The following is a 69885-nucleotide window of genomic DNA, read 5'->3' on the forward strand; positions in this document are numbered from 1 at the left end:
TATTATTACCCTACTAACCAACAACTATATGCAAAGAATGGGTCTAACTTAGCATCGCAGTCATGATGACTCATTGACTTTGATAATCGAATTATGATGTGTCGATATATCATATATGGTCATGCAAATCATCATATAGCATGTTTGAAATGGGTGTAAAATATGTTTTGGAAGATAGAAAATAATAATGTGTTTAGAGACACTAAGATTTGGTCTACAGCCACATCTCGTTATGCAAACCATTTTGGTCTACCATCACCATTGGGGAAAACTTGCTATTTTAGAATATCCCTTAAAATAAGACTAATTCTATCACTATAATGAGGTGGGTCTCATTCTCTATTAATAAGATTTTGATCACTTTTTTTTTTTACTTTTCTCTTACTTTACTAATTATATATTAAAACTTATATTGATTTTCACTTTTCAATGTTATCTAATTTTTTTAATGTTATCTAATTTTTTTTTAGAGACGGAGCTAGTATTAATAAAGTATATTAAATGAAATTCCAGTCAATCAAATCAATTGGGTGATGAAAAAATACTAGTGAGTGAGCTCTCACTACCCATAAGGTCAAAACTCCGGTAACAAATTAACCTGCAAAAATGATGCTAGTGGCCGACAATTTGTTCCTTCCCTCATATGCAAACAAATTCTACATTTTTCCCACACACGTCTCTTTCTCTCTCCAAATTTTTTTGCAATTAGATTTAATTTGATAAATTAGATAAGATTATTATAATAGATAAGTTAATGATATAAGAAAATTCATAACAATGTCATATATAAGTAGACTTGACTGATGATTTATGAATCTTGGTTGACAAAATTATCGCGAGCCAATTCAATCTCGAGAAATCTCAAGAATAACTTAATCATGCATGAACGACTGAACAATCTTGAGATATAGTTGTGCATACTTAAATTAAGGCATTAAGTTATAGTCTTGGATAAAAATACCAAAATTACAACCGTCGAATGAAGGTTGGCATTTGGATTGAATGCAAAGATAGTAGCGAGATTCCGTACAAAATATTATTCAACATATATCTAAAACTCAACTATATAATACTCCTATAGTCTAGAAAAGACAGATAAATAAATTAAAAAGGAACCGAAGTGGGAAAATTGCATTATTTAATTACTAGGACTTGAATTTCTTAGCGACATGCTCCGGCGAAGAGACGGCGGAGGAATCGTCGGAGCTGAAGTCGACGTCCACCACCCCTTTGGGGCTGCCGGGGAGCTTCCTCTTGTTGCACACGGTGGCCACCTCTTGTATCAGGCTGCAGCAATTCTCCACCTTATCCTGTTCCAATTTCCATCATCACAACTCTACTTAAATCACGTGACAAAATCAATCAAATTGCTTGATTAATACTCTCTCCGTCCCACATAATTTTACCCAGTTTTCCATTTTGGTCCGTCCCACATAATTTTACCGATTTCACTTTTACCATTTTTGGTAGTGTACCTCATATTCCACTAACTCATTCCTGCTCACATTTTATTATAAAACCAATACTTTAAAAGTGGGACCCACGTCCTACCAACTTTTTCAACCCACTTTCTATTACATTTCTTAAAACCCGTACCAAGTCAAATTGTGTAAAATTATATGGGACGGAGGGAGTATGTTTCGGAATTCGATTTCTACCTTGTTGATTCCGAGAATTCCGATGAGATGATCGTGATGTTCGACGCCGATTGTTGGCTCGACGCTGCTGATCACACACAGCATTGTGGCGGTGGCCAATGCAGACGGCGGATACCTCATGAATCTACAGTCTGCAGATCGATTCACACTCAAAAATTGAAGAGAGAGGAAGAAGAAGAAGAAACGATGATTAATTACCAGAAAGCAGAGAGAGAAGAAGGCAGTGACATCTCCGAAGAAACTCTGTAGAGGTGTCGCTGAACAGGCCTAACTTTCTGGCGATGCAATCGAGAAACGAAAGCGGAGTAACCGGATTCATCTTCCAATCGAGAGTGGAAAGGAGTAAAATCTCCATCCTCTGAATCGTTTTGGACTCGAAAACGTAATCGGTCTCCTCCGCAACCTGCAAATCCGATCTCAACAATCAGAGATGGAAAAAACAGAGGAAGAGAGATCCGAAGATACAACACATACCTGGAGATCTAAAAGCAAGGGCACATGAGTCTCCTCCACTTTGGCAGCCAACGAAACGCAGGCAACAGCAGCTAATTGCGCCATCCATGGCTTCTCGCCGCCAGATTGGAAGCTACGTTGTTGGAATCTATCGAAATAGTTAACCGCGAGCACGGCGGTGAGGGCAGAGAAGGAGTAGTGGTGAGCGACTTTAAGCATCCAGTGAACCGCGTCGGCTCTCACCGGCGCAGCGCCCGCGTGCGGTTGGTGGTCCTGCTCTTTGTGCAGTAGAGAGATGAGCTCGTCGTCTTCATCCTGAGGGGCGTTATGGTAATTGAGTATGTGTGTGAAGGAGGAGTTAATGTCAGCGTCCCAATGGCGTTCGTCCTCCTCGTGGCAGTAGAGGGCGGAATCGAGGAGGATTTGAGAGGTCAGTTGAGGATGAGAAGACATCTTCTTCCGAGAAGAAGAGTTTCGAGGCGTGCGCTCATTCTCTATTCAAACCGAGATGGATGCTTAGAGATGAGGTTGGAGCCATTTTAATGAGTAGTAGTAAGAGACGGATTTATGAGGCGTCTTTAATTACTCTCTCCGTCCCAGGTAATTCGAGACACTTTGATATGGTAATTCGAGACACTTTGATCTGGTACGCGTTTTAAGAAATGTAATAGAAAGTGAGTTGAAAAAATTGGTTGGATATGGGTCCTACTTTTAAAGTAGTATTAGTTTTATAATAAAATGTGAGTAGGAATGAGTTAGTAGAATATGGAGTCCACTATCAAAAATGGTAAAAGTGAAGTGAGACAAATTATGTAAGACGGTCTGAAATGGAATATTGGGTCGAATTATCTGAGACGAAGGAAACTTTTCTCATTGCTCTTGTAGTTGTATGTAAGAGATACATGGAGCGTGTGTTTTGGGCTTAATAAGGCCGTGATGATAATGGGCCCTGCAAAAAAAAAAAAAAAACATTATCCGGCACGTGAGTATTTGTACGTTTGAATTAGTGAAGAGATTAATCGATAATCAATTTTTTTTTAATGAAATGTTTCAAATTTGAGTCATAAACTATATGAGTATAATATCTGTATAAATTATTCCCTCTATCTTTCATCCTCTTTTGCTATTTATCTTACTTTCTTCTCCTACGGATATAATTTCGAAAAAGAACTCTTGGGGACAGAACTCAAGACCGGCTAAGAAAAGTCGTTGACAATCTGTTGGGGTTTTCTGCCACTTTTTGGATGGCGGAAATGTTATTTTTCTCCGTAGCTATCACAATCATGAAATTTGCATATTCTAATCGCACACTTTGACAAAACCATGTAAAATTGCACATCACGAAGAGAAATAGCTGGGGGTAGAGGCTGAACTGTCGTAGGATCGGAGGCCGATTTATGGAGATTCTTGATAATCGAGTCAGTCTCCCAATCAATTCTACCTAGAACTGTATGCATTTCTTACCAAACACCATTTTTTCTCTTTGGATCGACTATCTCAATATATCATTGACGACCATCCATCTCTCTCTCTTTGCCTTCCAATTGAATTCAAAAGAATCCAGAGCCTTTTCAATTCTATGTTCCGTATTTAACACAATTATATTTATATATAGTAAATTAGGATACAAAACAACATTTGGAAGAGAGGATATCATCACTTACTAAAATTGACGCTCCACTGCTCTATACGGCGTCTGAAATAATATCAGTATAAATAATTGGCTCGTTACCATTATCATTATATATATCATTTATGTTCACAATTATTAATTCATCGATGATGGTTATATCGAACCAAAATGATTGTATAATTTATGCTAATTTCGATATGACGAGAAACATCTAATTATGGGAGTTAATAGATGTTAGTTGATATCATGGTTAGAGACGAAATAATTTGAAGCGTGAGTGGCTGTAATTTCATAAATAAAGATAAAAATAATTGCATGGAATAAAATAAATGTATTAGTATAGCTGAAGGAGTTAAATATGTAGATGCAATTGGATCTACGTGTACCTATATGTGTATCTATGTTATTATGAGTCACGACCAAACAAAAGAATAAAAGCTTATAACTCGTGACTATCATTATAATGCTTGCTAGTAGGCCAATTATTTGAAGCTAGGCCGCATGCCCATTCTTTAAAATGTTGTCTAATTTATTTGTAAGATAACTATATTTAAGGGAATAGATTAATATACTTTATTTGTTATCTCTAATTATTAAAACAAAATTATTATTCACTTTATGAAATGAGAACAACATCACGTCATCAATAAAGAGGAATATATAATATCGAAGTGACATAAATAATTCTAGTGCTAAAGGAAAAAGAAAAGATTAAATAGCTAGCGATAATAAAAGAAAAAGATAAATAAAGAAGACCGGCGTTATAAAGATTAAAGACACCAATAAATGAAATCTGGAGTATTGTCTCTTTTATATTTAATCAGTCTTTTTGTGCCAATTTCTAAAAATGTTACACCCACTTTATGCACATTTAATACTAATTAATATTAATCCCAACCAATATATATCTTCGGTTATCTCTACATACATACATTTGCATGTGATCAGTAGTCTCATTTGAGAGGGTCCCACTTGTTAAAATTTGTGAGATATATCTAAATATGAGTATGATTAAACATCACTATTATCACAATGCAAGCTCTTTATTTAAAAACATGGTATTTGTCTTATAATTCAACGTTTGAATTGATGTTTGCAGTATTTAAATTGCGTCTTAATTTGTAGGAGCATAAAGCCTTAAAGAAAATTCATCTTAGCTTGAATCATATAAATAGTGGTTTTTAACCATATTAAGTAACATTTCATACCTCTAAAAAAGTATTCTTAGCATAATAAAAGAACTATTCAAACTAGGAAAATTTAAGCTATGATGCTTTATAAAAGGTTTCCACAATTGGTTTCTTTGTTTCTTAGTAAATATCTTCTTGATCTTACGTGTTCATCATACAAACAATTGTTTTCTTACTCCAGTGAATCAATATATAATCAAATGTGGGCTAGTCTTTTATTTAGCATTGAATCGGCATGTTATGCAACTTTAAACTTAGTAAAGATCGATAATTTTAACTTAGTAATAACTAATGAACCAACCCACCCTCTTTTCTTCATTCCTAGTGCTAGTTACTTGGATTAAATTAAACATTTAATTTATTTACCGATTACTATTATTTCATAGTAAGTTTCATTAAACATACTCCTTCCGTCACGGTTAAGATGACACATTGCTTAGCCGGCACGGGGTTTTAGGAGTTATTGGTTAAAGTGTTTAATTGGAGAGAGAAGGTGAGTGTAAGTATTAAAGTAGAGAGATAAAGAAAGATAGATATTTTAATAGGAGTGAGAAAAAGTGGTTGAGTGTATTAATTGGAGAGAGAAAGTTACCAAAAAAGGAAATATGTCATCTTAGTTGAGACAAACTAAAAAGGAAAACGTGACATCTTAAGCGGGACGGAGGGAGTAATAAGAAATTTGCAAACATCAAAAACTAGCCAAACAATGAAAAAAGTTTAGAACGTTAAAAAATAATCTATTTATAGCAGTACTAGGCATTAAAAGGCCCATACCACTTTTTTAATGTCTCAAATTCGTATACAAAAACTTGTGTATTTCATAAATACATCATGTCATACAGATACAACAAGAAAGAACTAAGACTAAAATAAAAACTAAAAACCATAAAAAAAAAAAAAAGGGTGAGAAACAATATATTTGCTGGACTCAAAACACACTGGGCCTATACATGGGAGATAAATGGACTTTATAGTATTAAGTATGGCATAGACATGATTTTATGTATTCCATTTATATCACAAACTATGCCCCTTTTAACATAGTATTATAATATTTTGGTATTTCCGTCTATTTAATGATTGGATTGTCTGAATTTAATATGCCAATCAAGTGCTCGTGCAAAGATATCTCCAAGTTCAAACGCTTTAAATATTGCATGCAATTTGTGAATATGTCTGAATTTAATATGCCAATTCAAATATATACTCCGTACTAAGAATCAACATTTGGAATCAAAGTTGTTAATAACAACACATAAAGTAATAATCGTAAACCCACGAACCCCAACCAATCTTTACGCCGCTCCGACTCCAAAGAGAACACAAATAAAACAAGGTTTGTGTATGTATTTTAGTTTTTAAAGTTCTCCCCACTTTTGTTTTCTTTTTTTTCTTTTTCAATCGTAGCCAACATAATTTATGTCATAGTTACGTTTATGCTTGCCGCATGTTGATACTAAGATAGTTTGTTTATATTTTAAATAATTTATGTTATTATTTACGTTAATGTTGGCTTTTCCTTTCGCTCTTCGGTAGAAAGTGGAATTATTGTCAAGGTCAACCACCTCAACATATTCAACCAATGCAACAGTTTATGTCACAGCCTACCCTACCCGGCAAGGTAGTTCCATTTTTGTCATTATTATTGTAAACATCTACTCCCTCCGTCCGCTATTAGGAGTCTCATTTATAGGCGACACGAGTTTTAAGAAATGTAGTGTGTGATAAAAAGTTGTTGGAAGAGGTCCCACTTGTGTATATTAGTTTTAAAAGAAATATGAGTGAAATGAGTTAGTGGACGGTAGAACCCTTTTACCATTTATCGTAAGAGTGAATCGGAACTCTTATTCGCGGACAGACTAAAATGAAAAAACGGGACTCTTATTCGCGGACGGAGGGAATATTCAATTAGCAAACATGTTAACAATTAGCTATTGATAATTTTTTTTGTGTATTTTTCAGGAGGAGAAGAAAGAAACAGTTGTTGCATCAGTTAAAGAGAACGCTATGGATGAGGAACCTTTCATATATGCTACTAAGCAGGTACTGATTAATTCAGAAATTATTACTTCATGTATTTTTACGGTAATTCCTTGCATGTTCAGGAGGCAAAAAAGGCATTTAAAACACTATTAGAGTATGCAAATGTGGGGGCGGATTGGAGCTGGGAAAAGGTAACTTGAATCCTCTTCTATGTTCATCAATAATTGTTTTCAACTTAATTGTTAATACATATCAGGCTATGGAGGTAATAGTTAATGACATAAGATATGATGCTCTGAAAACACTTGGTAAAAGAAAGCAAGCATTCAATGAGGTAATATAATTACGTTTATAATTTATAGTAGCTATACCAACTTATCTTGCATATCTTTGATATTTGTTTGTTTAGTACATAATGCAAAGGAAAAAGATGGAGGATGAGAAGAGACGTCTCGTGCAAAGAAAATCTATGGAGGCGTTTATGAAAATGTTGGAAGTAAGATTTTCTTCTCCATTTGATCGATATACTTACATATGTATGCTTGAAACGATTTATGGACATTTGAGTGTAATGTCATTCTTTATTTGCCTAGGAATCTCAAGAACTCACAGCATCTACATGTTGGAGGTTGCAATTCTTTTCTTGCTCAAATTTTATCCCTGTATATTTTTAGTCTAACTTATAATGCAACAACCAGCAAAGCATTGACAATGTTCGGAGATGATAAACGGCTCAAGACACTTGACCTAGACGCGGTCCGTCAGGATCTCTTTAGAAACTATTTGATGGACATTCAGAATAGGGTATGAAATTTTCCTTTGAGTTTTGAGACATCCTATTATATCAAGATAGTTGGTTAATAGACAATAGATGTTGGATGTTATTATTAGTTTGTATATAAAGTATGAATTGGAATATAACAGATGAGGTCTTCAAGCAGTGACGAAGAGTATGCAAGAATTCTTGATGATGCTGTTTATCACTTGGATCTTCAGAGGTTGGTCTATTTAGCAAATTACTCCATTCGTCCCACAAGAATATGCACTCTTTCCTTTTTAGTCCGTCCCATAAGAATATGCATTTTCTAATTTTGGAAAGTCTATTCTCTCTAATTAGGTGGGACCCATTCTCCACTAACAATACTTTACTTACTTTTTCTCTCTACATCTCTCTTATTTTACCAATTTTACATTAAAACCCGTGTCGTCCTCAAAGTGCATATTCTTTGGGGACAAAGGGATTATTTATTTGTGAACACTAATTAATAGTAGTACCATTATTTATTTGTGAACATTAATTAATAGTAGTACCATTTATGTTGCCTTTTTTATAGTGTTAAACTAAAGATGGAGAAGATGGAGTTATACATAGACTCAGCGAATGAGGAAATTTGCACACATCCTGGTTCTTTATATGAAATTTGCATTAAATGTGGGCTACACATACAAGATGATTCCTCCATTCCACTCAAATACATTCATAAGGTTTCTCTCCAATATCCTTACTCATATAGTGTTTCGTACCAATCGGTCTTACTATTCTCCATGCAGAATCTGAGGATTGCTAAATATGAAATGGCTCGATTACGCGACAAAGGTTTCGAGGAGTTGGTTTGTCACAGGAAAAAACTTTATCTGGTCCTTGGTTTAGATGGCATACTAATGAATGCAATTAAACTCACCAATATTAAAGAGGAAGAAACATACTTAATCAACCAAAAAGAATCCCTGCCAGGTATGTTAAACTAATTGTTGGCTGCACCTTCGTTTGATATCGTCCGCTTTACTTATAGTATTATTAAAATTAGATACCTTGAAGAACAACTTGTTCAAAATGGAGAAGAGTAAAATGGTGACTAAGTTGAGGCCATTTGTGCACACTTTCCTAGAAGAAGCTAGTAAACTATTTGAGATGTACCTATATTCCATGGGTGAAAGAGGCTATGCCTTGGAAATGGCAGAACTACTTGATCCTCAAAATAAATACTTTCATTCAAGAATAATTTCACGTGATGATTGCACTCATGAGCATCAAAAGGGTCTAGACATTATATCGGGGCGAGAAAGCACTATCCTCATCGTTGATGATACATCATGGGTGAGAAGTTTAATTTTAATCTTAGGTAGTTATGTTAATGTTGTTTAATAGATTTACTAAAACTGTTTTAGGTATGGAGAGAAAAAATAGAGAATATGATATGGATAGACCGATATCAATTTTTTACCTCGAATATTGGTGTTAGCCTCTGTCAACAAAAAACCGATGAAAGTGAGAGTGAGGGGCCTCTAGCCACTGTTTTGAAGCTGCTCCAACAAGTACACACTTTGTTCTTTGACAAGGTATTATCTTTCTTATATGATTGACAATTTTTTATACAACACCGAAAATACTACCCAAGCACACACAAATTTAATCCAATGAGTTTGAGTCAATCTTTATTGAGTTTGTGCCTTTATCGTATCAACTCATTAGGTACTCGATAATTTTGGGTTAGGTTTGAGTTGAGTTCGAGTAACCTATTGAAAACTAACAATATTATTTTTTCTATAATACTTTAATTTTATTCTCGAACGTTTACATCCAAATTAAATCGTGTTAATCAGGTTTAATAGTATACTATCATGTTTTAATCGGGTAAATTGGGTTTGTGTCATTATCGTGTTGTTGTTGTGTCGTATTAACTCGTAGTATACCAATGTCGTTAGCTGGTATATTTCATACAAGTTTAAAAATAGCTGGTCGAGTTATTGTTGAGGTTAAAAGTGTAATTAACAGGTTAGGATATGATTAGGCCTTATTGGGTTATATCATTATCAAGTTGATTGATAGTGGCCTAACCCACATGATTTTACAGCCCTCTCTCGTATCTAATTTTTAATCGAAGTTGTCATTCTATTACCATCATTTATTAATTTTCATTTTCTCTCTAGGAACGCAAGGATAATATAGAGGAGCGAGATGTGAGACAAGTAAGTTTTGGCTCTACATTTTAGTATTTTGCACTACAATACATGCAAACACAAGAACCAAAAAGAAGAATGAGATGCTTTTAGATCATGCATGAGTTAAAGTATGTTTATTAATGCATTCAAATAGTTTTAGCTGCTTTACTTCACCTATTACGGTTGATTTAGAGATGATACATCATCTTGGCAGGTTGTAAAAACAATTGGGACGGAGTTTCTCGATCATTGCAAAGTATTTAAGAAGTGGATAGTTCCAATGCCGTGGTGTTTTGCAGTAAGGAGCCTCAAAATAGGTATCTTGTTGAGAAGAGCTAAGCAGCAGTCTAATAGCATAAGAACTAGGAACAACTAAAATTTTCTTATATGGATAACTATTCAATTTCATATAATTTTATACGTGAATCTAGAATATATTGATTAATCATATTATTATTATTACTTATTTCTATAGATTTTGGTTTGGATTTGATTATTGTAGTCTTATCTATATTTTTATTGTGTAATAATAGTTATTTGAAATATAAAATTTGGTCAAATTTTGGTTAATCTCATGACTTTTGGAAATGGAATATTAAATTATAAAGTTTCTGTTTTTCCCAATTGTCTTGTTTGTATAAAAATAGATTAGGTGATGTTAAAAACAACATTATTTCAATAAAATAAAAAAAAATAAAAGAAACAAAATAGTACTACTTAATTCTGAAGCACCATCTAACCAAATTTCTAAAAAGAACCATCTACACAACAGAAGCATTATCAAATAAAATTTTCCATATTCAGTGGAGTTAAGAATTCTCATCAAAATCAATTTCATGCAAAGCAATTGACACTTTATTAAATCGACACCAAAATCAGTTACCTCATTCTAGTGGTTCATTAAGAAACAATTCACACAATCATTAGAACCCTATGTGACTATGTGTGTGAAATGTGTTAATGTCTAATTTTGTTAAATAGCTTATGATCAAACGACAATCCACAAATAAAGGAGTCAGACGAATGTATTGTGTATGAGACGAACCGGGGGGGTAATAGCCAATAGGGGAATAAGAATTGTGAAAACAACTTTAAGATTGTATGTACATATAATGTTTCGTTTATGAGATTGAATCTCACGACTTAATCCTAGATGAATAATTATATAATAATAAGTTATAATTATCTCTTCCAATAAAAATACTCGCAAACTCAATCTTAAGTGGATAATTATATGGTAATGAGTTATAGTAAGTGAACTACAGCTATGTATATACCAAAAATTATAAGTTACTCCATAACAAATTGATTAAGATTGGATTATAAATTATATTTAATACTCCATCTGTCTGTGAATAGGAGTCTCATTTTCTTCCGGCTCAGGTTTTAAGAAATGTTAAGAGAAAGTGAGTGGAAGAAAGCAAGTGGAATATGATCCCACTTGTATATATTGATTTTAATATGTGAGTGGAATGAGTTAGTAGAATGTATGATCTCTTTCCCATTTATAGTGACTATGAACCGAGACTCCTATTCGCGGATGACCTAAAATGGAAAAAACAGAATTCCTATTCGTGCACGGAAGGAATAATTTGGTATTTTCATTTATTTAATGATGAGATCGTCTAATTTAATTTGTCAATCAAATGCTCGTGCAAAGATATCTCAAAATACAAATGCATTAAATACTACATGCAATTTGAAAATTTGATTGAATTCAAATATATATATAAAGAAACTAATTATCAACATTTGGAATCGAAGTTGTTGATAACAACATACTGTATAAAAAATAATTGGATCTACAAAACCCAAGTAGTCTTTCACCTCGCCGTCAACTTTAAAGAGAGAAATAAAATAAGCTATGTGTTTTAGGTAATGGACTATTTTCTTTTATATTCTATATTGTACTTACTAAGTATTTGATAGCAAAATTAGCAGTAGTATTAAAGTTTTTAAAGTGCTACCCCACTTTTTTGTTTATTGTAAGGTAACCTAATTTATGTCATAGACTCATATTACGTTTATGCTTGCCGCCTTTTTTTCAATGGTTTTTCTTATACGTAGCATATTAAACCTTAGAGAATATTCTAAATAGTTCAAGCTTTTAAAAATACCTCATTTTAAAATTGTTTAATTTCAGTCGAGGTCTAAGAACTAATACAATCTAGAAAGACATATGTGTAATGAAATATATCAATATAAAAATAAACTAACTATTATCTAAAATTTACCTCTATATTTGGTTATTTCAGTTATGCGGGATTTAATTATTTTTTATCACTACCCTATTTATTATACAGTGTATGTATATGTATACTCTATAGATACGTGTTAATTAAGTAAACTGTTAGTTTTATGTATATAGATACAAATTTTTCTATGAATACAAATTTTTCTTGGATATTTGTTAGAGTTAATAGTTATTTGGATTATAAAGTATTGCTAAATTATGGCCAGTCTTATAAAGTTTGAAATTGGAATATTAAATTATGAAATTTTATTTTTTTATTAGTTGTCTCATCTTTATTCAAAATGTCTTGATGATGTTCAAAATAACGTATTTTATTAAAATAAGTACTTTCATATTTTAATAAAACAAAGTTGTTTCAAATATCATCAAAATATGAAATTTCGTACTCCATCCGTGCTGTAAAAATATGTGCATTTTCTATTTTCATTCGTGCCTCAAAAATATGGGCACTTCCATTTATGGAAAGTTATCCCAATTTATAAATCAAGCTATTTATCCCTCCATTCCAAGATAAGCAAAACACTTCAGATGGACACATGATTTAACGAATTAATATTTAAAGAGTTAAAGTAGATTGCGAAAGTATGAGAGAGCGAATAGTAGAGAAGTAAAGAGATAATAAAGTATGTGAATAAAGCAAGAGGGATAAATTTTTGATAAAAAGGGAAACTACTCACTTATAGTGGGACATACCAAAAAGGAATATAACTCGCTTATCTTGGGACGGAGGGAGTACAACTTATACCATCATTAAGACACTAATAATAATGTGAGTCCTACCATCAGTTAACACTACTTTAACTATCATTCTCCTCTTCTTTCTTACTTTATCAATTTTGTCTTAATTCTCGTGTTATATCATATGTCCATATTTTTGTGGGACAGAGGGAGTATATTAAAGGAGAAATTGAGAAAAACTTAAATTTTGTGATTTAATATTCCGATTTCAAACTTCGTGAGATTGACAAGAATTTGACCAAAATTCATGATATAAATGACTGTTAACTCTATTTATTAAAGGTGATAGAGCGGTTGGTCCGAGTCAATTGGATATGCCTCAAGGTCAAGGTCAAGGTCAACCACCTCAACATTCTCAACCAATGCAACGGTTCATGACGCAACCTACCCTACCTGGCAAGGTAGTTCCATTTATGTCGTTATATAATGGCGCGAGATTTTAGAAGATGTTGTTTTGTGTGTTTAGTGAAAGAGAAAATAGGTAGATATGACATCTTTTATTCCTTTTATTGGACAAACTAAAAAGACATATGCAATTGCACCCAAAATGGAATACGATACAACTAAACTATAATGAGATAGATGGAGTACATATAATATGTGACATAAGGGACACAATTTCCAGGTAGACTTCACAAAAATAGTGGTCGATAAATGATAATAGCTTTTTCTCTATTGTTCAGAAGGGGGACAAAGAAATTGTTGTTGCACCAGATGAAGAGAAAACTGTGGATGATAAACATTTCATATATGCTACAAAGCTGGTATTGACTTAATTCATTAATTATTACAAACATGGATTTATATGGTAATTGCTTGCCCGTTCAGGAGGCGAAAAATGCATTTAAATCACTACTAGAGTCTGCAAATGTGGGGACGGACTGGAGCTGGGACAAGGTAAATTGAATCTTGTTCTCGTAAATTGAATCTTGTTCTCTTTTCATCTATGCTTACTTAATTGTTGATATATATCAGGCTATGAGGGTGATAATTAATGACAAAAGATATGGTGCTCTGAAAACACTTGGTAAAAGAAAGCAAGTATTCAATGAGGTAATATAATTATGTTTATAATTTATTGTAGCTACAACAATTTATTTTGCATATCTTTGATATTTGTTCTTTTAGTACTTAATGCAAAGAAAAAAGATAGAGGCGGAGAAGATACGTCTCATGCAGAGAAAAACAATGGAGGTGTTTATGAAGATGTTGGAAGTAAGATTTCGTTCTCCATTTGATTGATATTCTCACACATGTCTGCTTGAAACAATTTACAGACATTTTAGTATAATGCAATTCTTGGTTTGCCTTAGGAATCTCAAGAACTCACAGCATCTACATATTGGAGGTTGTATTTCTTTTCTTGCTCAAATTTTATTCTTGAATTTTTTAGTCTAACTTGTAATGCAACAATCAGCAAAGCATTGACAATGTTTGGAGATGATAAACGGTTCAAGGCTCTTGACCTAGATGCGGACGGTCAGGATCAATTAAGAAACTATTTGGTGTATCTTCAGAAGAAGGTATACAATTGTCCTTTTGAGTTATGAGACATCCAATTATATCAAGATAGTTGGTTGATAGAGGATTTATATATGTTTGGTTTTATAATTAGTTTATGTATAAAGTAATAAATTGGAATATGACAGATGAGGTCTTCAAGCAGTGATGAAGAGACTGCAAGAATTCTTGATGATGCTGTTTATCACTTGGATCTTCAGAGGTTGGTCTACTTTGGAAATTTAATTGTCAACATTAATTAATAGTACCATTTTTGTTGCCCTTTTGTAGCGTTAAACTTAAGATGGAGAAGATGAAGTTAGACTTAGACTTAGACTTAGAGAATGAGAAAATATGCACACATCCTGGTTCTATACATGAATTTTGCATCAAATGTGGGCTACATGTACAAGATGATTCTGCCATTCCGCTTAAATACATTCATAAGGTTGGTTCTCTCTAACCTTCTTATTTATATAGTATTTCATATCAATAATCTTATTATTTTCTTTACAGAATTTGAGGATCGCTAAAGACGAAATGACTAGATTACGTGACAAAGGTTTCGAGGATTTGGTTTGTTGCAGGAAAAAGCTTTATCTGGTCCTTGGTTTAGATGGCACACTACTACATACAATTTGGCAATCCGATATTAAAGATAATGAAACATTCTTAATCAACCAAAAAGATTCCCTGTACCTTAAACCTACTTGTGGAGTGCACCTTAGTTTTTGATATATTCTACTTTGACTTAAAGTTTTATGAAAATTGGATACCCTGATGAACAACTTGTTCAAATTGGACAAGAGTAAAATTATAACTAAGTTGAGGCCATTCGTGCACACTTTCCTTGAAGAAGCTAGTAAACTATTTGAGATGTACATATATACTAAGGGTGCAAGAGGCTATGCTTTGGAAATGGCAGAACTACTTGATCCTCAAAATAAATACTTCCATTCAAGAATAATTTCACGAGAGGACTCCACTCATGAGCATCAAAAGGGTCTAGACATTATTTTCGGGCGAGAAAGCACTATCCTGGTTGTTGATGACTCAGTATGGGTGAGAAGTTTAATTTTAATCTTAGCGAGTTCAATTCATGTTGATTAATAGATTTCCTTGAATTATTTTTAGATATGGAGAGAGAAAGTGGAGAATGTGATACGAATAGATCAATATTACTTTTTTGCCTCAAGATGTCCTGATAGCCACACTCAAAGAAAAACCGATGAAAGTGAGAGTAAGGGGCCTCTGGCCAATGTTTTAAAGGTGCTCCAACAAGTACACACCTTGTTCTTTGACAAGGTATTGTCTCTACTCTTTTATAGGTTGACAATTTTGGTTATGACTTGGATCAGACTTTATTGAGTTTGTGTCTTAATTGTGTCAACCCATTTGATACTAATAATATTAGTATTTAAATTATACATTAGTTTTATTTTCTGGGTTCATTTGAATAAGAATTAAATCGTGTAAATGAGGTTTAATCGTGTAAATTGTGTTCTTGTCATTATCGTTTTGTTATTGTGCCACATCAACCTATATTATATTGTGTCATTAATGGGCACATATCGTGTGTGGGTTTTTAAATAGCAGGCTTGAGTTTGTGTTCAGGTTCAAACTAGGTCTTATTGGATTAGGTCATTATCATGTTAAACCGATAACGACTCAATCCACACGATTTCCCAATCCTAATCTCATTCCTAATTATTAAGTGAACTTAAGTTCATTAACTTCATTTATTAATTTTCTTTTTCTCTTTTAGAAACGCAAGGATAATATAGAGGATCGAGATGTGAGACAGGCAAGTCTTTGCTCTACGTTTTAGTATCTTGCACCATAATACATGCAAACACAAGAACCAAAAAGGAAAATGAGGTCCTTTTAGGTCATGCATGAGTTGAAGCATGCTTATTCTTGCATTCACGAATTTTCGCTACTTTTGCTTCACTTATTGAAATTTCTTAGGGATGATACATCATCTTGGCAGGTGGTAAAATCAATTGGGCCAAAACTTTTCTATCATTGCCAATTATTTGAGAAGTGCAGAGTTGGGACGCTGTGGCGTTTCGCAGTAAGAAGTCTCAAAATAGGTATCTTGTTGAAAAGAGCTAAAAAGTAGTGCAATAGCATAGCAACCATGAGCAACTGAAATGTTCTTATATGGATATCTATTCAACTTCATTTATTTTGTACGTGAATCTAGAATTTATTGGTTAGTCATATCATTATTATTTATTTCTATAGACTTAATTTGTTAAGTCTTATCTTTATTATTAAGCAATAATAGTCATTTAAAACATGTAGTTTATTTAGTTCTGGTCAAGCCCATAACGTTTAGAGTTTGGAATTAGAATATTAAATTATGAAGTTTCAACTTGTTCCAATGTTATATGGCGTAGTTTTTCTACGGTAGTAAAGAAAACAAGAGTGAGTGAGAGACAACCAACATTAACCCCAACACTAAAGCTAGAAATTTAATTTCAACAATCAGCATGTGCAACTTAATTAAACATTATAGTGAGAAGTTCAACATGTATTAACCTCAAGCTAAAAATAAATCTATGTTCAATGACTTTTCCTTCCTATTGTGATTTACAAACACACCATATCTCAAGATGACTAATTATATACTACTGATATTCAACCAATGCATCAACAACCCTTAGCTTGTTGGAATCGGGCATGGTTAAAGGATTTTGACTTGAAATGGCAAGACTAAATACAAGAGCGGCCCACATTTGATTGTATTGGAGTAAGAAAGCAATTGTTTCATTATACTCATGAAATCAAATGCTTTTCTTTTTTACATGGCCTTGTGTTGTACTATGATCAACACGTATGATATGATCAAATATCAATTTAGAATTGCAGTGATGAATAAAACGCATCCCAATACACAGACTACGATTTTATTGCTTAATATTGCCGATGTAATTAATGCCTAGTTTTATTAAAAAAAGATTTTTTTTATATTTTAAATCTTTACATTGTTTGGCTTATGGAGTATATTTTAAAAAAAGACTAGTTCTATAAATGTTTTTGACTATGACATATTTGTAACATGTCGATTATATAGGAGATATAAGCGAAATAATAAAATAAACAGGTTCCATATATATAATCAAAAGTACTAATACCAAGTAGGTAAACGATCACTATAAAGCTTCCTATATATAAACACGACTTACTTTTAATTTATATTTTGTATGAAAAATAATGCTAGTAAGAAATCTTAGCACTCGAATCAGAGAAAGAAAATTGATTTCTATAAAAACAGTAAAAAAATTCCTTAACATTTTGCACACATGTGCAATGCTAAATAAAAGAGCAGCCCACATTTGATTATATGTGGATTCAGTGGAGTAAGAAAACAATTGTTTCATATATTCATGAAATCAAAAGCTCTCCTTTCCTTTTTACATGGCCTTGTATAATATGATCAACACGTAAGATCAATTAATGAACCAATAAATGTATTAAGCATAACTGTTAATTAATACCGCGGAGAGAGCGAGGAATGAAATCTTTTTTAGGTTTAATTTATTTATAATTTAAAATTAAAAAAAAAATTGTAATGTTTTAAATCTTTTCCTACATTGTTTGGGTTATGTTTTTAAAAAGGACTAGTTGTATTCATATTTTGAATATGAATAGGACATATTTGAAACCTGTGGATTATAGTGAAATGATGGGTATAGTTTGACTTTGTAGGCTATCAAAATCAAATAAGAAATTTTAGCATCAATAATAATAATAAAAAATAAAAACCTTTACATTTTGCAGACATGTGCAATACATAAATTTGTGACCAATAAATACTTTAAGTCCATTTCTCTCCCATGTATAGGCCCAGTGTGTTTTGAGTTCAACAAATATATTGTTTCTCACTTATTTTTTTTATATTTATATTTATGGTTTTTAGTTTTAATTTTAGTCGTAGTTCTTTCTTGTTGTATGACATTATTTATTTATGAAATACACAAGTCTTTGTATATGAATTTGAGACATTAAAAAAGTGGTATGGGCCTTTTAATGCCTAGTATTACTATAAATAATGTTTTAAACTTTTGTCATTGTTTGCCTAGTTTTTTATGTTTGCATGCAAATTTCTTAGTATTATGTTTAGTGAAACTTACTTGTATGAAATAATAGTAATTGGTAAATAAATTAAATGTTTAATTTAATCCAAGTAACTAGCACTAGGAATGATAGGAATGAAGAAAAGCGGAACGGATCACCTAATCTGGATCCTAATACATTTCCTACTTCACCCCTCACAAACATAAAATATAATGGTAGGGTCCACTATCATGTTTGTAAAGGGTGGAGTAGGAAATGTATTAGGATCTGGATTAGATGATCCTTTTCGGAAGAAAAGTGGAACGGATCACCTGATCCGAATCATAAGTTGGTTCATTAGTCATTACTAAGTTAAGATTGTCGATCTTTACTAAGTGTAAAGTTGCATGACATGCCAATTCAATGGTAAATAAAAGACCAGCCCACATTTGATTATATGTTGATTCACTGGAGTAAGAAAACAATTGTTTGTATGATGAACACGTAAGATCAAGAAGATATTTAATTAAGAAACAAAGACACCAATTGTGGAAACGTTTATAATTACAAGAAAGAATAAAATCTGATAATGCGCGTATGCTTTTAACGCTTATATATTAGTATTCCCTTATGTAGACATGTAAGTCTTCGTCAGGTTTTTTATTTTTTCTTTTTCTTTTGATCATTTTTGCAAAAAAAATTTAAATACAAACGCGGATATATGTGCTATGAAAAAGACTAGTGCCGACCAAACTTGATTATATATGTTGATTCATTGAAGTAAGAAAACAAATGTTTGAGTGATAAGAAGAGTTTTTTTTTTTTTTTTTTTTTTTTTTTTTTTTTTTTTTTTTTTTTTTTTTTTTTTTTTTTTGAAAAAATTTGTGAAAACATTTAGAATTACAAAAAGGAAATACACCGCCTATGCTTTTAATGCTCATATTGCCTATTTGTGAACTTTTTATGTATGTTTTTTAGTTTCTATTTTAGTCTTAGTTCTTTGTGTTGCGTTTCATGATTTTCTTATGAACTAATAGTAGTAAGTACATAAATCATTGTTTAATTTAAATCCAAGTAACTGGCACTAGTAATGAAGAAAAGAGGGGTAGGATGGTTCATTACTAAGTTCAAATTGTTGATCTTTACTAAGTACATATAAATTTGCATAACATGCCAAGTCCATTCTTTAATTATCTTCAAATGGCAAGATCCAATAATAAATAAAAGAGCGGCCCACATTCGATTAGTAAGAAAACAATTGTTCGATCAAATATTAATTTAGAGTGGAAATGATGAATAAAACGCGTCCCAATATTGCCGATGTAATTAATTCCTAATTTTAGTGAAAAAAGATTTTTTTTTTTTTTAATGTTTTAAATCTTTACATTGTTTGGCTTATGGAGTATACTTTAGAAAAAGACTAGTTGACTATGACATATTTGTAACTTGTCGATTATATAGGGGATATAAGCGAAATAATAAAATAAATAGGTTCCATATATATATATATAATCAAAAGTACTAATACCAGGTAGGTAACCGATCACTATAAAGCTTACTATATATAAACACGACTTACTTTTAATTTTTATTTTGTAGGATAAATAATGCTAGTAAGAAATCTTAGCACCCGAATCAGAGAAAGAAAATTGATTTCTATAAAAATAGTACATTTTGCAGACATGTGCAATGCTAAACAAAAGAGCAGCCCACATTTGATTATATGTTGATTCAGTGGAGTAAGAAAACAATTGTTTGATTATATTCATGAAATCAATTAATGAACCAATAAATGTATTAAGCATAACTGTTAATTAATACAGCGGAGAGAGCGATGAATGAAATATTTTTCAGGTTTAATTTATTTATAATAAAAAGAAAAAGATTTTTGTAATGTTTTAAATCTTTTCCTACGTTGTTTGGCTTATGTTTTTAAAAAAGACTAGTTTTATTAATATTTTGGATATAAATAGGACATATTTGAAACCTGTGGATTATAGTTTGAGTTTGTAGGCTATCAAAATCAAATAAGAAATTTTAGCAGTGAATAATAAAAATAATTTTAGCACTGGAATCAGGAAATTAAAGAAAATTGATTTCAATAAAATTGAAAAATAAAACAAGAAAAAGGCAATTAAAAACCAATGCGACTATAAGATGATTACTTAGTGAGGGCTGTTTTAATAATTATGGAAAACATGAGTACTCGTTATTTACAGAGGCCGAGGAGAGCGACGAATAAAATGAATATAGATTTTGCAGGCATGCGCAAATTAGGAGCAGAAATCGAAAGTAAATTCATAAATCCAATAATATCCAAAAGGCAAAGATGACACAAATTATATAGAGTATTTACATACATATGTATGTAAATAAATTATTCAATCTACTAGTATGTACAATAAGGCATGAGTATTTAATAATTAGGAGGCATTAGTATTTAATACTACTAATAATTAGGCATCATATGACTAGTAATTACTATTTACGAGGCATGATATGAAGACCTGCTTCAGATGGTAGCGATTTCTGGAGTCCTCCTCTGAGCTGTAGTAGGAGGAGGAAGGGGATTGATTCGGCGGTGGGCGAGGGGGCGTCGGAGTCGGCGGAGACGGCGGTGGGCGAGAGGGCGGCTTCGGTGGCGGAGTCGGCGGTGGTGTCGGTGGTGGGGGTTGTCCTGCCATTTTCTGTGAGATCTCTGTTTTTTTCTCTCCGTGTGAGTGTGAGAGTGTTCGTGTGTGTTGTGATAAATATATAGAGAGAGTTTGTTTCTATTTCAGCTCACCATGGAAGCGGCCTCCCCAAGTCTTCCCACTTTCGGGACTTGGGGTGCTTTCATTATCATCACTTATACCATAAAATCCAACCTTTTTCCAACTCTCTCTAAATTTGTCTACTCATTTCTACTTAATCTAAGCGGAAACAACCACCAAACTCCCTCATTTACTTACATATCACCACATTTAGGCTACTCTTTTTGCAGCCAGGGGTGGAGCTTCAGATCATGTTTCCATCCTCGACCATCCTTGCTTTTATTTTATGTGTACATTTTAGGGAATCCACCCTTATAACTTGCACACTCTCTTTAATCTTTAATCAATATAATGCAAAACAACTTACTATTACAAATTCTAAACGTCTTTATGATATTATTCATTCAAACTAATTCTCTCTCACAATACATTATTCTATTTCGAATGTTCCACAAATTACAATTCAACCACATTACTGAGCCCAGTTTGGTCATTATTTGGAATTTCTCAACGACTTTCAACCCATTTAATTTATGACAACACCACTCATGCATCATCAAAAATAATTTCTGACCAAAGTAATCATTTTGCCATCACATGCCATAATTGCAAGTTTAATTCTTAGGACACTTCTCATTCACTTACTAGGTTGGAACGTTATAATATAGGAGTATATATTAATAATGTACATCAGTATTAATTCTTGTCTATTACTATAAGATTTCATATAATCACCAATCGACTCAAATAAATTCTCATCTTATTTTCACTTAAATATTAAGGATATTTTATCTAAAGAAGTTTCCAGGGAAAACATATACTACTAGTATAACCGATCACAGTATGTTGCAATTCATTAGTATACTCAACTTCAAATTACGTCGACACTTAAATAATTTTTAGACCACACTCATGAATTAGAGAATTAATAAAAGAGTATATTGATTACGTTTGGCCAAACAAGCTATTTATTAGCGTGATTAAGGTTGTCTGCACACATTGGCTACATAACAACATCAATTTGGATTAAATTTTAGATGCAATCATATACCAACAACATGAATTTTTCCTTTTATTCAAAACAGTCAACACAATAAAAAAAAAAAAAAAAAAACTTCGAATCATAGTAATGTTTTTTTGAAGGATATTTAGGCTACTCTTTTCCTTTAATTTAGTCTACTTCACTCACATATTTCAAATTTATTAATTTGCCTCTAAATACTCTTTTGCAAATCGGCTTGTTAGGGTGCCCAATGGAGATGTCATTTTCCTCAATTAAATAGTACCATATGATTATTTTCTGCTTTTATCCCCTATTCTCAATTTCCACTCCGGTTTATCAACCAAAGCTTTGCCCTCCTTACCAAAATTCGGTCATAGTAATGTTTTTTGAAGGGTGGAGTGGTCCCTTAAAATTTTAGTTTATATTTATCACACTAAATAATTATAGAATTATTCATTAATAAGGTATTTTACAGTATTTATAGAATAAATAAATAAAGTTATTCCTGGAAAGCATGTAGATGAATAAGTTCCAATAAAGGAAGTACTAGTATGCACAGTATTATATACTCTGCATAAGGAAGTACTAGTATGCACAATATTTATAAACAAGTACTAGATATTTCATTGTTTATAAGGAATCTGCATTAACAAATAGCATAAATGGGAGCAAACTTGATAAATAATCATCAATGTACGAAGTGAAAAGGTACTACTATAATAATTATGCGAATTGTTACATCTTAATCATAAAACAAATATCCAACTATACACAAGAATCTCTGCTTGGTTTTTTTCAAGGTTCAAACCTGAAGCAAATCGAGCATCATGTACAAACCACAACTTCCATACACCTTCTGATTTCAGTTGCCTTCTTTCACCTTCTTTCAATCTCAAATATCTCAAAGGTCACTCTTGAGGCCTTGTGTACCGAAGGCAATGGGTTTGGCAAGAACGCGTTCCATCGCCTTCACGCTGAGCGGGTTGTCCTTGCTCTGCACATTGAATCATTTTATATAAGCCAACAATCCCAGTCTCAAGAATATCATGACAAAAAGCAAGACAGAGACGCAATTCAACTCACCATTGAGCAGGTACCGGCATACACGTTGCACACAGGGTACTCGTGTGGGCAGCAACTGTAGTGGTCCTCGCAGCAAGTGGCACCCTCGAGAGGGCAGCATCCCCATGCGAAGCAGTACTTTCCGTACTCAAAGACGCAGCAGCAGGTCGTGCTCTCAGGGCATTCATAGTATTCGTCACAGACTGATGGCTTTGGTGGTGGGGACGGAGGAGATGGACCCGGGTTAGGGGGGTTTGCGCCTGTCTTGGTTGGGTACGAGGGCTCTATGGCAATCCCACAAAGACCAGTTTTAGCTGCAACGTTGCGCTCCATCCTAAGATACCCCTCCTCTCCCCAGCTTGAGCCCCAAGAGTTCCTAACGATCCAATAGTCCTTTCCGTTTTCAGTGCCATACCCAACAGCAGCCACACCGTGGTCCAAACTCGTCCCACACTTCCCAGTGAATATACCCTGTGATTTGTAAGACCAGATCATGTACTCGGACCAAAATTCTTTGAACTACTAAACAATTTTTCCAACTAATGAAAATGGAACTTGCTAGGCATTAATGTGCAGAACTTACTGATTGATAGAGTTGAAAGTCCCTACCACCGGCTTCAATGGCAACACTAATTGGTTGGCTGGCAACTGCCTTCTGCAGCGCCTTCTCATTATTCACAGGTACGTCTTCATAACCATCGATCGACACAACTTTGGCATTTTTCTACAAAACAATTACCAGGGACGTCGTTAGGTCCACATAAAAACCAACTAGAATGCTAATTTAGCTCAAAGAAACTGCCAACAAAGAATCAACGTTTAAAACTAACCCTGTAAGTATCACATCTGCCATCCCTTCCCTTGTAAGGATAATCTTCTTCTGAGTCAATCCCACCATTTTTGATAATGAACTCAAATGCATAATCCATGAGACCACCATTGCACCCTTGGTTATAAGACGTATCACAATCCACCAGTTCTTGCTCGGAAAGTGAGATCAAAGATCCAGTTTTGATCTGGTTGATACCTTCTACGGCAACAATTGTAGAGAACGCCCAACAACTTCCTACAATATTCAATAATATAGAGCATGCTTCACTATCAAGATTCTTGATTACAATAATAGAATGAAGGCATGTCTTGCACAAGGAAATTCATTGTCTTTTCCTAATAAAATAGAGCAACAGATATTGTAAGCCACAAATATTTAATTAAAATGTCATTTATAAACCGATTCATGGATGATACTTGCAAGACTCTAATAGCACAAAAGTAGACGTGGGAAACAGATTTACATACTGATAAGATATGAAAGCCATCAAGATTCAACCTTTATATGCTCACTTGTAAAATGATAATAATTGCAAGCAACACAACATGAATCCATTATTTCATTGTGTTATTTAAATTCGCCAAACATGAAAACTACATCACAAAAAGGACACGTTGTTCATGTCTACAATCCTATAGACGACAAAAACAACAGCACACACTCTTCTAATTCATTTTTTTTTAAAATAGAAAATAAAAACAGAAGAAATGAATTACCACAGCTGCCCTGATCCTTGACCGGAGCCACCGCGCCCTTGGTCCTCCAGTCGATTGAGTCAGGCAAGACATCGCCGTCTCTCAACGCGTAGCGATCGCTCTTCTTCGCGGCGAGCCTCCGCGGCCTCGTCCCGAGATGCATCCTCCTCCGGTACTCCTGATTGGTCAGATCGGCGAAGCGATTGAGGCCTAACTTGTAGGTCCGCCCCTCGGCGGCGTTGTGCTCCTCGATGTACCTCAGATTCTCCTTAAAAACCTGGAATCGCTTCTCCTTCTCGCCCAGGGCGTTGTACGACTTGCCGTGCTTCACCATCCACGACTCGTGCATCGCCGTCAGCTGCTTCTCGTCGTAGGAGATGATCGACATGTCCGCGGCGCATGCCAGCGCGAGAAAGAGCGAGAGGAAGAGCAGTGATTTTGCAATCGCAGCAGCCATTGTTAGATTTTAGGAGATTCCTGTGTTTGTGGATGAAGATGAAGAAGTGAGATTATAAAGGGGGGGAAAGGTTTGGACCTTTTTGGGAATTATTTGATTTTAAAATTTTCTTCCAACTTGCTTACCTATGTATATGTAGGGATGTGATCATATCATAACCCATATTTATAGTGATAATCTAATAACCCTCATTTTATAGATGAAAAATATCATTTTATGGAACAGAATATCATTTTATGGAATAAAAGTATCATTTTATGCATGTTGAAAAAATATCATTTTTAGTAAAAATGATACTTTTGACCCGTAAAATGATAGGGTTATTAGATTATTACATAAATATGAGTTATGATATGATCGCACACCTGCATTATATAAGCAACTGTGATTAGTCATTAGATATTGAGATACATTTTTATGATAAGTCTTTCCTTATACACACGCCATTTATTTTTGGGAATTTTGGATCTCTCTTCTTAATTTCACGCGATTCATTGTATTGATAAATTTGAATCATAAAGTTATATTGCTAAGACATCTAATTAAAATATGTGATCTTTTTCTAATACTGGTCACATCATAAAATATACAGTGACTGTGCCTTGATATTTTTATTACTGAAGGAGATATTTTTGGTTCAATTATTGGTAGTATGAATCTATTCGTTACTTCTATTACGTAAGGTCAACATCATCGCCTAACGAGGCCAATTTGATGAATTTAGATTAAGGTTTAGTTGTCACTCACAACATAATGGACAATTTGTTGTATTTTCGTAGTTTTTAATCACATTATTGAGAGGGTGTGACAAAGATTCTCTGCAAATCTCTTTTATAGACCAATGATTTGTTGTACAATTACTGTATGATACTCTGACGATAAAAGTACAACTTTTAATTTTAAAAAAAAACAAATGGTTGGTGTAAATGATATCTGGATAAGCCTATAAAGTAGACAAAAAAAGTAACCTACTGTATTAGTAATACGTTTCTACTTTCTACTTTAATATTCGTCATATAAAATGAAAAAACAACTAATTCTTGTTACTATTTTACATGGATAAAATGAAAATGGTTAATTCTACCTACACGGTATAAAATGGCACCTTTTTTCTTTAAATTTCTTTGAATAGCTTTTGGTGTTATTGTCATAATTTCAGTTTAATCAGGGGCCATGTATGTTTATCATATTATCAAGACATTTTTTGAGATAGATGCAACTTCTTCTTGTGGATGCACGCATCTTACTTCACCACTCTATTTAAATAGCAAAATCAATATTTTGATTTGTGCAAGTTTTTTAGTTTTGGGTTAATTTGGCATGCTTAAGAGCTGAGACAATTCATATGTAATTAACTAATTAACCACTCCAAAATATTGCAATCATGTCGTTACATATGGGTGCATGCATCTATTGTCGTCCGATAATGTATCTGTCACATTTGGAATAAATAAATATTTAACGTATAACAATTAATGAAAATTTATGTGTTTTACACTCCATATGTTTCTGTGGTGGATTGCACTTAGTGAAAGGATATTTCCATACGTTCTTTATAGTACAGTATTTGCTAGTTTTAATTAGATGGCAAAGCTGGAAAAGCCCAATAAAGTTGTGGAGTGTTAATTATATGGAAATTGATTGTTGCCCACTAAATTAAGGGAATATAGCCCAACAATTTAATTTCTTTTTGGATTCTAAATGCTGAAGTAGTTGTAATTGAATAAATTACTATTGAGTATTTTCTTTCTTTTAGTAGATTTAAATCAACATTTTTAGTTTGCCATTTTTTTATTGTATTGATTAATAAATATAGAAGCGAGCACGAGTAAAATAGATCACCCGATTTATGAACTGTAATTATTTTTTACCGGGCCAAGGCCCAATAATATTTTCTTGAAATTAATTAGATAAAAAAAAAGGAGGAAATGCAACGGTTGGCCGTTGGCCCTGATTTGCATATTTTTTTAAGAAGAAGACCAACAAAGTTATTTATAGATTTTTTTCAAGAAAAAACTATAAATACCTTCAAATACGTAAAGTCCAATTGTATTGAAATGTTTTCTTGTGGCGTGCATGATGATCCTAAACCAAGTCAAAAGCATGGAATTAATGATGTGTTTCAATATTTGATTAGATGTATCTGTTGAAAATTGCTATTTTGAGATGATATGATGACCTCATTCGTAACAGAAGAAATCAAGCATTGACAAGCACGCATTAGATACATGGGGTGAAATATTGGCAATCTCTTTTCACACACCCATGTTTTTTTCCTCTCATTAATAGGCAAAATTTTCCCTTGTTTTTGGTGCGTGTTAATTTATTTTCCTAGAATAAATTCGTATTGACTACTATATTCCTTATCTATCGAAGTATATGAATCTTGATTGAATTATTAGTTAAATCCGAACCACTCATTCATTCCTAACATCACACCAAATTCAACCTAATTAGCCTAAAATCAAGTTCTAATCACTATTATCATTAGAGTACAACTCCCTTTTGGTCCAAAACATATAGTCAAATTACGAATTTGGTCCATTACATTTATTTTCCGATTTTCAGGTCCATAACATACGAAATTGTTCTCGGTTTGGTCCTTTTTGGATGGCACCGCTAAAATGCAGAAGTCAAACGTTAATTAGCAAAAGTTTGATTAAATTAAGCTTAAAATTAGATTATTAGTGACTAAATAATTTGCTAATTATTTTCTTAAAAAAATATAACAATAAATATATATATTTTTAATCGTGTTTTCATCAAATCTGTTCATATGATGTAAAAAACTTATTGGAGCTCACTTAAACATTCCATCAAACAATTGGTGTGCACTACGCTTTAACACAAAATTCAGCACAGCAGCAGCATGAATCTTGCCGGAGACCCGCCAGAAATGCACGTCAAATGCTCCGAACAGAACCACTATCTACCATTTCACACAGCAAAGCTACTTACCCGCCCGGGCATACATCGCAACGGGTGAGTTTTGCACCAACAAATACAAAGATTCAAAGGCGTAAGGAGTCCAGAATGGGTAGATATTCTATCACCCAGCCGGGTGATTTGTTAGTTTCAAAATCTACCCGGCTAGCTAGCTCGCAAATGCATCGAAGAACAAGTTCGAATCTCGAAGAAGAAGAAGCAAGCTAGCTTACAAATGCATCGAACTCAAAATACAAATTTCAAACAAAAACTAGGATTTTCATCAAATTAATTCAACATACAAAATATCCCAACAACAACTACAAAACATAGAGCATATACAACAATATACATAAATTTCTCAAATTTGGCCTTCTCCTTCGGAGGAAGTGGCGGCTTACGAGAAACCGAGCGGTCGCGTCTAATCTTCGTCCTCCTCTCTAATTCGGGGTCATCGGCGTCAATCGGAGGTCGTCGGCACCCTTGTAAGAATTATGGTTTGACTTTGACTCGTCATTACCAGAATGTAGCTCTGCTTCGACTTCCACGGCGGGGCTAGGGTTCGACTACACCAACCCACCTTCGGGACTAGGGTTAGCTACCGACGGACCAGGGCCCTTCTCGCCTTCATTCTCAGGTGGATCCACTTCATTTTCAGGTGGGTTCGGCGACGGCGACTCCCAACTCATGGTTGGAGAGAGAATACCTTATATTCGCGAGAGAATTGAAGCAATAATTGTAGAAAACAGAAACGAGAGAACAAAAACCCTAACCTCTTGATTTCAAATTTGTTTGCTCAGTGTTCCTAATTAAGGACGAAGTTTTGGTGGATTCTTTGCTACTGTGTGGGGGAAGAAAGAACGAGAGAAGAAAAGAAGAGAGGTAAAGTGTTAAACTAAATAATTGTTATTTTAAAGAAAATAAATATTTAGTATTTTTTATGAAAACAATTAATTGGTATATTTTTTAAGAAAAAAATTAGCAAATTATTTAGTCTTTAATAATCTAATTTTAAGCTTAATTGAGTCAAACTTTTGCTAATTAACGTTTGACTTCCGCATTTTAACGGTGCCGTCCAAAAAGGACCAAACCGAGACTAATTTTCGTATGTTATGGACATGAAAATCGGAAAATAAATGTAATGGACCAAATTCGTAATTTGACTATATGTTTTGGACCAAAAGGGAGTTGTACTCTTATCATTAAGATATAAAACTAAACATTTGGTATCTTTGATTTTTTGAGTAGGCTACCGATTCACAAATTAATAATTTAAAATCCGAAACCTTCAATTGGGTCAGACAATTTACATGTGTCGAATAGTTATCGACCGACAAAATAAGACCAAAGTCCAAATACTCATTTAGAATAGTGTTAAGTTTTCTTATTGTGTTGTCTTGACATACACAGAAGATAAAAGTTTGATGATGGATTAGACAACAAGTTTACGATAAATAACTTAAAATTAGAAACCAAATAATTCACGTGTATTGGATCATTATTGATTGATAAAGTACAATAAAACCAAACATGAATACTTATTCAGAATATGTGAATTAATATAACAGGTGTTATGTGAAATTGATTTTTCATCGTTAGTCATCTAAGCACAATTACAAATGGGAAAGATAATGTCAAAATAGCTCATTAATTTCGTTCCCCTAATCCACATGAAACACGCATTATCTTCTTGTTAAAGTAAAGTTAGGAGTGAAAGTCAAAAGAAGCCCCAAAATAGGATATCAAAACAAGAATTCATTCTCTTCCATAAAAAGAAATCCCTAGTGACATGACAAAGGTGACCCATTGAATTTTAAAATCATAATAGCATCCGGTTCCCGGTAAGTCCAGAAGTTGGTGGATGACTTTCTTATTTAAATACTTCCTCAGTCCCCCACTAAGAGTTACTCTCTCCGTCCCAAGGTATTAGACCAACTTTCCTTTTTGGGATGTCCCAATATATTAGACTCATTTCCTTTTTTAGCAAAAAGCATCTATCTTATTTTATTCTCTACCTATTTTTTTCTCTCTTCTCTCCCCTACTTTTTCCCTCTCTCATACTTTACTCTCTTCACTTTAACTATTTAAATATCACTTCCTTAAATCATGTGCCCAAAAAAAGTGAGTCTAATACTCCGGGACGGAGGGAGTACATTTTTCCATTTCGGTCCGTTCCCAATTAAGAGTCACACTTCATTTTTACCATAAATAATAAATAGGTCTCACATTCTACTAACTCAATTCACTCACATTTTATTATAAAACCAATATAAAAAAATGGATCTCACATTCCACTAACTTTTTCAACTAACTTTTCTTCACATTTTTTAAAACCCGTGCCCAGCCAAAGAGTGACTTCTAACAGGGGACGGACGGATGGAGTATATAGAATGTCAACTCTTCCTGACTGGCTAGTGTAGTGTAGGATCATATTTCCCATTTTGCCCCTCCTCTCTAATCCAACGGCTTATTAATCCCCTTTTGACTTTCTCTCCCTTCACCCATTTTTCATTTTTGTCAAATCCTCCACCACTTTCTCTCTCCTCTACCGACGTGTCGCCCCGCGATTGGTGGAAATCTCTATTTAACCCTTGCGCCTCGACTCAGCATTTCTTCTTTTCACAAATCTCTCTCTAGATGGCGGTGGAGCTGATGCCGGTCCACCATTTCAACTCCAACGCCGCTCAGGAGGCGGCGGCGGCGGGTCTCCAAAGCGTCGAGCAGCTGATGAGATTAATCTCCCACCAACGGAATCTCGACGCCGCCTCTGACTATCAAACCGTCACCGACGCTGCCGTCCACAAATTCAAGAAGTTCATCTCCCTGATCGACCGGGCTCCGCGAACCGGCCACGCCCGGTTCCGCCGCGGACCCCCGCAGACCGAACCGGCCGGTCCATCGGTCCACACACCGAAAACCGATGAGACCGGGCCCGGTTCAAGAATCCACCACCCTACGCCGGTTCAGCGGCTGCCGCAGGCGAAGACGACGACGACGACGATAAACTTTGCGTCGCCGACGACATCCTACATCTCCTCTCTGACAGGCGGCACAGAGCCGTCGATGTCGTGTGGGTTTCAGATCACAGGGCGGCCGCCGCTATCGACGACGTCGTTTAAGAGGAAGTGCAGCTCGATGGACGACGCGTCCCGTTGCCACTGCCCTAAGAAAAGGTCACCTAAAATTATAGAAAAGTCAACTAATTAATTTTATTAAAATTCCTTCCTTGGTTGGTTGTTCCTAATTTGGTTAGTAATTATTTTGAACAGGAAATCGAGATTGAAGAGAGTTGTTAGAGTTCCGGCTATTAGTATGAAAATGGCTGATATTCCACCAGATGACTATTCTTGGAGAAAATATGGTCAAAAACCCATTAAAGGTTCCCCTCATCCTAGGTAATTCTTTTCTCTACCAATTTTAATGAAATTTTTTGAATAAAAATGTTATAAGTGAAAGTTGATCTAAATATTGTATATATGCAGTTGATCTCATTATAATACTATATTTTAAGGTTCAATTTGATTGTTAATGATACTAAGATTATATTGCTTATATATAGATGTCCTCTCATTGTAACATCTAGTATCCAATATAATAGTCCTAGTACACATTGCATCGAAAATTAATTGAAGTTTATGATGATTATTCAGGGGTTATTACAAATGTAGTAGCGTAAGAGGGTGTCCGGCCCGAAAGCATGTGGAGCGGGCCTTGGATGACCCGGCAATGTTGATCGTAACATACGAAGGAGAGCACAATCATGGTCTTTCAGATTTGGAAACGCCTGCTGTAGTACTTGAATCATCTTGATCGGACGGCCCAGGTTTCGCCTTGTGAAAGAGAAGGAAGCTTCGATCAATCACCACCGTCCATTTCGTGGAAACACATGGTCAACGATGAGAGGGGAACAAAAAATGTGGGACCCATTTCGTTTGATTTTTAACTTTTTCTTTTCTTTTCTTTATCACACACCGTTGAAAAATCAATTGGATTGTCTAGGAAGAATATTGAAAATGGTAGGAAAAAAGTGGAGAGAGTTGTGGATTTAGTGGGAAATGAATCACGCAAGTTTGAGAATATAAAAATGTTCTTTGAGGATGATTTGATTTCTAGTGTATTTCTTACTCCTACTTTTTAAATTTTTTAAATTTTTTAGTATGTGGTGGGTTGCTTATAGATACCAAATTTAACTAGTTTCGAGTACGAGACTAATGTTTGAGGACAATTCTTTGGAGTGGTTAGTCAATGGGAGAAATGAGTAATTATTAGTTAATGACTTGGTGGAATTATATGAATTAGAACGTGTCGTGTGTGGGACGGTTGAATAGTGAATACATCTATACAATATATAAAAGGAGAGTTTTGGGGGTATTTAAGGAAATATCCAGTTGTTAAGGATCTAAATCCCTAACGATTCGATAAATCGGACAATAACCAAATAAAGATTATCCGACGCCCGTGAAGATCGGCGGAGATAAGGATTTGGGCGGCTGTGCGCGGGTTCCAACCCATCGGGCAACGGCTACGAATCAGATATACGTTCCGGCTGTGCGCGGAGACCTTCCGTCGGGCAGCAAGTAGCGTAGGGGACTATGGATTCAAAGCATTTCGCAAGACATTTGGCCAAAACAATATATTCATTGATTCATTGTTGGATGATTAAATATGATAACATGCTCTCCTGTTTATAATACTAGAATACTACCCTAACTTATTGAATAAGAAAACTAACATATGGAAAAGATTTGATGAATAAAAAGATAACTAATTAATTGTGATTTCCGTAAATATGGATAGTATCATCTTCCTATCTCAAAGCTCATTTTGTTAAGCATGAGTGCATGCAGATTATACACATTTAACTGAGAAATACACAATACAGAGCTAGCTCGTGATTTAGTCGAGGAACAACCTCGTTTTGGTGTTCTCACGTCGTATTGGTTAGTAGTTGATACTTCTATCAAGTTAAGGTCATGATCAGCTTGCTTGGTTGTGTAGCTATGTGTGAGATTTTTTACTTGTACGTTTGTAATCAATATAAATTGCTCGAGTTCTCCACTGGACGTAGGTTTAATTGGCCAAAACACGTATACGCTATGTCGTTGATTTTTTAAATTTCAATTCTTGGTTAAGTTTATTGACGAACGATGGGTTGATTCTACTAAATAAAAGAAGAAGGTGGTACAAGGCAAACTCTATTCAAATCACAAGGTATCCAAGCTCTGGTTTCTACATGATTCTCCATTTGCTTCGTGTTTAAATCTTAAATAAACCAATATTTTTTTTGTGATTAATTTGGTAACTATATCAATTTGGTTTGCTCTTCCTTCCTATGATTATTTATCAAAGTTTGCTTGCATTTCCAGTTTTGGAATTTTAATGTGTTTGTTGTTCCTATTGTGTTGTCGTTCAAGCTATGATCCATCCATATTCAAATACTAACTAATGGAAGCAATTGAGAATATGGGATGCTAAATCTTTGAATCTCCCTTGATTACCATGCTAACAAATGCTCAATTGTCGTTTTACTAGCTACTACGACTATGGAGTAGTACTATTTATATCTACTTCAGGTGGTCGTGCTCTCAGGGCATTCATAGTATTCGTCTCAGACTGATGGCTTTGGTGGTGGGGATGGAGGAGATGGACCCGGGTTAGGGGGGTTTGCGCCTGTCTTGGTTGGGTACGAGGGCTCTATGGCAATCCCACAAAGACCAGCCTTATCTGCAACGTTGCGCTCCATCCTAAGATAGCCCTCCTCTCCCCAGCTTGAACCCCAAGAGTTTCTAACGATCCAATAGTCCGTTCCGTTTTCAGTGCCATACCCAACAACAACCACACCGTGGTCCAAACTCGTCCTACACTTCCCAGTGAATATACCCTGTGATTTTTAAGACCAGATCATGTACTCAGACCAAAATTCTTTGAACTACTAAATAATTTTTCCAACTAATGAAAATAAATTGTAACAACTTTCTAGGCATTAATGTGCAGAACTTACTGATTGATAATGCTGAAAGTCCATACCAGCGGCATCAATGGCAACACTAATTGGTTGGTTGGCAACTGCCTTCTGCAGCGCCTTCTCATCATATACAGGTACGTCTTCATAACCATCGATCGACACAACTTTGGTATTTTTCTACAAAACAATTACCAGGGACGTCGTTAGTTCCAGAGAAAAACTAACTGGAGTGCTGATTTAGCTCAAAGAAACTGCCAACAAAGAATCAACGTTTAAAACTCACCTTGTCAGTATCACATTTGCCATTCCTTCCCATGTAAGGATAATCTTCTTCGGAGTCAATCCCACCATTTTTGATAATGAACTCAAATGCATAATCCATGAGACCACCACTGCACCCTAGGTTATAAGACTTATCACAGTCCACCAGTTCTTGCTCGGAAAGCAAGATCAAAGATCCAGTTTTGATCTGGTTGATACCTTCTACAGCAGCAATTGTAGAGAATGCCCAGCAGCTTCCTATAAAATTCAATAATTTCTCTCAATATTCATGATTACAATATTAAAATGAAGACATGTCTTGCACAAGGAAATTCATTGTCTTTGCCTAATAAAATAAATCAACAAATGTGATACTGTAAGTCATAAATATTTAATTAAAATGTCATTAAAAAACCGATTCATGGATGATACTTTAAAAACTCTAATGGCACGAAAGTAGACGTGGGAAACTGATTTACATTCTGAACAAAGATTCAACCTTTATATGTTCACTTGTAAAATGATAATAATTGTAAGCAACACAACATGAATCCATTATTTCAATGTGTTGTTTTTATTCGCCAAACGGGAACACTACATCACAAAAAAGATGATCCCTCTTATTCGCTCTAAGTTATTCCAAAATAAAAGGACATGTTGTTCGTGTCTACAATCGTATATATATAGAAAATAAAAAAATCACAGAGAAACTTTATTAAGATACCAATTTCTAACTTTTTATACTGACAATTTGCCACCAGACATAAACAACCATTTTCTTCACTCCTCTCATCCGATAATCTCTACAGCACACATGGGGAGTGATCAATTGCTAACTCATCATTTAATTGCTAATTACAACTAATTTAAGGCCATATGATTTTAGAAAACACGTGGTCTATAATTTGTCACGTGTAATTTTCGTTTTTATTAATAAAATAAAAAAAAGATTAAAAAAAAAACTCCAAATTAGGGTTTTGGATGCAAATGTCAATATAGTGTTTCGAAAATATCAACCCAATGCTTTGAGAATGTCAACACAAAGCTTTTAGAATGTTAACCCATTGCTTATATTGATATTCTACATGTATTATATTGACATATATTATATAGTATGTTGACATTTCTGCTTGTACGAAAAAATTAAAAAATTTTGAATTTTTTTTCAAATTTTGACGTCGGAACATATGCATGTAGGATATCGTTGAAATCCTTATGAAATTATCTTTAATTTGATATATGTTATATGAATTTAAAGTTTTTGGATTTCTTTTCAAAGTTAGTTATAACTAAACATGTAGTTAATTGACATTAATACCCTATTGATATCTTTTGGAATTAATCCTATGGCCTTATTGACGTTTTTCGTTAATCGTATTGACATTTAGGAATTAATGATCTAAGCCTTTAATTTGAATATCTAATGACTATTATTTAGTTGTAGTTAGCAATTAAGTTATGAGTTAGCAATATAACACTCCCCTATCAGCCTCACTCATATACAAGATGCTCAAAAATTAGATTAAAAAACACATAAATCAAGTTGTAAATTCCGAAAGCAACGCGGATCAAAAGAAGAAATGAATTACCACAGGTGCCCTGATCCTTCACCGGAGCAACCGCGCCCTTGGTCCTCCAGTCAATTGAGTCAGGCAAGACATCGCCGTCCCTCAACGCATAGCGATCGCTCTTCGTCGCGGCGAGCCTCCGTGGCCTCGTCCCGAGATATATCCTCCGGTACTCCTGATTGGTCAGATCGGCGAAGCAATTGAGACCTAACTTGTAGGTCCGCCCCTCGACGGCGTTCTGCTCCTCGATGTACCTCAGATTCTCCTTAAAAACCTGGAATCGCTTCTCCTTCTCGCCTGGGGAGTTGTACGACTTGCCGTGCTTCACCATCCACGACTCGAACATCGCCGTCAGCTCCTTCTCGTCGTAGGAGATGATCGACATGTTGGCAGCGAATGCCTGCGTGAGGAAGAGCGAGAGGAAGAGCAGTGATTTTGCAATCGATGTCATTGTTAGGTTTTAGGAGATTCCTGTGTTTGTGGGTGAAGATGAAAGAAGTGAGATTATATAGGGGGGAGAAAGGTTTGGAATTTTTGGGAATTATTAAATCTGTTAAAATGTCAACTTTTATGTGGGTGACTTTCTTATTTAATAATTAAATATGTTAAAATGACAACTCTTCTTTGGGTCACTTTCTTATTAAATAAGTAAATCTGTTAAAATGTCAACTCTTCTGTGAGTGACTTTCTTATTTAATAATTAAATCTGTTAAAATGTCAACTCTTCTGTGGGTGACTTTCTTATTTAATAATTAAATCTGTTAAAATGTCAACTCTTCTGTGGGTGACTTTATTATTTAATAATTAAATCTGTTAAAATGTCAACTCTTCTGTGGGTGACTTTCTTATTTAATAACTAAATCTGTTAAAATGTCAACTCATTTGTGGGTAACTTTCTTATTTAATAATTAAATCTGTTAAAATGTCAACTCTTCTGTGGGTGACTTTCTTATTTAATAATTAAATCTGTTAAAATGTCAACTCTTCCTGATTGGCTGCAGTGTAGGATCGTAAACACCATTTTACCCCTCCTCTCTAATCCAACGGCTCATTAGGCCATCAGCAACGGTATCTCTTATTAATCCGTTAACTGTCTCATCCCTTAACTATTCATGGGCCCCATTGTACTTTTCAGCCCATCTCTTAACTAAGAGACAACACATGCATCCCTTCATCTCTTAACCATCGCATCACTTAACTATTCATTCAATTTCATTTTTTATTTTTATTTCCATCAAATTCAATTAATAAAAACACACTTCATTAAATAAAATAAAATAAAATTACAATTTAAAAAACTAAAAAAATAAAAAAGACATAATTTAAAATGGAGAATGAAGAGTATTTATAGAATAAAAAAAATTAAAAAATTCGACCGTTAACGGTCATATTACCGTTTTTTAATTAAATTTTTTTTTTCGAAAAATCAAATTAAAAAAAAAAAATTAAATTATGACGTCATAATTACGACGCCCACTAGCGGGCCGGTGAGTGGGTGTCACGCCTAGTGCCAGTGCACGCCACGTGGCGCTAGCGCGTGGCGAGAAAGCTCGTTGCGGTGCCCTTCCGCGCGTGACGCGGGACGGGATGGCTCGTCCCGACGAGACGAGATGGTGTTTGCAATGGCGTCTCGTCGCCGTCTCGTTTCTGCGGGACGAGATAGGGATGGTAACGAGACGCGTTGCTGATGCTCTTAATCCCCTTTTGACTTTCTCACCCAACTCTCATCAATTCCCTTCACCCGTTTTAGTCAAATCATCCACCACTTTCTCTCTCCTCCCCCGACGTGTCGTCGCGCCATTGACGGCAACCTCTATTTAACTCTTGCGCCTCGACTTAGCATTTCTCCTTTCACAAATCTCTCTCTAGATGGTGGTGGAGCTGATGCCGGTCCACCATTTCAACTCCAATGCCGCTCAGAAGGCGAGGCGGCGGGTCTCCAAAGCGTCGAGCAGCTGATGAGATTAATCTCCCACCAACGGAATCTCGACGCCGCCGCTGATTATCATACCGTTGTCGATGCCGCCGTCCACAAATTCAAGAAGTTCATCTCCCTAATCGACCGGGCTTCACGAACCGGTCACGCCCGGTTCCGCCGCGGACCGGTCCAGAACTCTCCTTCCTCGTAGACCGAACCGGTCGGTCCATCGGTCCACACACCGAAAACAGATGAGGCCGGACCCGGTTCAAGAATCTACTGCCCCATGCCGATTCAGCGGTTACCGCCGCCACCGCAGGCGAAGAGCGTGGTGGAGAGGAAGGAGGCGTCGACGACGATAAACTTCCCTCTGCCGACGACATCCTGTAAGACTTTGTATACTAGATATCACGTTTTGAGTGATTGAATACTGTAAAACTCTTATTTTATTTCCCAATGAATAAAACAGATTATTTTTGTCATAATGTTGTCATATTTACATTTAGTGAATGTTAATTGCATGTTTAAATGTATAAGTTAACTTAACAAAGTCTAAGTCTTTGTTTTAGTAGACCGGTTGTGGGCGACGTCCACTTTAAGGTAACACGGTCAGTCCTAAACAAAGAAAAAGGAGAATTTCACGACCTAGATGGAATTAGACTATCCATCGTGAAAGGTTGCAATGTCACTCCGCATATTTCTAAGCGTTACTGAAATTAGATGGCATTGGTGTGGTACAACACTGAACGGATCTAACAGCAAGACGTGTCTTTGTGCTATCTACTGAAAGACGAGGTCTTGATAAATATTTGTTTCTTAATCAATGTTGGTTAGCATTGAGCATACGGTATTGATTATGCATTACTTTGACTTATCAAATGGTGGTGGTTTTTCGCAACCCAATAATCCCGATATATTGGGTAGTGGTGATTAATATCTAGCGGTGTCAGGATTGCTATTATATTGAATCGTGCGCGAGGTGAGTCTCGTTTGATAATGTCCTCAAGAGGAGTGCGAAACAAAGTTTTATTATTCGGAACCTAGCTAGTTGGAGTTTGATCACTCTAAAAATAATAAATAAGCGTTTCATGCTAAGTCAACTCTTGGAATTAATAAGAAATTAATTAATTAAGTCCATAGCAGACATTAATTAATTAATGGACATTTTTATTTTAAGCGCGGGAATGAAAGTTAAAACGGAAACCCGGATTACTTATACATTCGGATTTGGATGGGGAGAGTTCAATATTACTTCTGTAGTGGCTGCTCGTAATATTCCAATTAAAGCTTATATTAAACTGTGGGTTCAATTTAATTAGTAAAAAGTAAATTGGGTGAGCTCATATCCAAAACCTTCCATAGATCCCTGTCTGGGCCCAAAATGAACTTAATATAAATAAGAGAATAAAGGAGACAGAAAAAGACAATAACAACAAATTTTTTTTTTCAAAATTTTCGTCCCCCCCCCCCTCCCCTCCCCTCCCCTTTTTGGAGTTGGTCGAATTTTGCCTATCCTCCGTGTAGTCGAATTTATGTCTCTCTTATTTAAGTCCTAGTATTCCGGTGAGACCAGCCCACACTGAAATTGGAGTACAGTTCGGGAACCAGAGAAAAGATCCGTGGTCTAGTATTCAAAGCGTCATGTGGAGAAGTCGCTAGCCATCGTCAATTCTTTGGAGAATTAATAATATATTATTCCTGCTCCGTAGAAAAGAATGTTTTAGGTTCCAATCATACTTAAAGCATGATCAATTCAAGTTATGAGCACGATACATGTGAGAATTACGCGAATAGAATTTGTTTAAATAATCTGTTAAATAGATCTGATTTTTATTTGATTTATTTGTTCGATTAAATATCAATCGCTTCCACTACCAGTTCCTTCGCATCCTACATGTCCTCTCTGACAGGCGACACAGACCCGTCAATGTCGTGTGGGTTTCAGATCACAGGGCGGTCGCCGCTGTCGACAACGTCGTTTAAGAGGAAGTGCAGCTCGATGGACGGCGCGTCCCGTTGCCACTGCCCCAAGAAAAGGTCAGCTGAAATTATAGAAAGTCAACTAATTGATTTAATTAAAATTCCTACCTTGGTTGGTTGTTCCTAATTTGGTTAGTAACTATTTAAACAGGAAGTCGAGATTGAAGAGAGTGGTTAGAGTTCCGGCGATTAGTATGAAAATGGCTGATATTCCACCAGATGACTATTCTTGGAGAAAATATGGTCAAAAACCCATTAAAGGTTCCCCTAATCCTAGGTAATTCTTTTCTCTCAAATCAATTTTAATCACAAATTTTGAATAAAACTGGTAATGATTATAAGTAAAAGTTGATCTAAAAAATAGTATATATATATATGCAGTTGATCACATTATAATATATTTTAAGGTTCAATTTGATTGTTAATGATACTAAGATTATATTGCTTATATATAGATGTCCTCTCATCGTAACATCTAGTATCCAATATAATAGTCCTAATACACATTGCATCGAAAATTGATTGAATGTTATGATGAATTTTCAGGGGTTATTACAAATGTAGTAGCGTAAGAAGGTGTCCGGCTCGAAAGCATGTGGAGCGGGCCTTGGATGACCCGACTATGTTGATCGTAACATACGAACGAGAGCACAATCACGGCCTTTCAAATATGGAAAAGCCTGCTCTAGTACTTGAATCATCTTGATCGGATGGCCTAGGTTTCGCCTTGTGAAAGAGAAGGAAGTTTCAATCAATCACCACCGTCCATTTCAATCAATCATCTTCCTCACAGCTCACGGCGGTTCGACGATGGTGGAGAGCGAACGAGCTCGCTGCTCGTCCGAGAGCACTGGCTTCTCTCTGCCACGATGACCCAAACTCTAACCTAAACCCTAACCCTAGTCAAATTCCGGGATGTGCGACGCTGAGCCGAGAGCTTCACCGCCTAGAGCGGTCGTCGCTGGTTCATCGCAGAGTCGCCGTCGGTGAAGGAAGGTCGCCGGAGCACCGTCACCATCGCTGCTGCAATACGTGACGTCGACGGAGGGACAGCTCGTCGCGAGGGAGAGAGGAAGCAGCCACGACTCCAGCGCGGGCTGCCGGCGATCGTTGGACGGCGACCTGGCCGTTCCGGCGAGCCAATCACCGGCGTATCTTCGTCGTCGATGATCATGCTAACATTGGTCTCGAGATAACGATGAATGATTATTTAATTCCTTAGTTAAAAGATATCATTAAATTAATATTATTTAATGGAAATGAAATATTTTGGGAAGATTTCCCTAGATTTTAGGAATATTTTGATTATTTTCTATATCTATAGAATATTTTGTATCCTAGAAGATATAGATTAGATAAGAATAATTTAATAGTTTCCTAAATATTATATATCTAGAATCCTAATAAGGATAGATATGTAAGATTACATTAAATAATATAATTATTTTTATCTTAATCTTGAACAAGGATAAAATTTGAATTTAATTTTTCATGTCTTATTAAGATTTAAATAATGTACTTTATTTTAGATATATCTTATAGTATGACATGAATAAGAATTAAATTTAAGATTAATTAATTCCTAACCTAAGATTCCTAAAGATGATAAAAGATTTAATTATTCAGTCAATTAAATGCCAACAGAATTTAATTAGTCTTAATCTGCCTTATTGCTAAAGTAGAGCCCAAACCTAGAATTTACCTTTTAGCCACACCACAAATTGATGCTGGCAAACATTTCGATTCGAACCCACTAAGTGTCAACCACTAACAAAAGCAAGACTTATAACACTACTTTCTCCCCACCCAATCATTATTTGCAATAATAACAACTATGTGATGAAGAACCTCATCGCACCCAAATCACACATCCTCCTTTTGTTATACTCCTATTATTAAGGTTAAATGTAACTTTAGTCCTAATAGTTGAACGTTTCATGAAATTAAATACTACTAGCCTTTTGAAAATACAAGAGATAAGATATCAATTTATAAAATGAAAATATATCAACACAATAACCAAATTCCTAGTAGTATAGAGACTATATTTCTGTTTGGACAAATTCAAAAATACCACATGCACATTGGTGGAACAATACTGTCCTAATTTTGCGATTTATAATACATTCGTCACTATAAGTTTTTGAATAAATTCACTCAAGACCTCTGTCCTATAAATATTTATGATTAATATCAAAACTCAGAATTAATTAAGGGTTTCGAAATAGCTGTCTTATTTTAGTTTTGTATTGTTAAATGTTGTTTGAAAGTTGAGAAATTGATCAAAGAATTACGGCCAAATTAGAGATTTCCAATGATTACTGTAAAATTTTAATTATTGAGCTTAACCTTGAAAGATTAAGACTAAATTTAAAATTATAATCCTCTTCAATTTTAGTTAAACCAAAAACATGATACAGTAATTATTAGAAAAGGAAGCATCAAGAAGGAGAAGGGGCTAAACCAGAAGAATCATACTTAGGAATCCAACAAGGAATCTTGGAATACGTATCCGAATACGGACAATATTTGGGGCGCGCCATGAAGGCGGCGCAGTCCGCCACCGGCCTCTGCAGCGGCTGGCCGGGAATGCAGTTCCCCCTCACATCCATCACCCCAGCCGCGATCAGCCTCATGCACGCCGGCGCCGCCCCCATGAAGTAGTTCCCCGACAAGGACACATTCCTCAGATTCCCCAACAAACAGAATGGCTCAGGCACCTGTCCGTACAATTTGTTACCTGCCAGATTCAGCACCTCCAGCTTCTCCAGGCACCCCAGCGAGAACGGCAGCGGCCCGGTGAGATCGTTCCCTCCCGCGTCGAAAACCACCGCGTCTTTTAACAGCCCCAGCTCGTAGGGAAGGCAGCCGCTGAGGAGGTTGTTCAGAAGGAGAATCTCCGACAAACCGGATAAGGCCTTGGCTATGCTGCGCGGGATCGGCCCGAAGAATTTATTGTTTGCCAAATTGAGATACGCCACGTGGGCATCCGCGTCCGCGTTGTCCGGGAGGCGCGTCATGAAGTTGTTGTTGTTGAGGAAGAGGAGGTCGAGGCCCATCGCGAATAGCTCTGGCGGTACGGCTCCCGAGAAGGAATTGAACCTGATAATTATCGTACAACGGTGAAATTTGAACCCTGGACCTTTTTATTTTATAAATAGAATTTCGCACGATTTTCAAGAAAAAAATAAATTTTAAAATGTACTCCTATTATAAAACATTTGTCTGACCTGACAGGGGTGCTGGACCAGCACCCCTGGTCAGGCACTGACCTGATGTCAAGGAAGGATAGGCCATCCATGGCAAGGATGGCGGTTGGGAATGGGCCCGAGAGGCGGTTGTTGCTGAGGTCGAGCTCATAGAGGTAGGGGAGGGCGGCGATGGACGAGGGGAAGGCCCCTGAGAAGTAGTTGGAGTTGGCGTGGAACAGGGCGAGGTCAGGGAGCGCGTCGAGGAAGCCGACCAGCGTCGGGGAGGAGAGATGGAAGCCGTTGAAGTCGATGGAGGCGACGGTGGTGGCGGAGCGGTTGTCGGGAGGGGTGTCGCAGAAGAAGCCCTTGTAGCGGCAGATGTTGCTGCCGGTCCACGTGGCGGTGACGTTGAAGGGGTCAGAGGTGATGGTATTTTTAAATCTTTGGATCACGGGGTAGACCGCGGCGAGCCTTTGATCGGCGAAGAGTAGTAGGTCTTGGAGAGGGGGGAGTATCGCGGCGGCGTCGGTGGCGGAGATTGGGAGGTTGTTTTTGGCTTGGTGGTGTGTGGGGAAGAGGAGGAGGATGGTGGTGATGAATATGATAGTTTGGAGTGGAATTGTGAAAGTTTTTACTCTCATTTTGATTGGGTTTTTTTCCAAGTATTTTTGAATGGTGGGGATGAAGCATAAAAAGGGAGAAAAGGAAGTGCATGATGAGATTTAAAGTAGTGTGAAGGTTTAGAATGTGGAGTGTGCATTTGCTGTTTCTTAGGTGGCTAGAAGTGGCTTGGTTGGTAGAAATTGGGAATTTTCATTGTTAGGTCATGTTATTATAAGATGTGTGTACATGTGTATAATTATATTGAGTAAATTACAAGTTTACTCAAATGCAATACCATATAAGAAATTAACTAGCTACTAGAAGATTTTGATTTTACTAGTGTAGGGTAAATTGGATTTAGAGTTATAATGAAATATACTTTGTATTTTTAGGGTCAAATATTTTTTTGAGAGAAAATTGTCAAATATACCTCTAATGTCCAAATAAGCTATCACTGGTGACATGCATGTCCCCTCATTACTACTATTTCCATTTAAAAAATACAGTAGTTTTATAACAGCAGTTCTTAATACTCCTATTTATTGAATTTCTCATCATATTTTCTCTAATTTCTATTTGTTAGATGTTAAGATCATTAAATATATTATAATGATATAATTAATAATTTTAAAAATATTTCACATAATGAATATCATATTTTTTTTAATAATTATGTATATTTCTCATCATAGAGATTATTATAATCCTTTACTAAAATATTTTATCTTTATTGGATTAAATTTTAATATAAATAGTAAACTTCTATCCTAACAATTATATATTAGTTATTATCTACAATTATAATAATATTCAAAATTTGTAAATTTCTCATAATTCCTCAATATTTTTACTAGGATTACATCTATAAAAGAAAATACTATTCCCTTTAGTTTTGGATGGGCCTATAACTGTGGCTTATTTCTAGTCCCTATTTTACCTTTTCCCCCTTTGTTTACTTATTGGAGTCCAATTTCAACATTATGGTTGGATTGGGCCTTTTGTTATCCCCCCTCTTTCATTTGTTCTTTTAGGTTTGATTATAGTAATTTAACATAGTTAGTTGATATTATATTTATTTCCTTACAATTAATAATTAATTTAATGGATACATATGCATCTACTAAGAGGAGGAGGTGACAAATGCAAACGTGTACAGTATTGAAAACCAAAATGCAAAAAACTTACTAAATAGTTTGAGATTATTTTTAATTTTCATTTAGCGAAAACATTTCTTTCCATCTACGAATGTAAATACAAAGTTTTACTGTATATCATGATCTTTATATTCTTAATAATTTTTTTATTTGATAAAGAATAACATTAAATAGTTTTATATATTAATAATTTAAAAAGAAACTTTTAAACACAATAATAATATTGTTCGAATAAACCTTTCAATATTTCGTCGTAGAATTTTAGAAACATTTAGTAGTACAATAAATTAAGTATAAATGTATTGATTGAAATGTTAAATATTATTAAATGCTAAAATTATGTTAATATGATAATTATGCTATTATAATAAATCATTTTAGTAAACTAGTAGAATTTCTTCTTTTTTTTTTTGTTTGACCACAGGTGTACCGAATCCACCTTCGGCAAAATCCGACTAATCCTGCTCGACTGAATTTGCGGATTAAGGCCGAAAGTCTAATACTAACAAAAAAGGGTAATAGGTTTACGACTCCATTTAGAATATAAAAAGCTCTATAGCTATGATATTTTTGCATCATACTCTATTATTACTTGAAAGAGAAAGAGAGATTCAAAATTCCCCACCTCTATTTTCGCTTCCTTTATTTGTCACGTGATTACTGACCCTGTTTCCTCAATTCCACTCCGACAACTGCCTTTTTCTCTCATACCTTGCATGCTTGTGTCACCGTCCCCTTTTTCTTCATTTTTTAAATTTCTATACACTATATAAATACTCTCTTTAGTCCATATTAATACCATATGCTATAATAAATTTATTAATCCTTCACCATAGCTCTAATATAAGTTTAATTTCATAAAAAAATAATTAAAAAGCCATGTAGCAAGTGCACGTGACGAGACTCTCATACTACCATAATCCAAAATGGTACGGCCTCGAAACGAAGAGTGTGACCTGTCAACATAAATCTGCTGCTTCTACTTAAAACTCAAACCTCCATTAAACCTTGCTTCAAATTAGGTTCCATCCCCATCGAAGAAGACGATGAAGCTCAATCCTTCTCTTCTTCTCATTTTACTATTCCTCGAATTAACCTCTTCTTCCTCTAACGATGCAGCTGCATTGCTCCATTTCAAGTCCAAAGCCGATTTGAGCAACCAATTGAAATTTTCGCCTAAATCTACCTCCGCATTCTGCAAATGGAAAGGAGTCGAATGCTCCGATTCCAGAGCGATTCGACTCATCGTCGAGGATGTAAAACTCGGCGGCGTTTTCGCCCCGAACTCGCTGAGTCAGCTCGCCGAGCTCCGAGTCCTCAGCCTGCAGAACAACTCGCTCACCGGTCCAATCCCCGATCTCTCCGGTCTGGTCAATCTCAAAGCGCTATTTCTCAACCGGAACTACTTCTCCGGCGCGGTGCCTCCCTCCCTCTCCGCGCTCCACCGCCTCAAAACCGTCGATCTCTCCTACAACATGCTCGCCGGCGCGATTCCGGCCTCTCTCAACGCTCTCGACCGCCTCTACTACCTCCGCCTCGATTTCAACCGGCTGAACGGCTCCGTGCCGCCGCTGAACCAGTCCTCGCTCCAGATCTTCAACGTCTCCCACAACGACCTCGCCGGCGCGATTCCGGTCACACCGGCCCTGTCGCGGTTCAATTCGTCGTCGTTCTCGTTGAACTCCGGCCTCTGCGGCGAGATCATCAACAAGGAATGCCGCTCCGATCGGCCGTTTTTCGGTTCTCCGGCGAATGCGACGGCCGCGCCGCCGCATCCGCACGCGGCGGTGCTCGGCCAGACCGCCAAATTGGACGGCGCTGACGGCGTGATGCGGAGGCATAAGAGAGCGGCGCTGGCGATCGGAGTCACGATCGGCGGGTGCATTTTGGCGATTTCGGCGATCTGCGTGGGGATCGCGGCGAGGAGGAGGTGGCGGAGGGCGGCGGGGAAGGGCGAGATGGCGAAGATCGGGCTGGAGCCGAGCGTGACGGGGAATGCGGAGGCGGTTATGCGGATCGAGGAGGAGAACGATGAGCTGGCGGAGAAGGTGAAGAGAGCGCAGGAGGTGAAGCAGCAGCAGCAGATGATGGTGGGGAAGAGCGGGAGCTTGATGTTCTGCGCCGGCGAGGCGGCGGTGTACACGCTGGACCAGCTGATGCGCGCCTCGGCGGAGCTGCTTGGGAGGGGGACGATGGGGACCACCTACAAGGCGGTGCTCGACAGCCGCCTCATCGTCACGGTGAAGAGGCTCGAAGCGGCGAGGTTCGCCGCCACCAAGCAGGAGGTCTTCGAGGGGCATATGGGAGCCGCCGGAGGCCTCCGCCACCCCAATCTGGTGGCTCTCAGAGCTTATTTTCAGGCGAAGGAAGAACGCCTCTTGATCTATGATTATCACGCTAATGGCAGCCTCTTTTCCCTAATCCACGGTAACTACTCTAATCCTCTTTTCCCTAATCCACGCTTAAGATAACACGTTTTCCATTTTAGTTTGTCCAAACTAAGATGACACGTAACTTTCTCTCTCCAATTAATATACTCAACCACTTTTCTCATTCCTATTAAAATATCCATATTTTTTTATCTCTCTACTTTAATACTTATACTCACATTCTCTCTCTCCAATTAAACACTTTAATCAATAATTCCTAAAATCCCGTGCAAGCTAAGCAATGTGTCATCTTAATCAGGACGGAAAGAGTCTCATTTTATTCAATTCTCAATAGTACTATCAATTATGAGATGATTAGTGAGTTTAACTTGATAGAATTTCATAGGTCCTATCATAGTTGAAGCTAAATATGTTGAGACTAAAAAAAGAAATTACTCCTATCACTCAATTACATTTAGATCTGTAGGACGAGGAAGTACTAATAAAATTCAAATTATTGACTGTTTTGGATATGGGCAGCTATGAATTATTGGTGTATGGGTAATGTGAAATTGAAGGGGACAGTAGTAAACTGATGTAACGTATTGAAGCATTTAATAATAAATTGTAAATTGGGCATGGGGACTGTAGTATTTGCAGTATGTGGCAACAAATGCCAAATAGATTATGGTATGGAATGAGACATAATTATGTGTAAATCAAGATTGCTATAGTATCTTCTCTGGCTTAAGAGAATCTAACAGACCACTTTAGCTCTAGGGAACTGACATTCATTAATTTAATTATGGACATAGTTCTAGACTTCTAGGTTTTTATTAATATATTCACTATGCTTTTCAGTCCTAATAGATTAATTTCCATTTAAAAGCTGTATTTCCATTTTCTTTTCATCATCACATCATGTATATCCAGTCAATACAATGTCTTCCTAGAAAGACCCAATATCCCATGGACCAAATTGATTGCAATGTCACGCAATATCCTCTATTGATTGACATGAATTTAAACAACTCAATAACTTCACAAACATTGTAAAATTTTGCAATTATTTATTCTTACCGACAAATTTTTTTAAACAAATAGTCTGTTTAAAAATGATGATTCTCATGCAACTTCTTTTTAAAAAATTACTCGTATGAAGTTCACATGCATTTTTTTATTTTCTACTTTCTCATTTCTTCTTTGAACAATGACGGTTATGACTAAATGAGCTAATCATATTATTATTAAATAAAAAAGAATGTTGTTGAAATGAGTTAATTATGGGTGGCAACATTGTACAGGTACGAAGTCAGGAAAGGCCAAACCACTTCACTGGACATCATGCTTGAAAATAGCAGAGGACACAGCTCAAGGCCTCTGCTACATCCACCAAGCCTGGAGGCTCGTGCACGGCAACCTCAAGTCGTCCAACGTGCTCCTCGGCTCTGACTTCGAGGCCTGCCTAACGGACTACTGCCTCATGGCCGTAGCCACCCAGGCCCCCGACGAGGATGCCGACTCCCTGGCCTGCAAGGCCCCAGAGACCCTCCGGGCCAGCCACGGGGAGGCCACTTCCAAGTCAGATGTGTACTCGTTCGGGGTCCTCCTGCTGGAGCTCCTCTCTGGTAGGCCTCCGTCTCAGCACCCGAATCTGGCCCCGGACGAGATGATGAGGTGGCTGAGGTCCGTGAGGGGCGAGGAGGGCGGGGAGAGCCGGCTGGAGATGCTGCTGGAGGTGGCGCTGGCGTGCAGCGTCGCGTCCCCGGAGCAGAGGCCGACAATGTGGCAGGTGCTGAAGATGATACAAGAGATTAAGGAGATGATCTTGATGGAAGATAGTGAGTTCAACCCTAACCCTAATTAATGTGTAAATTTTTATGCTATAAATGTGAAGTAAGAATAGGCCTACAACAGCTTAGATATTGTGGCATTGATGGTCCAATTATGGTTAGCTTTTTGCAATTTTGTGGGTGGTGTAATTGAGTTAGAGGATGTTAGGTGTTTCCCTATTTATGACCTAAGACTTTATGCCACCTACAACTATATAAATGAAATTTAACTGCGATATACGAACTCATAGAGGTAGATAGTCATTAGATATCTCATATTAATTCTAAGAGAGAACTTTTTCTCCTTTACTCTTTCATCTATGGAGCCCAAACCACATGATGCAATGCATTCACTTCCTACAATTTTCACATTTTAATTTTTCACTCCAACTTATCAAATTCTCAAGATTTAAATACAATTGAATGCACTTAGATGCTAAAAATAGAGAGAAGCATTTAGGAAGTTTGATGCTTGAATCTTAAGCACTTATCTCTAGCATTATGAGGCTGCCCTTATGTTGCGTGGCCAAATTGGGCCTTTTTTCTTAAAAAATGGAAAGAATCATCCTTGCTAGCATTTGAACTATACCTCTTTTAACAAAATGAATACAATATCCACAAACCTAAAACTATATACAAGAATGGGGATCTGACACCAGATGCTTCGAGTTGAAGAAAATGGTGAAGGTGAGATGTATTTAACAATGGCATCACCTCATAGAAGTGGCCATACCTGCATTTTTCAATGCAGAATGGGGTTGACATATCATCAGGAAGACGAAATGTCCAAGGAATAGAGAAAGAATGAATTTCATTTCTACTTATTCCACTGCACAGCCTTGCACCGTGTGTTGTAGCTGGAGGATATATACGTCATTGGGATATACAAAGCTAGCGGCCATTTCTATACACAGCATCGGAGGGAGCTGGACGGGGCCTGCCCCTCGCGATCATCTCATCATTGCGTTTGATTGACTCTGAAAGTCTCCATGGTTTCTGCCACCTCCATTTGAATTGTAAGATCCACTGATGATGACTCCTTTTCCATCTCCATAAGTTCCCACCGTGTCCCATGACTGCTAGTTTCTTCGTAGACAACTGATCCGTCTGCACTTGAAGCAACACTCTATTGTATTAGAAAAGTGGACGCTGAACTGTAACCTGTAAGCAATTCCAATTTAGAGGTGTAGGATTTTACCTTTTGTGATCGACCCGTGAATGCTGCTAATTCCCTCAGCTTCCCATTAGCGATTCCTGCTGTGTATTTGAGCTGTTTTTGTGCCGGAGCTGAAACTGACAGAGGAGCACTCATCTCATCGGCAGTGTGTTTATGAGACTTCGCCTGAACCAACAGAACAGTCAAGACACGTTTTGCTCGTAGAGGAGATTGTTTTAAGAATAATAAAAGGAAATCATACTGAGGGAGTTGTCGCCATTGCAACAGAAGCAGCTTGATCTTTGTTTTTCAGTTCCTTTTCAACTTCCTTTCGTCTGAGTTCACTTTGCCGTAATAAGACTACGAGTTCCTTGATCTGCTCTTTCATCTCTTTCGTTTCTGTGTCCTTTTCCCAAAGTTGGCACCTGTCAATTCACATAATAATCCACAAAGCTGATTAAGAGCAAAAATAAGAACCCATAAAATAGAACAAAATCAGAAATTCTCAACGGGGCGAGGAAACTTGAGTTCACCTACCTTGCATCACTGAGATGATTGAACATATACTGGAGTAGGTTCTTGGCATCCCCTATAGAACGGAGCTGGTTCCAGCGTCCACGACTACTGATGCTACGCTCACGTTCTTCAGCTTCTGACAACTGTGAAGCCATTGCAACGAGTGAATTTGATGAAATACTCAGCATGCTTTCAAGAGATGCAATTCTTGACATTCTTGCAGTTGGTGACATCAAAGATACCCTGATTCAAGAACAATAGTATTATTTTCTAGATCTCTCAGTTCAGTTAAATATATAGTGCAGAAATACGGTTATATCTCACCTGGAAGCACCATTTTTTTGTCTAGAAGGGCTGACACCCTTGGAAACAATTTCGCCAACTTGTCTCAAAACAGCCAACTCTTCTGCCAATGCAGCTTTTCTGGACATGAGACGAGCAAGGCTTAACAAAATAATGACGTGATTTGGATGTCAAGGACACTCCAGAGGTGTGCTTGAGCCAGGCAAGAATATCCGAAAATTCAAGTGATTAAAAAGAAAGTTGAGCATTGCGTACACTTGACTTTGCTTCTCGTATTCGTAACGAACTTGATGAACATTGACCATTACTTCTAGTTCATGATCAAGCCATCGCTGGGAGGGTTTTTCGTTGCTCTGGAAATAAAACCTTATATTAATATAGTCTATTAAAATGGTAGAAAAGGATAAGATACCCAATGTAAGAGAATTAGTATACCTGCCCACTCATTCCATTTCCATTACCATTAGCTGCAAAGAATGTCATATTGGTAAGAGGGGAAAAAACAAAAAGAACTAATTCGCTGGATTTTTATTAAGTTGAAGAACTTGGATGAAAACATAACTTACGTATCCAAGAAAAATACCTACCAAAGTTTTCCCGAGTAGAACATTTCCGAATTTCGAGCAATTCTTTTAACCTCTTTGTAGCCATTGCAGCTTCCTCAGTTTTTCTTTGGAGAACCTGAAATAAACGGGTTAGCAAGCATCCATAATAGGCACAATAATTATCCTTTAGATTTACAGGTAAAAACTGATCTTTAGGGAAAATACATTACTTAGATAAAAAAAGTACTGAAATCTTCTTTGCAAAGTGAAACAATAGATGTATAAATCTCTGCAAATATGTATTTATCGAAATTCAAAAGACTTTGGGGAGTAATTCTCTTAGCAAAGAGGTCCGAAGCTAACAGTTATGGGTCCATGGACACACAAGTCTGGCAAATATGCTCACCATTTTCTGGCGCTGATTCAGAGCTTGCAATTTATGTCTCTCGTACTCATTTCTTCTACCCACCTTCTTTAACTGCATACAAAACATTTGCATGCCTAAGTAATTACTAAAAAGATGGTAAGAAGTGGCTAGAAGGAAACATCATCCTTGGATTTTATCGTAGGCGTAGTGCAGTGGGAAATGTATTCCTAAAATCCAGAGCAAGCTGAACACCTGTAGTAATTCCTTTTCTCGAGTTGCCTTCCACTGTCGAAAATTCTCTGCTTCTTGCTTTATCTTATGCTGCAATTGAACCTACAACAGTCAACAAGAATGTGAATGGAAGAATCATAATAATCAATAGACCCCAGAATTTTATCTTGAATACCAAAATATGACCTTTTGTGCCTTCATGCATTGTATTTCCTCCTTTAACTTTTTAGCTGCATCGTCACTCTTCTGTTTCTGTTTTATAAGTTGAACCTGATTCTCTTGTTTCTTCTTAAGATCTTGTATCTGATTTGCACATTATGTCATATATATCAATCACAATGTGACAAGGTGATGGTTTATATAAGTTTATGTTGTGAGAGAAATATGGGCAAAACCTGGGTTTCAAGCGCTTTTAGCTTCTGGGCATGAGTGTCTCGCAGTTTTTGTGCATATCCGTCAGAAGTAGCTGAAAGATTTTCAACTTCTGCCAACAGATGATCCCTCTCTCGCTGCAGCCATCATATTTGTTGAAATCATCAAAGACTTATAACAGAAAACAAAAAGATCAAAAAAACATAAATACAGTAACTTGTTTCTGATTGCAAGACCTGAACAGTCCTTTTCTCTTCCTCAAGTTCCAAAATTTTCTTTCCAAAGTGTTGTTTTAGAGCCATAGTGTCGTAGCCTCCAAAAAGTCTCATCTGTGACTGCAACATTGTTGTAATAGAACAGTAGTGAGTTACATTCGATCTCGACTCACAAAAAATGTTACAATGTACTCCCTACGAATGCTATTAGGAGTCTTTACTTTTTTCTGGCACAAATTATAAGGAATGTAAATAAATGTGAGTTGAAAAAGTTAGTGGGATGTGGTTCACACTTTTATATAGTAGTATTAGTTTTATAATAAAATGTGCATGGAATAAATTAATGGAATGTGGGCCTACTTAAAATGTACAGTAAAAGTGCAACAAAATTTCTATTGGCTTACAGACCAATATGGCAAATTGAGACTTCTATTGGCGGACGGAGGGAGTAAAATGTAAAATAGAATGCTACGCTAACTCCTCTAAACTCAGTTTACTACTCATGCAACTAATGAGTAATCAGAAAAGAAACAAGAAAGTTCTCATAGAGGTTACAACATGAATTGGGAATGGAGAGTACCTCTTTTTGCTCTAGTTCTCGATTTAACTCGTTCAATTCTTTATCCATATTATTCTGGAAGTAGGTATGATCCAATTCTTTTGCTGTGTCTTCATCAACATCTCCAGGATCACCTGCAAACATTATTATTTGAGTCTCAAAATATAATTCCTAAGTGATTTTATTCTCTCAATGGACATAAAATTTGACTAATAAATACTTAATACGGAGCATTCACTTTCTCTATCAATAATTTTAGCTATGTTTCACTGATATGAAAAGAAATAACATCCAGCCGGAAGCTACTTCTAACAAAGAGAAACATACTGCTTTCACTCATTTGATAATCACAGGACTCCATAGTCTCCAACCCCCTCTTGAGACCTTCGTTTTTGGTGGCACCACTTTTGTGGACCTGAGGATTTGAGTTAGTTTTACATTTTACACACTTATTTGGTGCTTCTATGTACACATGATGAGTTTGACATTGCATGTTTAAGACATTAACTCACTTTAGTTCTTGCTTCATGTTGCTTAACATGGCCATCTCCATTACGAAACAGACTAAGTTCATGAGACAACTCCTCATTAGTGGACTCAAGCCAAGCAATCCTATCCTTAAGAACCTGCATGTCTCAGTCTTAGCACAATTAAAGCTCTACCTGTAGTCAATGGATTTCTCAAATAAATTGATCATTTAGGTGGAAATTTAGAATCAAGATAACTCTGATCCCGAACATTACTGGGATACTTATTAACACATATTTTAAAAGATAGTTATCCATTAATCTAAAATTTCTACACTTGTGGAGAAATGAAGAAATTTTATTGATAAATCAATTCAAATGGAACTATAGATCATTTAGTGCAGCCAAAAACCCATCACATAGAACTTAATGTGAAATAAAGTGAACTTTAGTTGAATAACTGAATCCAGAATTAGATGAAAACAGAATAACATAAATTCAAAGTTCTTGCTAGATAAAAAAGTTAAGTACTTTTTTCTGTTAATTAAAGGCATGAGTGGTGGAAAATAAAGAACTGTCTTCTAATTATTAAGTATAGTAACACAAGAAAATGGTAGAAAAGAAACAAACATAAGCTTTAGATTGGTGGATCATCCAGTTAGGGAATTTAATTCTGTTCAAAGTCCATACAAAAAAAATAGTAAAAACTAGATGCTGCACTAACCTGTAATTCATCAAATGAAACTCCACCCCCACGTGCATTGAGTTCTGCATGCAGATATTCTAACTGCTGACGCATCTTCAGCATTTCGCTGGATATTGGATCTCTGTTAATCTGGTCATCGAGAACCAAATGATCATTTGGACACAGCAAACTTCTTCTTGAAAGTATCCACTTCTATATTGTGGAAATGCCAAACCAAAATATGAGAAGCTTCAGACAAGAGATATCAACTTACAACAGGTTTGTTTTGGATATTACGAGCACGGTTAGCATACTTGAGAGTGTTGAGAGTTTCTTCCGCATTTACATCTGCGGGACTAATGCATGCTGTAAAAATAGGTAAACACTGGAGTGAGAAAAAAACGTATAGAAGTGCACCAGATAAGTAAGCTTTAACTAATATGATATGGGACCATATAAGATTAGAACGAACATAATCCTTGAGAACAGCTTATAAAATAATATTACCTAGCATTATTGTTTTGCTGTTCCCACCAAGAGAATCCTGCAGATAACCAAAGATGTAAGCAACTTTAGCTTAAAAAAGGTTCATGTTGTAGGCACCAAGTATCTATCATATATGATAAACTTGTCATAGAAAATAACATATTATTACAGATTTTGAAGTAACAAGAGATGGAGATAGTGATAATTTCCTGAAAAAGTTCTTTAAAATGTACAGTTATAGTAACACTCTTTTCCTTCGGTAAATGAACGTAGATAGACCAGACCTGCAGAAGCCGCGTAAGTTTGCTGTCTCGATACGGCACATGAAGACCTTCTTTCCGTTTTTTATCATCGCCAAGTGCACTTATAACATTTCCAAGCGCAAGAAGACCTTTGTTGATGTGAACTCCTGTATGCAGAGTTTGCTTCAAAATAAAAACACATATATTTGCAAGGCATATTTCAAGGGATAGTTACCTTCCTTAAAACGTTGACCGCCAGAGCCTGTTCTCTTGGCACGCTCTGATCCAGCAAGATCCACCAAATGCAACTTGGCACATAGATATTCTTCTGTCATACAATCACTCAGATTGCTGGCACTAGAATCGCCCGGATGAAGCCTGCGCATCTGCTCCATTGTAATGGTGAAGATGGCATGAGAGCGGCTGTGTACGTGTGTGTGAAAGAAAGAAAGGGCAAAAAAATCATTACTCTCAGAAGCAGCTTAAAGACAGTCTTGGTTAACAAATCCAGCATTAGTTTTCCAAATATTTATTGATTGCTAACTAGGATCTGCTAAGGATTTTTGAACATGTCTGAGAATTCCCACTTATGAGATGAAGTTTAGGTTTACTAAAGTAAATTTAAAGACATGTCATGATAGAGCCGCTTAAATTTTCATGACTTTGCATACATGGACAAATCATCTGATTCAGCAACTGAGTATGATTTTCATCTAGAATTTCCACTGTAGCAACTCAAGAAAGTCTTACTGCTTACTTATTATGAGGTTACAGAATAAGAATAGGAAAAGGCTGATGTGTAAGCGTTACATGAGAAAACAAAATAAGTGTATACCTCGATTGGTTATTCATGTTTGTACTCCCGGTTGCCCTGCTTAGTGATCCTTGCTCCAGACAATCAGCCATTTCTTTGAGAGTTTTCACACTGCATTCGGTTGATCCTGCTAGTGTAATCACACCATTTGATGTTTCACGAATTTGAATTGGCGGTTTCCCAGTGGTAGTTATTTTTGCAGCATTTCCATTTGCTGTCTCTTGCTTGCTGGAAGAACTAGGGTCTAAGAGATCTCTTACTTCCTCCTTGTGAATCTTGCATTAAATAATGATGGTGTCCATCAGAAATCTTGTATTTCTAATGTTGTGTTTATCCAAGTGCCATACATAGATGGGGTGTCCATATACACCAGGAACAACATAAGACATCTAGACAAGTCCGCACAAACACAAAAAACTCACTTACAAGAAAACATTGCCATCATTGGTTTTTAGACAAAGTAATAGTATCATTCCCGAAACTTCAAGAATATGAACATCAGAACATATATGACGGAGACAGTATAAGTAGAAATCCTGAAATCAGAAATCCTAACACAAAAGGTTCAGACAGAGAGGCAAGAAAAAATCGTACACTGGTCTAAATGAAAAAATCCTAACACAAAAGGTTCAGACATATGTTAAAAAGAAATGATGTGAAACTGAGCCCATGCACGTAAACTGACCTGACCGTACCAGATTAGCTATAGTACGATCTGGAAAGGATTATTGGACAAACCTCAATGAAGGAAACATGCAGTTGAACTTCAGTATCACCCTTCTGGCTTTCAATCTTGTGGAATAATGCATTCATAACTTTGGGAATTAATCCTGTTTGACATCCGTCTTTGAGACTAGTACCCATGGTATATGTTTTCCCAGACCCCGTCTGCAACGTATAGCATTTCAGGAAACTAGAGATTACAGACTAATAGTAGCGACAGAGCATCGTAAAGTTGATTCTCATTCATACAAAAGTTGCACCAGATCGTGACGCACCTGTCCATAGGCAAGAACAGTAGCATTATAACCTTGAAATAGACCATCAACCAAAGGAGCTACACATTCTTCGTACATTGCCGCTGAAGGAGAGCCAGTACTTCCATAAACATGATCAAATGTAAATGAATGGGAGCCAATTTGGACCTACAGCAATCACAAAACCATGATTTTTTTCACCAGACAGATATATAGTAGCATGTAATTGTGTTCTTGTATATAGTCAGCAAAGTGAATAAGCAACAAATATAAAACTACGAAAAAGGCACCCAATGTACTAAAAAAAGGGGAAATCAGAGACAGATACATCACTACCAAGACGGAGAATTGAATATAGCTCAAAAGTACCAAAAATACTTTTCTCTTGATTTTACAAATCTTTCTATGGAGGCCACCTCTAAGAAGCTATTGCTTGCTCTTTCTTCTTATTTTCTTATATCACAAAAAACTAGAAACACTTAGTACTATGGTGAATATGAAAAACCAATCCCACCCCACATACATGCATCTAGTTTCTTTCCCACATAAGCATTGTAAAATTTTTCCTGAACAAAATGATCGTAGTTTTCGCTTCCTGAACAATAAACAAAGAAAAACGAATGAATAGGACACAAAAAAAATCTTGTTTCTTTAGTAACATGATTAGACATACATTAATCTCAGACTAAAAGAAAACTTTTTTGTAGATAAATTCACATTCTTGAAGCTTAAGTGAAGGCTGAAGCATCATATACTCTGAAATTTCAGAGCAGAAATAAAAGCAAGATCGCAAGAATAAGCAAAAGGCTTACTGTGTCAGTATAAACTAGATGTGGAGAGAACATAAAGGAACTCTAAACCACATACTCACCCAAAACCGAAATCTTATGCAACTTAGAACAAAATTGGGTGCCAAAAATCCAATTTTTACAGGTGCAGCTTTTTATAAAAATTGTGCATTCCAAGAAACAAAATTATTTTCAGGAGCCAATGGTGACAAAACTCTAATCAAACTCTAGACTGCTGAAACTAAAGAGCAACATGAATATCCCACCAAACACTTCCAAAATCGAGAAAAAGCTGAAAATCAGCGTTTCAACAAATCATCAGCTCCAGCATCATAAAGCTAGCATCAAAATCGCATTTTATTTTGTGTTGGAAAAATCCCCAAATTTGATCGGGAGTGATAGTAGTACCTGCGGCTTCCCGGGTAGTACGGAGACGCAATCGTTACAACCCTGTAGCTTCTCGAGTCCGATAAGAGGCCTGACGTGGACTGCGACTTTGACACAGCAATCTTCGGCAGCTGCCATCGACGAAGCCAAAAAATGGTGTATGAATTCAGTTATGAGAATCGCGGGACACAGAGAGTGTTTCTCGCAGCAGAAAATGACACAGCATCTATTCTATACACTAGAGAGAGACAAGTGTTGATGTTGATGACTGTTTACTGTTTCGCGCTTTTGTATTTGCGCGTGTAATTATTTTTTATTTTGAGTAATTATTTTCAATCAATTAAAGTCGACATTATAAACAATTTAATTTGTTTGAAAAATCGTGAAAAATGCCGATCAAATTAAAGTTCATCAATTGTTACATAAGATACGATTTCATCTAAATCAAAATATGTGTGATAATTACAAACAATAGAAAGTATTTTTGGTGATGTCGTAGCTCTGGATCACAATTTCGATGGTGTAATTGTTTTTTCTAATATACTCCTTCCATCCCACAAAGATTGTTCCATTTTTCCATTTCGGTCCGTTCCATAAAGTTTGTCTCATTTCACTTTTTACCATTTTTGGTAGTGGACCTCATATTCCACTAACTCATTCCTACTCACATTTTATTATAAAACTACTCCCTCCGTCCACGAAAATTTGTCCCATTTTTCCATTTCCGTCCGTCCCCAAAATTTGTCCCATTTCACTTTTACCATTTTTGGTAATGGACCTCATATTCCACTAACTCATTCCTACTCACATTTTATTATAAAACCAATACTTTAAAAGTAGGACCCACAATCCACTAACTTTTTCAACTCACTTTCCATTACACTTCTTAAAATCCGTGTCCGGTCAAACCGAGACGAATTTTCATGGATGGAGGGAGTAATATATAAAAGTTGGACTCATCCCACTAACTTTTTCAACCCACTTTTCATTACATTTTTTAAAACTCGTGTTCGGTCAAAGTGAGACAATATTTGTGGGATTGAGGGAGTATAATTTGAAGGGATATTGGCATCTAATATCACGAAACTTTCAAAAAGTTGGATTTTTCCCACGAACTTTAAAATTGGCAAATAATATCACGAACTTTACCCTCTTGTTTGTTTTTTCCCACGAATGAAAAAATTCTTCAAATAAATGGATTTTATTTCTTAATTTCTCAACAACAATTTTGAGAGCTTCAAGTTTTTCAATCTTTAAAAATAGTTTTTCAATCTTTGAAAATAGTTTTTCTTGAAGCACACCCTCCAAAATTGGTCTTCAATCTATTAAAATAACATGAATTTTTCATTCGTGGAAAAAAACAAACAAGGGGTAAAGTTCGTGATATTATTTGTCAATTTTAAAGTTAGTAGGATTGAAAGTTTCATGATATTAGAGCCCAATATCCCTATTTGAAAAGAGAAGTCAACGTTTTTGTTATAATCATCATTTGAGTATTGAGAATTAGTTAGAATAATGACTTGGCTTACAAAAATTGTTTTAAATAACTTACCTTATAATATACTAGTACTCTTAAATTAAAACGGACAAAAATATTAAACGGTTAGTAGTGACGACCCCGCTAGCTAGAAGACCAGTGTCCACTTTAATACTAGTATGTTATAAATGCGTCATTTATACTACCTAATTAATGCACCTACTCTTATCTTAAATAATTATATTGAATCGAATTTGGTCAAAACTTTATGTTGCAATAACGATTTTGAAGAAAAATTGCATCTACAATTAAAGAAATTAATTATTCACTTCTTTGTTGAAATTTGAAAATTCAAAACCCTGCATAATTATGGTTGTGAACTTATGATTTTTAGGAAGGAAATTTATGGTTTTGAATGTGCCAATTTTGAATTATAACTCTCCCAACATGTTTATGGTTATGACAGCCCATCTAAAACTATAGTAAATTATTAGAGTATGATATAAATTATAAATACCTATATTCGATTTTCGTATTTTAAATTGTAATGTAATAATAAAAAAGGTTGTGTATATGTCAAGTTGGCTACTAATAGAGGTCGGATTTCGGGTTTGATTTTGTCCAATTTGAATTGACTAAAATATAGAAATTGCATAGATAAAAATTAGAAAATCCAATATCAAAAAACCAGAAATTTGAAAATCTTATACCAAAATCCAAAAATCTAACCAAATACCATTAGAATTGTTCAACATAAATATTTTATACTCCATGAATTAGTATATAAAATATTCTGCTTTGAACATCTGAAAATTTTGAAAAAAATCAGATTTCATCCGAATCGAAAATCCGAATTGAATTTTAAATTCAGATTTAGTTTATATCGGATTTACGATATTTTGCTCGCCCTTAGTAAAATAATAATAAAATACAAAAACTGATACTGCTAAAATACAAAAACGTGACATACATACATACTTTGATAATATAACACTGAGATACAAACTCATGTCATTGGAACGAGATTTATATTGTATTATAAAATCATACATTGAATCATTGCCAATAAAATATGGTACTCATGTTGTATCAAAAGCGATAAAATTTAAATTAGTTGTAACATATTTTTTGAAATAAAATCAGGACGAGGGTAGGTGCATGAATGCATATTATTACTGCCACAGTAATAGGTCACAAACCTAAGTTAATACTATGATTATAAGTTGTTTAGACTAATTAGTAAGATGGAATATTTACTTTAAGTAAACTTTTTGGGTTGAGAGAATGTATTAATGAATAATTATGAACAGATGCAACGTATATATAATATCCTCAATGGTATACCAATCAAATTAATTACATTTGAATGAAAAACACACACTAGGAAATAACGCAGCTGACTAAAAGCTAGGTAAAGAAATTTATTTGAATTTCAGTTAGGAAACAACTTGTAGATTTTCTTCGATTGCAAGTAAAAATTTGAAGATTTTATGTTATAGTAATATGTTTAACAAATCTTCTCGAATATTAATTAATTCAGCTGTAATGAAAGTTAGGTGATAAATCCAAATTAAAATCCATCAAGATTATAGAAGTTTTAAATCATCATCGACTAATACCTAACTTCGGACTGAAAATGAGAGATGATGACTTAATAAAGTAGATAATGGTCACTAGTACTCGAATTATTTCAAATATATATTTACATGTCATGTACTCATAATTTTCTGTTTATACACACATAATCTCATTTTCCTCTCTTCAAACATATTACAAAATGCATTGATTAATGAAAAATAGAAGTTAACCAACGAAATTAAAATTAAGAAAATATTAATTAATTTTCGATGAATTTCTTGGACGGTGCTTTGTTGTCAGTGAATTAAAAATTTTATAGTATGTAAATATAAATATTGCTTAATTTTGGAAGGTTGGAGGGAAGTCAATTTTGACAACAGTAGTTTGAGATGTCGGCACACAAACAAATAAATTTATTGATGAAGATATTATAATAAGTAGTTTAATGTTTTATTTATTAATATGAGCAACCTGATACATGCATTATGGTGTACTGTTAGTTAATTGCGTACAACCTAAGACTAAATTGTTGGAAATACTAGCAAACAAAAATCAGTAATGATTGATGACTGGTACTACTCCATAATTAATTACTAGTTTCTTCCAAGTTACATACTTACTTTATACATACCTAATTTCTCTCTTAAATTATCAAATGCATCCACCCACATTTACCATATATTTCGAAATGATAATACAGTTAATGAGCCCAATCTTCAAAAACTGCACAACAATGAGAATCATATGGACGGTAAGTTTTGGCTCTAAGCATTTCTTTTGTACTATAAAAAATAAAACCATATAGCATGCATGTAAGTTTAGTCTTTAAGCATTTCATTTGTATAAATAACTTACATAAATAACTTACATCTAAGTTGGATTGGACCATTTTTTTTATCATGGACTTTAATTTTAAATACTAAGTTTAAATGGCGTGTTCAATTGCTAACTTTCTTAAGTTGTTAACTCATCAATACAGTGTATTAAAAATGTCAACATAATGACATTACAATGTCAACACATGATTTTGTTGACATTTCAATATATTGGATTGGCATTATGTGTTGATATTTTTAATACGTTGCGTTGATGAGTTAGCAGAGTTAGCAACATAAAAAGTCAGCAATATAACGCACCCCTAATATTAATTATTAACTATTAGTCTATCATGATATCTATCACAGATTCTATCATACACACGGCACAACACAACAATGGATCACTCCTAATTGAAACATTACTAATCTTTTTTCCTATTTCCCTTTACATATTTCTACTATGCTTTTTATATTGGTTTATTTTACATAAGTTACATATAGCCAGCAAAGCATTATGATTAGACCATGAAAACAAACCACATGGTAAATGATGTGACTAAAATTCTTGAAACAGTGCCATCACCATTACCATTGTCAAATTCTATGATAGGCCACCACCTTTTAGCATGCAAGAAAAAAATGCTTTATTCCAACATCCCTAAAACTATAATACCCCTTTTGGCATCACATGATAGTTTTGTTTTCTAATTTCATGGTTAGGATTATGTCTTGCTTCATAATAGGTCCACTTTTGTGAAAACTAATGATTTCATAACATTTAAGTGAAGACTGATATATTAGATCACACACAATTAAAACAAAACCGAAATGATGATTTAAGATCGATATAATTACATATCCGGTTGTCATAGCTATTTATATATTAAATTTTGATTAAAGATCTCTTTATCATTATTATTATTGTTGTTGTTAAAAGAAGCACATGACCTAGTGACTTACCAATTTAGTCTACACTTAGTGATTTTATACAAATACTTACTACATTAGTTTTTCGCCTGGTCTATGGTTTATAAACAACCTAACAAATACTACTATAAAATCTCGGTGTTGAACAATTATAATGATATTTGATAGGAGTATTAAATTTTTGGATTCTGGTAATAGATTTTTAATTTTTCATATTTTTGGTATTGGATTTTTAGGTTTTTCATATATTTTTATGTAATTTTGGAATTTTCAGATAGATTTCATAGTTTGGATTTCAGATTTTCAAACAATTCAGATCATATTAGATTTATTTTTCATAACATTTTGGTTTTTGGATCGGATTGATCGATCCGATCCGAAATCCAAATGTTCACTCCTATTCCTCATGCCAATCAATCGATTATAAAAATATCTTACTGAATAAGCTGCTCAATGATCTAATTAAATTGTCAAAGGTTGAAAACCAATATATTATCCATATCATATTATAACAGAATCCCTTTTATTTTAATAAATAAAAATAAGCCCAATACTTGGATTTGTTTTAAAGCCTAATCTTATTCTTTTGTAGAGATAGAGCCCAATTCTCAATCGTCCCCAATATGCGTTACATATAAGCCTATATCCATTTTAATCATTTTCCTTCCAAATATTGCATTTAGAATCAACCCATACCAATATTATTATTATTATTATTATTATTATTATTATTATTATTATTATTATTATTATTATTATTATTATTATTATTATTATTATCATTATTATTATTATTATTGTTATTATTATTATTATTATTATTATTATTTTTTCCTTTAATTTCAAATTTTCTGATTTATTTTATATTTGACAAGTTCACCAACTACATATAATTTGTAACTTTGTAATTATCAATGTACGACTGATATAACAGTTGTAATATGTCCCAACGTAATAAAAATTATAGAACAGAAATATTCAACATTTTCAAAAACGTCGATAAATAAAATTATTTGGTAACGATTACAAAATTATTTGGTAACGATTTCAAAGAGATCAGCTTCAGACATCTGATCACAATCTCTTTTATTGTATTCTTCGTTACACCATTGCTTCCATTTCCCATCGATTTTTCCCATCGAAAAGAGCTCTTGACTGTCCAATTCATTGAACGGCGCCGTATTGGTGCTTGCATTCTTGTTCATGAAGCATGGGTTCTGAGTTCTTCGCGAATTCGCGGGACCATATTTGAAAGGGCTCTGACCAAGATTTACCACCACTGAAACGTCGCTGTTTGCAGCCAGCGTAGGATATAGTGGGTGTCCGAATTCCTCCCTCTTGCACCGGATCTCGTAAACTAGCTTCGAATTTAGAGTGAAGAAAACCTTTTTATGGTTTGGATCGAAACCACAACCAATCACGTTTCCGGTCCTGCCCCATTCTCCGTTTTCGGATTTGCCCACGAGCTTCGTTCCTGTAGGTAGAGAATACTTAGAGGCGCAAGTCAATTCTCATTTAAAAATAACTCAGCATAACTTCGAGAGAAGGGGTGCCTTGTTACAAAACTTAAGATGTGGGACAATATTTAGAGATTTTAACATGCCCCATATGTGTGGGCCGGCAATGAACATCGGACTTCCATCGCGTAGTTTGATAAGACAAGTGATAAGATCTATTATCAACGTGGACCGGAATTATCATCGAATTTCCACACTGGTAAGTGAGGTAACTAAAGAAATTCATCATCTACTTGGGTCCGATCTGATAATTATATTAGAAATGAGCTACTTACCCTCCTTAAAAGGTCTCATAAAAAGGTTGGATTATCCACTCTTATATAGATGAGATAGGATAATCAACAAGTCAAACTTCTTTTACAAACTGTGAATTTTAATAGTTACAGATACTATGTACACACTTGGCCCATTTTGTTATTGTAAAGATGATAAGTAATCATAAAAATAAAAATGAAAATATTTAAAAGTATGGTCAATGAATAAACTAATTAGTAATTACTCCTAAAACTTAGTAGTTGTGAATTGCAGACAAAAATATGATCAGTTCACAAGCAAAGAGTTTCATAATGTAAGAGTAACTTTTTTAATCATTATGAAAATCTTAATAGTCATTATTTACTTTATAACAACAAAAGAAAAATTATATTAATTCCCTTTTTCAAATTAGTCAAACCAGATTTTGATTTATGCAATCTACTCAGCAATAAATTTGACCTAATTTCTCCAAGATTTACCATATCAAATTTTGTAAACGTGTGGTAAATGATGATAAATAATGTTTGACCTAAATGCATAATGTCTATAACAATTAAAATCATCTAATGTTTTTTAAATAAACCCACTTTTAATGCAAATAAACCAAAAAAATCTTTAAAAAAAATGTAATCAAGATTGAAGAATTACCATCAAGATAGACTGAACCAGTTGAATCAAAGCCAACAGATCCCAGAAAGCTGCCTGGATTATTCAATGGGAAATGTGAATCGCTTCCCCCAATCAAACCTATAGCCACCAAAAAACTCTCATCATCAACCTCAACCTCTTCCAATTTCTCTGGCGTAATCTTGTTTTTCACCTCCATTTCTTCACCATGATGATTAGGCAAAACCCTAATCTCAAAATATGCTTCCTTTGGGAAAGATGTGTTAGCAAACTGTGGGCCCGGCAACGGCAGAGCTGAACGGACCAAACAAAACGACGTCGTTCGAGCCAGCCTTATTTTCTGCATATAATCCACCGAATCATCGAAAACCTCCCAACTCATCTCCACATTGCTTCCCTCTCCATCGTCGCCTGCAACCAAAGCGAATCTCTGCCATCCATTTTCGACGGCCTCGGCCGAGAGAGAAGGATGGTCGGACCAACTGAAAAACCGTTTCCTTTGTCGGACAACACTTCTCCTTTTGTTCGAGCCTTCTTTAACACTTGTGTCTCTTTTTTCTGTATCGATCGTAGCTAAATCTGTAGGAGTAGTAGGCTTTGAGCATTTCTTGCGAATAATAATCAAAATCAGCAAGATTATTACGAGTGCAGAAACAGAAATCAGAGTGATATATATCCAACTTATCTTCATCTCTCTAATTTCTTCATACAGAAATGAGAAAGAAAAATATTTCAAAAGAGGAGAAGATGTTAGTACTAATATAAAGAGGGGATTTGATTTCATATATAAAACACATTTATTTGTGTACAAATACTAAATAGGACGGTCTGATGTAATTAATTAGGGATTATAAACGCGATCGAAAATCGGCATACTTGACAAATGAATTTATGAACACACTAGATTAATTACAAAAATTGGAAAATTTCCTTTCCCACCCTTTTAACTAGCGCATATTCATTTATAGAGATGCAATCTTATTAAAGCTAAAAAGGGAATTTATTCAATTTGCATATCCCTTTTTTTTTTTTTTTTTATTTCTTCTTAAAATTTTGCATGCTCTACTAGATTCAGTAGATTTATTCTATAAATGATATTTAATTAATATATGAATTAACAGAATGATTTGACTTCAATCCGTGTAAAATGGTTGAAGACTTTAAGTATTGTTAGTGAAAAATAAGACACACCCTATTAGATAAAACTTGTCGCAGATAAATAGAGACGAATTTTGATGGATGATCATAAAAATATGACTATTTTTCGTAGACAGAGATAGTATATAAGTAGTGAAACTATTTTACCATTTAAACCAAACCAAGACCGATTGATTAAGTGTTCAACAAAATATGAAATTGAATCCACTTTAATAAGAATCCTTTTCTAGTAAGAAATTATTGCATGTGCTTCTTGCTTATAAATGATTCTTTGTTTATATATTTTATGTCACAATGTTTATATATACACATAAGATTAGTGATAAAATGCAAATTCTAAATATTGTAAAAATTTAAAACTATGATTTGGACCTTTAGAAAATGTAAACAAATGACAAAATAACAGCTAAAAAAATGTCAACACAGCGTCAACCGTTAACATTTTTATTATTGTTATTTTGTTATCTGTTGACATTTTTAACGGTCCATATCATAGTTTGGTATTTGTATAATATTTAGAGTTTACATTTGATTACATCCTATGTATATATATTACTAGTAACTTTTCACCCCTTAAATATAAACAAAAGAATCCTTTATAGTAAAATTACTATATATTTTGCATTAATATTTCCACCCTATAATATAAAGAATGGGAACAAACAATTCTTTTATAGTGAGATATATTGTGCATTAATACTTTCACCACATTGCAGTAGTCAGCCTGGGATTGTACCAAATGAACATTTAATTTGAGGAGTAGTATTTAATTTTAAATGAGAAGCAAATGAAGAGCTAAATTATCATTCTTTTCTTAGTTTTCTACAACAACTCCTGTCCATTCAATCGTTGCGAATTGAAGAGTGATCGATCGGTGCACGTGGACTTGCAATGAATATTTATATTTTAATAATTGATATAAAAATAAATAGTCAAACATTCTGTTAATTATAATCAGAGTCGGTATTACTTACTACGTAATGATAAACCACTTATATCACTCAGGCCTTTTAACAAAATTCGGGCTAAATAATTCACAGATTTATAGTGAAGTAAAAGCGTAAGAATCACGAATATAAATAGGATAAACACTTTTTTTTTATATCTATAGTGTATATCTATACATGTCATGTATTAGAGGGAATTACATTTTAAGTTTTTGGACATTATAGTAATATAATTCGTCGTTCGTATTTTCTAAATGATAATTTATGAAAGAACTAAATGATAATAGAGTAAAAGCCAAATGTGATCATTAACATATGGTCGTTTTATCAATTTGGTCTTTAACATTATCATTTTGATTATTTGGTCCCTCACAAATAAATTCGGACCCGAATCGGTTCTCATTTAACAGAACCGTCAAAAAGTAGACGGTTATTGCAATTTGACTATATTAAATTACTAATGGTAATTAATTATACCAAATTATAATTCTTAATTGCTATTAAATTACAAATTATTCATTTCATTTTGCAACTGATACTATCTTTTTTCCAATTTTGCTAATAGGAAAAAAATTATAATTAGGTATAATTAATTACCATTAGTAATTTAATATAGTCAAATTGCGGTCATCGTCTATTTCTTGACGGTTCTGACAAGTGAGGACCGATTCGGGTCCGAATTTATTTGTGAGGGACTAAATAATCAAAAAGATAATATTAAAGACCAAATTAATAAAACAGTCATATGTTAGGGATCATATTTAGTCTTTGTTCATAATAATATATCCAAAACAAACCGAAAATAACGATTGGGTGTAGACAAAGCAGGAAATTGGATGAGTATTATTATTGTTGATGATGGCATGGTCCAATTTGTGCTGGAAGACATTATTCGGAACAGTTGGGATGTTTGATGTATGGTGTCGGCTGAAGTTGTACTTATCTCTAATATCACACAACACGTGTCGACCATTCACGGAAGACACGCTAGCAGCCAACACATAACCCTTAATCCCACCACCACCACAGCTTATCACCAACAACGGTCGATATCCCTCTCACTCATTTTCATTCTTTTCCACAAATAAGATGATTGATCATTATGTTAATCATATAACACCAATAAGTAAACAACACAAATATATGACTAGATTACAGATTAGTACAACAATATAATAATAATTAGTATAAATATATCATTAATTATGTTGATGTATTATTATTAATTTATTATCATTCAATAATTTAATTGAGGGGGAATTTTTTCTAAATTGCTGAATATTGATTATATTTAAATATTACATTTATTAAATAATTGAGTTTAACAGATAAATGGTATTTATTTTCAGTCTAAAATTTCCATTCTGACAATTGTAGAAAATATATTTTTAGTTTGAATCCAGAGTGTAGCATTTGAGAATTGTCTCAATATACATTATAGTATTGCTTTACTTCAACGTAAATTTATTTTTAGATAAAATCCAAATTAAGTGGTAGCATTTGAGAATTGTCTCACTATATATTATACAGTATATTGCTTTTTTTCGTTGCTTAATTTTTTTTAAAATTTGCAATATTTTTTAATAGTATAAATTTTTCGGATTGCTTTTTTCATGAAACATGAAGACTGTTTTAATATAATTTCTTTTTTACTTTTATGTACCAATTACACATTTGTATAATTTATTCTTAATGAAAATCCCAACTTTCAAATTGTAGTACTATCTGTTTAATACTAATAAAACTTTTAGTTCTACAAAATATCGTATAGTGACACAAACTGTACATATTACTTCTCTTAATTATTACTCCATAAATATTTAATTAGTACCTAAATAATTAAAAAAAATCAAAATCCAATCCCTCCACCTCCATATAAATATTGTGACGCATCGCATCAAAGAGCAAGAACTCTTTTCCAGCATGAATTCCTCTTTACATTCTTCCTCTCCCTCAAAAATACTAAAATCAATCCCGAAATCATAAATTCCTCCCCAAAAATCTCCCTACAAACTAAATCAACAACAACAACAACAAAAAAAAATCATCGATTGAAATCAATGGACGGAGCATACTGCACAGCTTCTTCCCCAACGTCTTCGCCGGGGATTCCGAAGCGGCAGCGGCGGGAGAAGCCCTACCGAGGCATACGGATGCGCAAGTGGGGGAAGTGGGTGGCGGAGATACGCGAGCCGAACAAGCGCTCCAGAATCTGGCTCGGCTCCTACTCCTCCCCCGTCGCGGCGGCGCGCGCCTACGACACCGCCCTCTTCCACCTCCGCGGCCCCTCCGCGCGCCTCAATTTCCCCGAGTTCGCCGCCGAGGACGCCGCCGACGGCCTGTCCGCCGCCGCGATCAGGAAAAAAGCCACCGAGGTCGGCGCGAGAGTCGACGCCATGCAAACGGGATCGGGCCGGGCCTCGGAGAAGCCCGATTTGAATGAGTTTCCCAGCCCGGAGACCTCGGAGGAGAATTGAATTAGTCTGATT

General features: G+C 35.2%; 10 protein-coding genes and 1 pseudogene across 11 annotated transcripts in view; 5 read left to right on the forward strand and 6 right to left on the reverse strand.

The window, feature by feature from the left end:
* Positions 1-958: 958 nt before the first annotated feature.
* LOC125219299 (cyclin-D3-2-like) lies at positions 959-2648 on the reverse strand. The gene is made up of 4 exons (XM_048121241.1): positions 2133-2648; positions 1857-2061; positions 1659-1789; positions 959-1310 (listed from the first exon to the last, which is right to left on the reverse strand). Exons 1-4 carry the CDS (start codon positions 2562-2564, stop codon positions 1146-1148), a joined length of 933 nt encoding a protein of 310 aa, XP_047977198.1. The 5' UTR covers positions 2565-2648; the 3' UTR covers positions 959-1145.
* Positions 2649-6516: 3868 nt separating this feature from the next.
* Positions 6517-16180, forward strand: LOC125224053 (pre-mRNA-processing protein 40A-like). The gene is made up of 21 exons (XM_048127395.1): positions 6517-6555; positions 6897-6977; positions 7040-7108; positions 7174-7251; positions 7327-7413; positions 7511-7545; positions 7592-7721; positions 7842-7919; positions 8469-8652; positions 13135-13253; positions 13536-13616; positions 13681-13749; positions 13828-13905; positions 13981-14067; positions 14166-14200; positions 14270-14375; positions 14502-14575; positions 14644-14800; positions 14869-14928; positions 15487-15657; positions 16118-16180. Exons 1-21 carry the CDS (start codon positions 6517-6519, stop codon positions 16178-16180), a joined length of 1881 nt encoding a protein of 626 aa, XP_047983352.1.
* Positions 16181-22824: 6644 nt separating this feature from the next.
* Positions 22825-25327, reverse strand: LOC125224027 (low-temperature-induced cysteine proteinase-like). The gene is made up of 5 exons (XM_048127366.1): positions 24781-25327; positions 24063-24298; positions 23816-23956; positions 23254-23703; positions 22825-23164 (listed from the first exon to the last, which is right to left on the reverse strand). Exons 1-5 carry the CDS (start codon positions 25214-25216, stop codon positions 23072-23074), a joined length of 1356 nt encoding a protein of 451 aa, XP_047983323.1. The 5' UTR covers positions 25217-25327; the 3' UTR covers positions 22825-23071.
* Positions 25328-30683: 5356 nt separating this feature from the next.
* Positions 30684-32253, forward strand: LOC125219412 (probable WRKY transcription factor 7). The gene is made up of 3 exons (XM_048121384.1): positions 30684-31314; positions 31411-31536; positions 31792-32253. The coding sequence occupies exons 1-3, from the start codon at positions 30779-30781 to the stop codon at positions 31949-31951; spliced, it is 822 nt and encodes a 273-aa protein (XP_047977341.1). The 5' UTR covers positions 30684-30778; the 3' UTR covers positions 31952-32253.
* Positions 32254-33603: 1350 nt separating this feature from the next.
* LOC125223230 (oryzain alpha chain-like) lies at positions 33604-36400 on the reverse strand. The gene is made up of 4 exons (XM_048126268.1): positions 35957-36400; positions 34390-34625; positions 34143-34283; positions 33604-34022 (listed from the first exon to the last, which is right to left on the reverse strand). The coding sequence occupies exons 1-4, from the start codon at positions 36384-36386 to the stop codon at positions 33750-33752; spliced, it is 1080 nt and encodes a 359-aa protein (XP_047982225.1). The 5' UTR covers positions 36387-36400; the 3' UTR covers positions 33604-33749.
* A 1404-nt stretch (positions 36401-37804) lies between these two features.
* On the forward strand, positions 37805-40539 carry LOC125217538 (annotated as a pseudogene).
* Positions 40540-42202: 1663 nt separating this feature from the next.
* LOC125220002 (uncharacterized protein At4g06744-like) lies at positions 42203-43707 on the reverse strand. Its single transcript, XM_048122109.1, has 2 exons — positions 43106-43707; positions 42203-42935 (listed from the first exon to the last, which is right to left on the reverse strand). The coding sequence occupies exons 1-2, from the start codon at positions 43663-43665 to the stop codon at positions 42275-42277; spliced, it is 1221 nt and encodes a 406-aa protein (XP_047978066.1). The 5' UTR covers positions 43666-43707; the 3' UTR covers positions 42203-42274.
* A 2011-nt stretch (positions 43708-45718) lies between these two features.
* On the forward strand, positions 45719-49218 carry LOC125220629 (probable inactive receptor kinase At5g67200). Its single transcript, XM_048122785.1, has 2 exons — positions 45719-47208; positions 48455-49218. Exons 1-2 carry the CDS (start codon positions 45828-45830, stop codon positions 49015-49017), a joined length of 1944 nt encoding a protein of 647 aa, XP_047978742.1. The 5' UTR covers positions 45719-45827; the 3' UTR covers positions 49018-49218.
* A 336-nt stretch (positions 49219-49554) lies between these two features.
* Positions 49555-58320, reverse strand: LOC125220628 (kinesin-like protein KIN-4A). Of its 2 annotated transcripts, XM_048122783.1 has the most exons (25): positions 58114-58320; positions 56939-57085; positions 56679-56828; positions 55962-56215; positions 55362-55549; positions 55169-55293; positions 54906-54942; positions 54673-54764; positions 54438-54548; positions 53759-53872; positions 53574-53661; positions 53268-53380; positions 52709-52807; positions 52496-52609; positions 52287-52403; positions 52122-52202; positions 51909-51980; positions 51545-51638; positions 51393-51424; positions 51213-51310; positions 50979-51077; positions 50676-50897; positions 50401-50563; positions 50181-50324; positions 49555-50089 (listed from the first exon to the last, which is right to left on the reverse strand). In XM_048122783.1, exons 1-25 carry the CDS (start codon positions 58228-58230, stop codon positions 49874-49876), a joined length of 3087 nt encoding a protein of 1028 aa, XP_047978740.1. In that variant the 5' UTR covers positions 58231-58320; the 3' UTR covers positions 49555-49873. The 2 variants fall into 2 exon arrangements, with proteins under 2 accessions (XP_047978740.1, XP_047978741.1); XM_048122784.1 differs by lacking the exons at positions 56679-56828; positions 56939-57085; positions 58114-58320 and having other exon boundaries at positions 55362-55512; positions 55962-56093.
* A 5576-nt stretch (positions 58321-63896) lies between these two features.
* Positions 63897-65982, reverse strand: LOC125224076. The gene is made up of 2 exons (XM_048127424.1): positions 65313-65982; positions 63897-64366 (listed from the first exon to the last, which is right to left on the reverse strand). Exons 1-2 carry the CDS (start codon positions 65980-65982, stop codon positions 63924-63926), a joined length of 1113 nt encoding a protein of 370 aa, XP_047983381.1. The 3' UTR covers positions 63897-63923.
* Positions 65983-69288: 3306 nt separating this feature from the next.
* Positions 69289-69885, forward strand: part of LOC125219387 (ethylene-responsive transcription factor ERF011-like) — a 766-nt gene continuing 169 nt past the window's right edge. The window contains exon 1 of the mRNA XM_048121359.1: positions 69289-69885. This exon is cut by the window's right edge and continues 169 nt beyond it. Coding sequence (XP_047977316.1) covers positions 69457-69873 — 417 coding nt within the window. The 5' untranslated portion in view covers positions 69289-69456 and the 3' untranslated portion in view covers positions 69874-69885.

The sequence above is a fragment of the Salvia hispanica genome, chromosome 4 (assembly GCF_023119035.1).
Source record: "Salvia hispanica cultivar TCC Black 2014 chromosome 4, UniMelb_Shisp_WGS_1.0, whole genome shotgun sequence".
In the NCBI taxonomy this organism is placed as follows: Eukaryota; Viridiplantae; Streptophyta; class Magnoliopsida; order Lamiales; family Lamiaceae; genus Salvia; species Salvia hispanica.

Coding starts and splice junctions, on each gene's coding strand:
- LOC125220628 (XM_048122783.1), bottom strand. CDS start 58,230: ATGGCAGCTGCCGAAGATTGCTGTGTCAAAGTCGCAGTCCACGTCAGG. Junction 50,898..50,978: donor CAAAAAAATGGTGCTTCCAG/GTGAGATATAAC, acceptor TTCTTGAATCAG/GGTATCTTTGATGTCACCAA. Junction 50,564..50,675: donor AATCATCTCAGTGATGCAAG/GTAGGTGAACTC, acceptor GTGAATTGACAG/GTGCCAACTTTGGGAAAAGG.
- LOC125219412 (XM_048121384.1), top strand. CDS start 30,779: ATGGCGGTGGAGCTGATGCCGGTCCACCATTTCAACTCCAACGCCGCT. Junction 31,315..31,410: donor TGCCACTGCCCTAAGAAAAG/GTCACCTAAAAT, acceptor TATTTTGAACAG/GAAATCGAGATTGAAGAGAG. Junction 31,537..31,791: donor AAAGGTTCCCCTCATCCTAG/GTAATTCTTTTC, acceptor ATGATTATTCAG/GGGTTATTACAAATGTAGTA.
- LOC125220002 (XM_048122109.1), bottom strand. CDS start 43,665: ATGAGAGTAAAAACTTTCACAATTCCACTCCAAACTATCATATTCATC. Junction 42,936..43,105: donor CTATCCTTCCTTGACATCAG/GTCAGTGCCTGA, acceptor GATAATTATCAG/GTTCAATTCCTTCTCGGGAG.
- LOC125224053 (XM_048127395.1), top strand. CDS start 6,517: ATGCAACAGTTTATGTCACAGCCTACCCTACCCGGCAAG. Junction 6,556..6,896: donor AGCCTACCCTACCCGGCAAG/GTAGTTCCATTT, acceptor TGTATTTTTCAG/GAGGAGAAGAAAGAAACAGT. Junction 7,722..7,841: donor TGATGGACATTCAGAATAGG/GTATGAAATTTT, acceptor GGAATATAACAG/ATGAGGTCTTCAAGCAGTGA.
- LOC125224027 (XM_048127366.1), bottom strand. CDS start 25,216: ATGGCTGCTGCGATTGCAAAATCACTGCTCTTCCTCTCGCTCTTTCTC. Junction 23,957..24,062: donor GCAGATGTGATACTTACAGG/GTTAGTTTTAAA, acceptor ATTGTTTTGTAG/AAAAATGCCAAAGTTGTGTC. Junction 23,704..23,815: donor ACTTTCAACTCTATCAATCA/GTAAGTTCTGCA, acceptor TACAAATCACAG/GGTATATTCACTGGGAAGTG.
- LOC125219299 (XM_048121241.1), bottom strand. CDS start 2,564: ATGTCTTCTCATCCTCAACTGACCTCTCAAATCCTCCTCGATTCCGCC. Junction 2,062..2,132: donor CCTTGCTTTTAGATCTCCAG/GTATGTGTTGTA, acceptor TCGGATTTGCAG/GTTGCGGAGGAGACCGATTA. Junction 1,311..1,658: donor GAATTCTCGGAATCAACAAG/GTAGAAATCGAA, acceptor AAATTGGAACAG/GATAAGGTGGAGAATTGCTG.
- LOC125220629 (XM_048122785.1), top strand. CDS start 45,828: ATGAAGCTCAATCCTTCTCTTCTTCTCATTTTACTATTCCTCGAATTA. Junction 47,209..48,454: donor CCTCTTTTCCCTAATCCACG/GTAACTACTCTA, acceptor AACATTGTACAG/GTACGAAGTCAGGAAAGGCC.
- LOC125224076 (XM_048127424.1), bottom strand. CDS start 65,982: ATGAAGATAAGTTGGATATATATCACTCTGATTTCTGTTTCTGCACTC. Junction 64,367..65,312: donor TGGTTCAGTCTATCTTGATG/GTAATTCTTCAA, acceptor CTCTACCTACAG/GAACGAAGCTCGTGGGCAAA.
- LOC125223230 (XM_048126268.1), bottom strand. CDS start 36,386: ATGACATCGATTGCAAAATCACTGCTCTTCCTCTCGCTCTTCCTCACG. Junction 34,626..35,956: donor GAAGGATCAGGGCACCTGTG/GTAATTCATTTC, acceptor TGAATTTTATAG/GAAGCTGCTGGGCATTCTCT. Junction 34,023..34,142: donor ACTTTCAGCATTATCAATCA/GTAAGTTCTGCA, acceptor TAAAAATCACAG/GGTATATTCACTGGGAAGTG.